This window comes from Hesperophylax consimilis, chromosome 13 (assembly GCF_061612785.1).
Source record: "Hesperophylax consimilis isolate HC1 chromosome 13, BYU_Hcon_1.0, whole genome shotgun sequence".
Lineage (NCBI taxonomy): Eukaryota > Metazoa > Arthropoda > Insecta > Trichoptera > Limnephilidae > Hesperophylax > Hesperophylax consimilis.
The window spans coordinates 3,673,541-3,745,629 of record NC_142848.1 but is presented as its reverse complement, the minus strand read 5'-3'; the positions used below and the strand labels follow the sequence as shown (position 1 = coordinate 3,745,629).

At 35.0% G+C, this 72,089-nt stretch overlaps 4 protein-coding genes across 4 annotated transcripts in view; 1 reads left to right on the top strand and 3 right to left on the bottom strand.

The window, feature by feature from the left end:
• LOC149418317 (beta-hexosaminidase subunit beta-like) overlaps positions 1 to 796 on the bottom strand; it is a 21,518-nt gene extending 20,722 nt beyond the window's left edge. Inside the window, exon 1 of the mRNA XM_089638449.1 lies at positions 688 to 796. The gene's annotated coding sequence lies outside the window, so the exon portion shown is untranslated. The remainder of the gene's footprint in view (positions 1 to 687) is intronic.
• Positions 797 to 9,701: 8,905 nt separating this feature from the next.
• Rab19 (RAS oncogene family member Rab19) lies at positions 9,702 to 25,385 on the bottom strand. The gene is made up of 4 exons (XM_089638735.1): positions 25,094 to 25,385; positions 24,641 to 24,725; positions 24,140 to 24,396; positions 9,702 to 17,983 (listed from the first exon to the last, which is right to left on the bottom strand). Exons 1-4 carry the CDS (start codon positions 25,304 to 25,306, stop codon positions 17,867 to 17,869), a joined length of 672 nt encoding a protein of 223 aa, XP_089494861.1. The 5' UTR covers positions 25,307 to 25,385; the 3' UTR covers positions 9,702 to 17,866.
• A 5,698-nt stretch (positions 25,386 to 31,083) lies between these two features.
• PIG-K (Phosphatidylinositol glycan anchor biosynthesis class K) lies at positions 31,084 to 55,451 on the top strand. The gene is made up of 7 exons (XM_089638448.1): positions 31,084 to 31,258; positions 33,555 to 33,833; positions 36,644 to 36,852; positions 40,800 to 40,917; positions 41,841 to 41,951; positions 42,762 to 42,937; positions 55,223 to 55,451. The coding sequence occupies exons 1-7, from the start codon at positions 31,190 to 31,192 to the stop codon at positions 55,305 to 55,307; spliced, it is 1,047 nt and encodes a 348-aa protein (XP_089494574.1). The 5' UTR covers positions 31,084 to 31,189; the 3' UTR covers positions 55,308 to 55,451.
• A 5,624-nt stretch (positions 55,452 to 61,075) lies between these two features.
• LOC149418314 (ADP/ATP translocase 2) lies at positions 61,076 to 62,539 on the bottom strand. Its single transcript, XM_089638734.1, has one exon. The coding sequence runs from the start codon at positions 62,469 to 62,471 to the stop codon at positions 61,566 to 61,568; it is 906 nt and encodes a 301-aa protein (XP_089494860.1). The 5' UTR covers positions 62,472 to 62,539; the 3' UTR covers positions 61,076 to 61,565.
• Between the last annotated feature and the right edge of the window lie 9,550 nt (positions 62,540 to 72,089).

Genomic DNA, 72,089 nt, shown 5'->3' with positions numbered 1-72,089 from the left:
ATGCATTCTATCATATAACATACGAAATAAATGTCGGTCCTAGCCAATCGGCATTTCGTTTAGTACGGTAGCGACAAAAGACATTTTAAAAGTTCTCTGCATTTACAGCCAGTTCCAGGGAAGTAAGATTCAATCCTCAGAGAAAGCAAAAGAAAATTAAATACATCCAATAAAAATACATCTTTTATACCAAAAATAAATATTGTTTTCACGGGATGATTATTTAAAATTATTTTTTTTGGATACCGGTCGATGCAAATAATTTCGAGTGAGACATTTTCAAATTTGGAACTGACGTTTATTGTGTCAAGGAAATCCTTCATATCATAAAAAGAATCTTTTTAAATCCACATAAGCAATTATTTATTTTCAAATACCGACAACCTACGTAATATATTTTAACAGGCGATTGTTTTAATTCTATACTTGAAACGTGCTTCTGTAAAAAAATCTTTTGCGCAGTCAAGTTACATCCAGATTTTTTACGGGTAACAAGTAGTTTTCAAATAAATTTTATATTGTCGAAAAAATCTGTAGATGTGAGTTATTATTCAAATGAAAAAAAATATATGAACCTTTTGAAAAAGTCTTCAAAAAATTTCAGAGATTTCTGCTGTCGATTTATGTTTTTTTTTTATATAAAGGGCCACATTATTTGTTTTGACAAATAATAATTTTAGTACCTACCTCTAAAATTTGACCAATAAACTGAACAAAGTATAAAATCTAACAAAACCGATGAATAATTCACAAACAATCGATGCTCGCAGCAGCGATGAACGAACTCTACTGAAATTCTACTCGTTAACTGACACTTTTATCCACCATAAGTGATAAGCGAATTTACACATTTTGTGCGGGGGGTCACTAGAGATCGAAAGTTATAATTAACTTTATATAATATGGATCGTAATCATTAAGTAACAATTAATTTGGAGAAAATAATCTGATAAGATATATTTTGAAAACATTTCTGTATGTATTTACTTACTTATCTATTTGAAATCGATCAATGTTGTTATTGTTGGATATAATAAGATGTCAAAAATACGATTTTTTCTTTCATAATCCCTGTCCATGTGGAATGAGCCTCGTGCATGAATTTTTAATTGGAAAATAATATTCTGACTGCGAAATTAGCTTCTTTTTTACGAATTTGTAAACTTATGAAGCACATTCAACAATTTGTTTCTACAATCGTGACCCTGATTGTAGAAACAAATTAAATAATGGTTCCATGATAACTCAACACAGTGACAATTCAACACACCTTTAAAAAGTGATATAAAGTCATTAGAGACGATGAAAAAAAAATTAAACCTAACCTAACCTAACCTACTTAACCCAGTTAATAAAGTTTTTGTTTCATCACTTTCCATGACTTTATATAACTTTTTAAAGGTGTGATGAATTATCATTTTGATGATTTATCCGGTCACCATTATCCTTATACCTACATAGCAGGCTAAATTTTGTGGTGTACTCGCCAGCGGGGTTAAACCATCGCTCTGACGTAAATTTGAAATGAGTTTCTACTTATTATTTTTTACAAAAACGTTAATTTTTGGTAGAAGATGATTTTAGTCTCGGTCGCGCTGTTATTTGGACTATGTTGTGAGCGAATAGCTTCAACGCTTTTAATTTAACAATGCCTTCTTTAATGTTAAGAGATAATTTTGCGATCTGTTCCTTGACATATTATTACATAAAATTACATTATATTCACATGTTTTACAATAATTGTGTGTATTAATGGACAGTTACAAACCATGTCAGGAACATCGTTGTACATGAGTTAGATTTTTTTTTTTTTTTTTTTTTTTTTTTTTTTTTTTTTTTTTTAATTCACATTTAAACCCGCTAAACTACTTTTGTAGTTTCAATTATTACATTGTACTCTGGAAGTTAGTTTTGGCTAGACCATTATTTTTTTTTATTTTGTTATTCGAGGTTTGGAAATTTTTGAAAGTGGAAAATTTTCGGAATTTTTTCTAGGAAAATTAGTTGGCAAATTATGTGAAGTTTGAAAATTTCCATAAAGGTAATTTAAAAAAAAAAAAAAAAAATCTTCCAGGAAAATGTATACCTAAATCGGAAATTTTTGCTCGGAAAATAGGTAAGAAAATGAGTCAGGAATTTTTTAGTATGTGAAGTCTGGATATTTTCCATGTAGACAATTTTTTTTCAGATAACATTCTTCATCGAAAAAAGAAAAAAAATTGCTCTGAAAATTGGTAGGAAAATGGATGGTGAAATTTTATTTTCTCATCGGGACGTTTTAAAACTTTAATGATTCTTTTTTTTAAATTAACTGTGTATTTTTGGAAGAGAATCTTGAAAAAAAATTACAGTAAAAGTGAAAAAAAAATTTATCTCGATAACAGCGCCACCTATTGGGTCCAAAACTATCCAATATTTCAACCAACCACATTACCAAAATTTCATTGAAATAGGTTGGGCGGTTTCAGAGAATAGCTTGTAAGAACACAGTGACATGTAATTTTTAGATATTAAGATACACAAACAAGTTCAATCACTGAATGGTTTTTGGAAAGAATGTTACAAAATGTGTACCGTAAACCGTTCCTACTTTGCACCAGTTTTGGCTCCACTTTCATAAATTTTATTGTAAATTGAGAAAGGCGTATTGTACATCTCTTCTATTGGTTTGACCGATCAGAAGCACATTTAAGCTTTAGCAAGACAGGAATTTTTTTTAAGTTTAATGGTTTGTTTTGATTTTTTAAAACTTTGTTTTTGGAGCAAAGTAGTTCCTTTGATAAGGGTAACTTTGCTCCACTTTGTCTTTCCTTAAGTTTTACGTTTATTTATGCTATGGAGCAATAAAATACGTTACTTTTTTTACTTTGCGCTATCGGAAGATGACCCAGGATTAAGAAAAATGCAATTATAAATGAAAATCACATATATTTTTGAGAGATTCATCAACATAACTTTGGTTCATAGTAAAAAAAATGCTTGGTTAAATTTAAAAATAACTTTCAATGTAATTTTCAACAAAGCAAGACATGGTCCTTGGGTAATCAAGTAGAAAACGCAATAAAATTTCCAAAAAATAACATTTAACATTGCAAATTTATGAGTTAAACCCCCCATAAGTGGTTTAACTCGGGTACAGAGTAAAACTAGCGTCTTCCCATTTTTTTTTTTGTGGATTTATGCATCCCAGGATGTCGCTCCATTTATATATAATTTCGTCTTTAGCTTTTGGCCACTTCCAATTTGTTAATGAACGGGCCATTGCCGAAATAGTGGGACCATTCCCATCGAATTTTGTTATTACCCCTGGAAACATTTCTCCTTCGTATAAAAAACACGACATACCGGCCCACCTCTCTCACTAACGGTTGCAAATCTAGTTGATTTTGGCCTTCGAAAGCATTAGGTGGTTCATTTTCCAAATCAGAAAGTCCTTCAGACGAATCTCTAAATGACATTTTATCACTAGCCTCACTACAGCTATGATTGCTACGAGTTTTTCTGGAACTCGTGCTGGGCATGATGTTTACCATTTCCCCAGTCGTTTCCGATAAAATCTGTTGCACAATATTTTTTCTGGTTCTGTTAGTAATTGCTCCGCAACGCTCATTCCTGGCACTAACTTTAGCTTTTTACGTCCTTTCTGGCTGATGCCGTTAGTCCATTCGACTCTTTTGTTTTGAAGGTTCTCTAAGAAAAAACTGTTTATGGCCTCTTTATATATAGGACCAGTACAGGGAAGTCGATCTAAGAGAGGTTGCATATTTAGGGGATAAATTTCTCCATTGGGGTACATTGCTCCAGGAGCATTGTATCCCCAAAAGTATGTGCAAAGAATACCCAATCTCGAAAATATCCTATTTTTCCAAAAATATACACCAAATTAAAAAAAATATTTTGTCCACAATTAGTTTATGAAATTCCTTATAAAATGAGATAACACTCACCTCTATTCGTTCAAAAAATTCTCAGATGCAAATGGATTTTGACGGAGAACGTAAACCACAGCAAGCTCACACTCAGAGGTCATGACAGAGAATGTCAAAAAAAGTTCGACTTCCGGCAATCTGTCATATTAGTTTTGCCAAAGGAAGAATAGTATTTACCGATTTCACTTTTTAAATGACTAAAATACGTGAGTGCTTCCATCTAGAAAAAGTCAAATCTTTTTATTTTACTGGAGCACAGTTACCTCGCAGGAGCAAAGTAGGAACGTTTTACGGTATTGGCCTTTACCGAACAGAGCACCGGTTGTATCGCAGCTATTTAGACGTGAAAGAATACAATGTTTTCATCTCAATGTGTTTAAAACATTTGTCGCAGATTTTCGGTTCTGAATAGAGATATAAAACGAGACTTATTCTTCTAACTTCCAAAAAACATTTTCCTGTGCACCAACAGGTGCACAAGAAAACAGGTTCTTTCAAAATACAAAACAGAAGTTGTAACTCTGGCACGCCGTGCTCTTTCCACCCCCTGGTGCTTTTATTTTCTACTGAATATTTGGGTATCCATCGAAGTGATAAGTGATAAAGCATTTGCTCCATAATGATTTTGTACATACCTGACATGTTGCTGGAAAATGGCTGAAAAAGGTTGAGCACGACCCCATACAACTTTGGGCAGTAAATATCCTTCATCAACTACGTGAATTTTACTGTTTCCCAGTTCTGTGTTATTGGTAGAGGGTTCAAAGATGAGTAAAATACGGACTTCGTCCCTTTACGCATGCCTTCCTCTGAGAAAAGAGACAATGGAAGAGGAGTGAGTTCATATTGGAAATATTCCGTATGTCCACTTTCAGACTTTTTCACAATACGAATACGATGTAATAGCATTATTGCCACAGTCACACCTGAAGATTTTTGACACTGTTGGTCACTGCTGCAAGAAAAACTACCGCATCCTTACATTTTAAGGGTAGAACTCCAAAGATCTGGTTATTAGACATAGCAAATTTCCTCATCTATTAGGCCATATGACTTTGTCATACCCGATCGTGGCATTGCTTGTAGACATAACCACGTTTAATTTGGGAAATGGTTCATGGCAAGCAAACCAATCAATGAGAGTTTGGAAGTTTTGATCATCTCTCTCTTGATTCGTGTAGGCCTCATCTCCACATGTTGCTCTGACGTTCCTGATTCAACCCCACAGAATGACTCGATACCCTTACAAATGTTATGCAGATAAATAAATCCGTCCAACGAGCTCTATTTTATCCATTTTATCTTTCAATGTCAACATGTCTTGAAGATACAGGTGTGCACTTTTGGCGTAATAGAAGTGAGTGAATTGAAAGAAAGGTATAATTTTTTGGACCGTTGCGAGCTCCCAATTTTCAATACGTTCCGATAACTTTGATTTTACATAAGGGGACCAATATATAAACATATTAAAAAAATTGGGACTACCAGAATTATGATCGCGAACCCCTTTGTCGCATTAATTGCAGTGGCCTATAAGCTCTTATTCCACCCATGTGTTCATATCCTTTTACAACTTGTGAAATGACTCACTCATGAGGAATGGTGTTATTGAATGAAATTTCTGAAACGGGAGATATACTTAGAATGGGTTGTTTCATAGAATTTGAATAAATCTCAACCTTCTTTTTCAGGTTCCGTGAAAGTCCTATTCAAGTTCTGTTATTATATCATTATAGGCCAGTCAGTTACTTGACAGAACTGAAATAAAACAGAACCTGAAAAGAACTTTCACAGAACTTGAAAATTTACTTTGAAATTTGAAGAATTGTTCATATTATCTGAAACAACCCGTCCTAAGTTTCTCTTTGAATAGTATATTTTAATAAAAACATAAAATCAAACCATTACACCATATATTTAACGCATGCATCAGAGACAGTATTTTCCGAATAAATTCAAACTAGCTAACATCATCCCAATACACAAATCAGGACCTCGATGTAAAACAGACAACTAAAGACCCATCACATTAACTTCTCAATTGTCTAAGATATTAGAAAAATGCATTAAAAAACGTATCGTCGATTTTCTGGAATCAAACTCACTCCTTTCACCCAACCAATATGACTTTAGAACTAAACTAGGTACTGATGATGCCATATTTAATTTAACCAAAAACATTTATTCTAACCTGGACTCAAACATTAAAACTCTAAACATTTTTTTAGATTTAAAGAAAGCCTTTGACACAGTCAACCTCTTAAAGAAAATATTGGAATTAAACATAAATGTCTCATGCTGTTACAAAATTATGTATTGAATCGCCAACAATGCACAAAAATTGGAACATATTTGAGCAATTTTGATTTAGTAATACATGGTGTACCACAAGGAACTGTATTGGGGCCGCTACTCTTTCTAATATATAAAAATGACTTATTTAATATTAATATGCCTGGTAAAATTTTCTCATTTGCTGACGATACTGCAATAACAGTCTAAGGAAAATCATGGGAAGATACTACTAACAAAGCTAACAAACTATTGTCAAAGAGTGGCTAGATGGAAACCTACTTACCCTAAATTATGATAAAACTATTTGTATTCCTTTCTATAACACACAGAAGTCAGCTCCTAAAACCAATCTTAATTTGAAGTTTCATAACGTAAATTGTAACCCAAACACATTCTGTAGCTGTGAGGAGATGAAAACTTATTAAGTATTTAGGTGTCACTATAGATTGTCAACTTAAATGGACCAGTCATATTCAAAAAAACTGTTAACTAATTGAGATACCTAAAATATATTTTTAAAAGAATGAGTAATGTAGTAAATATAAAAACCATGAAACTAGTTTATGACTCACTAGTTCATTCATCTCTTTCCTATGGAATAATTGGCTGGGGCGGAACTTTCAACAATCATGTAAAACCACTAGAAATTGCACAAAAATCAATTATTAAGATAATGTACCAAAAAACTAAATCCTATCCCTCTAAACAATTGTTCCAAGAAACTGAAATTTTGGACCTTAAGCAGACCTATAGTGTTCAATGTCTTTAATTTATTTACAAGCGACCAAACAACTTTATTAAAAATTCAAATTGTGCCAGTCAACGACATGGCGCTTGTGAATGTGCTGTGCCTCACTGCAAACCCAGGTTGGCCCAAAGGCATATTAGTTTTATTGCTCCAAAAATGTATAATTCTTTATGTACAACCTTTAAAAGGGCCACGTGTGTAAACCTTCAATCTTTTAAAAACTACATCAAATCTTGACTAAAAAACACTGAACTAGATATTTTTTCTTATAAGTTTTAGCAAAGCTATCTGTAACATTTATATCCATAGACAGATTATTTTTTATTATTTCACATAGATACAAAACAGCGGATATATTTTAAGGTTTGTCATGCTTTGTTTGCTAATTCACTTTTTAAGATGTCTTCTTTAAAAACTAGTATTTAACTTATTTTTGTGTTATTTTAATATTCTTACATATTTCAAGCTTTAGTTTCTTGTATTGCATCTGTACAGTAAGTCTTTTAAAATAACTTAAATTTATATTTGATATTGTATCTCCACTTAAACCATAGAAATAAGATAAAAATACTTATAATACCCACACTCAGGCTTCGCCTTCGTGGGATTTTTTTTTTTTTAATTACGTACATTTATTACAATATTTTTTATACAGTTTTCAATATTTTATGTAACTATCCACGTATGTATAAAAAAAATTCAATAATATATAAATAAATAAAAATAATACTTTCTATTTGAATAGTTCTCTTTTTGGTAGTTCCTATATAGAAGGCCGAAAACCGAATAGTACATATTCTAATAATTCTTTTGAATAGTCTATTTTGAATAGATTATTTTGTATAATTATCTTCCAAATGTTAGGAATATCGAAATGAGAAATCGTGTACTATAACTGAATGAACATCTGTTGTTTTTAAATTTTGTTTTTGGTGATCGATTCTTCGATTACAGATTTAAATAATCAATTTAGAGTGTGATTAAATAAGAGCTAGAGATTATTCTCATTGTAAAGGGTATTAGACATTGATCGTCACAAAATTAAAATGTTGACAAAATATAAATATTATTTGATAGTGCAATCGTTTTTTACATTAATCAACTGTGGATTTTTAAAGATAAAATATATTAAAAACAGTGTCACCTTATCTGTTAAGTATATAATACTGTTGAATTTGGCAGCCACCTCTGGTTTCGAGCCTCAAAAAGCCCTTGACTCTGTGCAGAAATAGGCAGCCCATTTGATAGATTCTCCTACAGATTGCAATCTTTAGACCACAGACTACGTCCACAGGTGGAAATGCTGTCCTTGTTCTTTTTTATGTCACACCACACAAGAGTCCGAACTGTCTGAAGCCAGTGAGACTATGGCATCCCCAATTGGGGTATGTTGTGAGGCTGAAGGTATCGGGGAGGGGAAGGAGATGAGAGGAGGAAGGTGGGGAAGTGGCTGGCTATTCAGATCTGCTCACCAAATACGGCCAAAGACATTTCAAGCAACTTTTCAATTCTGAATGGTGGTCTCACACCAGGGCGATATCATCCATTCTGGAACGTGCTGCAAATATACTATACACTATTTAAAATAAGTAATTTGTGAAATAACACAAATTAGTCAAATACAACTTATTTGCACACGCCGGGATTTAAACCCGCGACCTCCCGCTTGCTAGTCGAGAACTTTACCCTTCGACCACGGAGTCTCTACCAGTATTTCATTGAAAGATGCTCCGAGGAACTAGCGTCATTGATCCCTTCGGCACCGGTGCATAGACGGGAAACGCGTAAATCTTGCGCCCATCATTTGTCACATAACAAGGGGTCGTTTCTACGACTCGTTCTTGAGTTTAACAGCTCGGCTGTGGAGCAACTTGCCGGCCTCTGTGTCTTCCCTCCATTTTGTCTCTTCAAGACCCATGTTCACTGGTTCCTCTCCTCAAAAAAGACAATCCACACAGCATCCTCAAAGATGACAGGCCCCGAGGGAAATTATTTTCTGTGTGCAGTTAATACAAAAAAAAATTAAAAAGTACAACCTATGATTAAATATATCAATTAGAAATTCAATTTTGTTTTCATGAATTAATGAATACATGAATGATCAATTAAAAAATGAACGTGTGACATGGAATCTTAGAAGTGGAAATTAACGCACTTCCCGACATCCGATCGAGCTGCAACTCGGCAGGTAGACTCGTTGTCAATGACAATGCTTTCTATCAACTTTTGGTGGCAATCATGCATACATATGCGCGCACACACGCATTTTTCCTGAAATTCGATAACAATATATGTTTTTTAAATACAGCAGTTAAAATACGAAATAAATGTCGATATTGTCCAATTAGGATTTGGCTTAGGTGTTAGCGGTGTTGGCTCCATTCCAAGGGGAGGAAGGTTCAATCCTCAGTCAAAATAAATCTTTAAAATTGGCTTCTAGCCGGCCCAAGAGATGGTAGGAGGCAGCAATTAATTAGGATGATAATTAAAAATAGTTTTTTTTATAGATTATTTTGGGTAAGACTGAATAGTTGATAGGTTTATTAAAAATAACACAAAATAAAATAAAATTGTTTGTTTAATGTTTAGCATTACATAAAATATAGCACCTTTGGTACCGGGTACATTACATATTAAATAAAAATAATTTGTGACAGACGTATGACTTTAATTACCATTGAGGAGCTGAATGCAATAACAACTTACGATGAAAATTGTAGTTTTGAATAAAAAGCATTCAAAGTTTTTTTAAATGCGTAACGTTCACTTTAACTAGTGTTAAAACTGTTTCATGTAGCTTCATCTGTGTAAACCCATAAAAGTAATATTCATTCGAAACTAGTGTTCAAACTGTTGCATGTAGCTTCGTCTGTGTAAACCCATAAAAGTAATATTCACTCGTAACTAGTGTTCAAACTGTTCCATGTAGCTTCATCTGTGTAAACCCATAAAAGTAATATTTTTTCTACAGCAGATGAAGAAAAGATTGGAGTTCCCAAAAAGGCGATGGGAGTGAAAACAGCTTATGCGCCTCTTAACCTTTAGGTGTGCGAAAAGTGCCAGCGTCGCGGTAGCGCTCGTTCCGACAGTTCACTTTTGGCACGCGTCAGTGACGGTTGTGTTTCCGCGTTCATATTTTTATCAATTAAATTGCGTTCTAACTTTCTTCAATCACTCATTTATTTCTATAAACACTGTAATTATTATTATTTTTGATATTCCTAATTTTGATTTCAGAATGTCGAGAGTGAAAGTTCAGATATAGATGTTGAAATGACAGAACAATTTGAAAACTGCGTTAGTGATTATGAGAGCGATATCGAAAGTGATATTGTGGTTCCTGTGAATCGGAGATTGCGTGTTATTAGTGACAGCAACGATGGTGTGGATGACCTTGAAAATGTAACACAATCAAATACGTAATTCTTGGAACTACCGCCAAATGCTACGTTTGCAATAAATTTTCCATATATTTTCTGTAATATTGTTGTCAATAAATATGTTGTATTCAATTTCTGTGCTTTTATAATCATAGTTTGAAACCTTCTGAAGAGAATGTTGAAAAAATTATGAAAATTAGTGTATTGTAACAGAAATGAAAAGCGTTTTTCTTTTTTATAAAAATTATCTATAAAAATGCACTTTCTTACTGGAATTTTCAGCATATTTTAACTAAGACTCTAATAATGGGGGTTTGCTCGAAGCTCACATTTGAATTAATTCCTACGAATTCGTAACAATAATATATATATTTTTTAGACCAATACCTACAGATATAAGTTGTTTATGTTTAAAATTAATAAAAACAGTACATTTACATTAAAATATTTTCAACTACAAAATTAGCAGTAGGCATCAGATTTTATTTTTCTAGATGATGAATTAGTAACTTCCCGAAGTATTCATCTAGAAACATCAGAGATTTTAGTAATACATTCTTCAGAAATAATTAAAATAAATCCCACGGAAAGATCAATTTTCTAGGCCTGCTATGGCAGATTCAACCTTAGGTCTGTCCGATACACAGGGCCGCGCATTTCATATTTTTGTGCACGGTTTCTTCACTTACGTCGTTATGATTCTGACTTTATTTTAGGGCATTGTCCCGTCTCAAGTTGTTAATGCATCCAGCTTCTCAATTGAGGCATTTACATAAGTGTTGAAATCATATTTATTGGAAGATTTTAAAAACATATTTTTTATTTGCAATTGAAGTTAAAAGTAGCTATAATCTAAGTCAGAGTTTTAAACGGTTATTTTTTTTGAAAAGTATATGGTTATGGGGCTTGGCATGTGGATGATTTCAACTCACATTTGCAGGCCTCACAGTTTTTCTTTTAGTTTGAGTTCACTGCATAAAAATACACTCAATGAAGAAAAAACTAAATGGCATACATATTTTCACATACTATGAATACCGTTAAAAATGTGTAAATTTAATATTTTTAGTTATAATTATTGATTTTAAGAACCGCACATTCTGAAACGGTTCCAACTGGCGACAACGTCATTATGACATAGACATCGCCACTGGCTAGTAAGACGAATGTCTCCAATGTTAACAAATTATTAAGTGTCAAATTAAGAGTCCAATGTTACCCGGCGTGACTGCAACGCCACCGAATTCACGAATAAAAACGAACATGTCATTTTGACGCTATATCGAAAATGACGAAATTTAAATCATTATAGAAAATTTATTCGTTAACTTAAAACAAAAAACAAAAAACACCTTCATTATTGTAATTTTTTCCGAGACAAAAAAATAAAACAATGAAAATACCCTATTGTATGCAGACATTCTTTAATCTTTCATAAAATAAATATGATTTCAAACACCCAACACAATTTTACAAAGTTTGTGAACATATTATGCATTAGCATAGAATAAAGAATAATCCAAGAAATGCCTAGTAGACATGTCTCGTAGGCTATTCCAATACAAAACTGTGTTTATGAAATTCAAATGAGCGAGCCAGACTAAGTGGCACTTCTAGTTTTCTTCTTTATTCTATGATTGAATGTATTCCTCAACATTGGTACTTTTAGGCTACAGGAAATATTATTCTCAAAGTCATAGGTACAAAGTATGGATCACAAAACAATCTCCAATATAAAGTGACATCTCGTAAAGCTATTTTGTTCAATTTCATGGCAAAAGATTTTCAGATCTTAAATGATAAATTGTCAGTGTAAATTTTGTTTAAAAAATCTAATACTATGGACCAAATAAATTAATAAAATACTCTTATTAGATACCTAGTCTTAGCAAAATTATGCATGTTTAATTAAATTATATTATTATGTACTTGTTCCCAAGATGACCTAGGACAAAACTTTACTGCACACACTACTCATTTAAATTAATATTTCCGTTTAGTTAATAAATAAAAATGGGAATCCGGTCGATAAGAAAAACAAAATATTATTTTAAAATAAACCAATAACTTAGTAAACACAACATTTATTTTTATACTTAATGCCGATCGGGTTCTCAGTCAGGTTGTTCCCTGGTGACAAAGACCTCTCTATTTCCAACCCCCTTTCTTCCCATTACTCCACTGGAGGTAAACCCAATTATTTGAAACCTCTTTGTGAAAGCTTAAAATATTTATTACACGTGTTACTTGTAGATTTTAGATTTGAATACAGTATTATACGGCCCCGAAGAAGCTACGGTTGTAGCGAAACACGGTTGGCATTAATTATAAAAATAAAGGTGGTGTTACTAAGTTATTGATTTATCTAAAATTATAATGTCACATCACAAAGTATCTGCTTCGTGCGAACAATGCTGTGATAACTCAGTGGATTAGAGCAGTTCTCCAGTTAGTGGAATATCCTAGGATTCAAATCTTGGCGTTAGCACAAACTAAGATAAAAATGCAAGGAATTTTAACTTTCAATTGTCTCTCTAAACAGATTTTTTTTGTAAATCACTGGTTTGTTTAATTTGGTAAACCATTTGTGTATGCTACTAAACCACCATTTTTAATGAAAGCAGATTCATATATTATTTAAAGCACAAATCAGGAATATGTAGCAATAACACAAAGAAAGATTTACGAGTTAAAAAAAAATCTAATTTCAAATTATATAGTATGAGTTGTTGACAATATAACATAATGTAGATGTATATTACATTGGCTAGGCTTACATTTCAGATCTAATACAAAAATAATCACAATAATATTAATAATATGTACATACATACATAATAAACATCTGGAGAAAAGAGATATTAAAAATATTTATGAGTGTAATAATTTGTTAACACCAATATCAATACAAATACCCCGTTGTGTCAATTTGTTCAGTGCAAAACTTTCATCATGGCACTGGTTAAACCGATTAGATAAATATTAATTAATTGTATCTAATTTACAAATTGTACATAAATCAGGAATAATTATTGAAAATAATATTTATAAAAGGATATATTAACAATGTAACAAAAGATACATACAGTAAAACCCTCACATAAGGTTCCTAGATAAGAAGCTTTCACGCATAATAAGTTCTTTTTTTCGGTCCCTTGAAGACAAAAATTAAAAAATGGCCTAATTTATCCCAGGTAATAAGTTTTTTTCTCGGTCCCTTGGAAAACCTTATAAAAGGGTTTCACTATTATAGCATCGAACCAGTCTAAAAATGATTTTGATTCAAGAAAGGAATGCTTCATATGTGCTGCATAAACTAAAATAGTACATCTTTGCCATTTTACTCAAGGCAATAAAGACAGAAGATGCGCTAGTATCCATTTTAGCAATGAATCAACACCATGAATATATTGGTTTGACTTTCTAAGGATATAATTTTTGAGCCCACACAAATACTTCTGGTTAAAAATAGACAAATAATTATTGAATTCCGTAAGTCACCCACTCTGTGCAAGCGGCTTCTCTACAGAGTATCCGACCATCCCCAAATATAATATAATTATAACTGAAGAACTTCCTTGAAATGTTGAAAAAATTAGTAAAGTTAATTATAATTTGAATTTTTCAATACTAATAAAATAACATGCTTTATGCTCAAATGTGATTTATGTTTTCATTAGGAATTAGCCAATAAAGATGTTCCGTTTCATTGGCCACAATCTAAACCAATCATAACTAATAAAATATTCCCTAAATTCAATTAATCAGTGAAATCCCATTTACAGGGCTTCAATTCGAGACACAGAGAGATTCTAGCCTCTTAAATGTGTTGCCATATTGCCGGGTACTTTCTTACTCTTAAAATAAAATTCGGCAAATGTATCCCAATTTTTTTGAGGTCTTCAATTAACTGAATCATAATATTATTTATTAGTAACTATTGTTGAAATGGCTTATTTTGTTGATTTCTAAATATACCCCACAACACGGCATCCCCAAAGATGGCATTGAGGGAAATTATTTCCCTTAGGGCCTCCCCGTGTGAAGTTAATATTTTAAAAAATTGATATTGAAATGGATTGTTACATTTCTATAAGAATGGAAAGGAAAAATAAATCAGTACAATGTACCATTTAAATATATTTATCCTAATATTATATTATACTCCATTAATTGTATCGATACTTACTTCTATGGATCACACATATTTCTACAATAAGAATATAACACTTAATAAATAAATTAGGATTATCCATTACCAATAATCTTTATAAATTCAACTATTATATTGCAAAGAAACTAAATATCTTTGGGAAAAGAAAATGTATTATAAAATAAAGTTTCGCAAAAACCTTTCTTAATCATTTTAGTAAATTTGAGTCAGTGGGGTACTTTCCTACAAGATAATAATATCAAAATATAAAACAATTTTAAAAAAAATTGTGTACATAAAATCAAATAAAATTTTTATTGAAGATCTATTTTAAGAAGCCTCCCTTCAGACTAAGTCATTACGATGACACATACTATTATTTATACTGCTAACAAAATAAAAACTACATTACAAGTGAGGTTAGGGAATTCCAATGACATCAAAAAGTTGTCATGGTTTTATAACTGTAGTTTATAAGACATAATCAGTTGTTGTAAAAACAATAAAAAAACAAAATTAAAAAAACCACAGGACCGTTTTTTACCTTTCTATCTGGCCTGGGCTAGTTATGGCCTACCACATTTTATCGCGGCTCCCAAGCTAACATAATATATACTTATAAATATAAAAATAATAATTTTTAAATATCAGAAATATATTAGCACATGGTGTCTGGAAACTAGTGATACAAGTGAGAAACTGATAAATCTACAAGGAAAACCTAAAAAACTATTTTTTTTTCCATCTGATCATTTTGATTATTTTTTAAACTTTTTTTTTTCCGCAAATAAAGGGTTAAAAACAATTTCTGAAGCTGGGTATAAGCAGCTGATATTAACCTTGTAGAGAACTTTTTTTTTCATTTGTCCTAAAAATTTCAAAACTTTGGACTCAATTTATTTGTAAACACAAATTTGAGAAAAAATAAAAGTTGTACTACAAAATCGACTCTAAATGTGATGTAGATTCACCAGTTTCCCGCTTATACCACAAGTTTCCGGGCACCATGTACGTAATATGTAATATCAATTTGTTTGGCGACCTAATCTCATATCTAAAATCTCAACATTGGATAAAGTTGTTGTACTCACAATGTACACAAAGCCATTTAATTTGTAAAATTCCAGATTGTTTCTAATACTTTGATATGAAATCAAAAGATCATACTTAAAATATATTATTAAGTTTTGCTTGGTTTATATTATGTACTTTAAAACAGTGATAAACGAAGACACATACAGTCAATTTGTAAAAAAATATGTCTTTTATTACGTATTGCTACAAAACAGTGAGAAAAAACAGATAGGGCAGTTTTGAAGAGCTATTAAATAAAAAGGGGAAACTTAAAGAAATGGGGTTTATTTTATTCGGTACATCATGGCATTTTATGCATCAAGCCTTGAAGATGACACCAGAAAGATGATGACCCCCAGCATGCGATACATTGATGAAGGCAATTTCTGAAGTTTTTGACCACATTTTGGCACATTTTGACGGGTATAGTGGCGATTTCCTCCCGAATTCGATCCTTGAGTTCATCCAAAAATTTTACTTCAGGTAGCCCCAAAGGAAAAAGCCGCAAAATGCAGCCGGCAGGCCCGCAGGGTGGCAACGAAAGAACGGCCATTTTCAAGAAACATGCGGACGGCGAAACCCCGGTGTCCGGACCAAACTACAGTAACGACTGAAAACGGCACGACCCTCCCGACACAATGAGACCCCTCCCAGGTTCCTACCCCCACCTAAATACATTTTATATTATATATTTACAAACTATATACGAAGTATATACCGGGTGTAATAAGACATACCCTACAGACATTATTTCTTAGCTTATTTGGAGTAAAATATTGATGGCTTAAAGTCAAACAACGCCAACTACAAAAAACATACAAACAATTCTAGGTATTAACCCAAAGATATTAGAAGAACGAGATATGCTATGTTGTCCGTCGGACCGTAGGCGGAGTACTACCTAATTAGGGTACTTTGAACGGTATCGGGACGTGTACGCACAGAAATCTGTTCTATGTATTAGTGCGGCTACCTTAGCGTAAGCGAAGGTGTGCAGTAGTATTGGTGAACAAAACCGGCGACACTGGGCAAAACAATTCCACACAGTACGAACTGCTCATAGCACATCTCGTTCTTCTAATATCTTTGTATTAACCCATCGCATTCAAAATTATTATGACAGGAACTAAATTAATTTTTGTGAAAACTTGTCCTGAATTTATTGATGTAGTAAAAATTACGTAGCTTTTTGTTTTTGTATTTATTGAATACAAATTAATTGTTTTACATAATTTATTTTTTATTAATTTAAAAAACGTAAGATGGCAATGCATACGACTTTAAGTAAACATAAATATGTTTATAAGCAACATTAAATATGGCGGCCCGAACTAGACCTTCTATGACAGCTGCCTTAAATTGTGACAGCTCGGAGGGAATCGGCTTAAGTGAAATAATTTTATCTAAAAATAAAATACACCAATAATTCGAGGGCTTAAAGTCAAACAACGTTATCTACAAAAAAAAAAAACATGCTAATACCAATTCTTTTATTTGTCGTCACTGGTCAAGCTTACTAATTTTTAAACACACGCGGATTTTGACGGTATTATTAGGAACTGAAAATGTAATTTTTTTTAGGTTAACTTTTTGTATGGGGAGGCCATGTTGAATATTAAATTTCAGGCTCTCTGATTGGCCCAATCAAATACTGCCGTTTTTGTTCTGTAACCTAAAGCAGATTGCAGTTGTTGTTTCGGAACTAAATACAATAATTCAAAAATGTAAGTGATGATGTTATTTATAAAAACCGAAACCTTTGCAGCTGTCAATAGTATTTTTGTTTTTCTATCCATCGTCCAACTCATTTTAGACCAATGATGAAGATAGCCGTCTGTGTTTTAACAAGCCTCAATTCTTACTCCAAATAAACCCAAGAATTTCTCCCAAATATTAAAAAAGAACAAACTTTAATTTCTGAATTAACCAAAGACCTTTATGTATTTTGATACTTTTAGCAATAGGCCATAATTTAATTTTGGGTTGAACCAATTTTTAATGATAATTAAATGGCGTATTCATGAGTTGGTATCTACCGCTTTTCTGTGACCATATAAACCGAGCAGAACTTAATAATTACACATTTTAATTTAAAAGATTTTCATTCCATACGTGATGGCAACTTCAGAATATTAAGCTATCACCGTCGTTACATCAACACGATTAACACATTACATTACCCCATCGTCCATGAGCCAATGGCATCCGTGAGGAGTCAGATCTATCAGGAGAAAGCTCCTATGTCTGAATGAACGAGGAGAGAGGAACAGAAGCCGGCTGGGAGGGATTATGTGGTTCTGCTGCCGCCTCCGCAGGGGCTGCACTTGGATATGATGGCACTGCTGCCGCCCAGGGTCACGGATCCCTCGCTGCCGTTTTGTACTTCGCTCGTTTCGTGCCGTCTCTGGAAAGTAAACATTGATTTCAATAAATGGAAGAAAGTCAAACAGTAGAGAGGAAGATTATTAGGTAAACTGTAATTTAGTTTATATGTTTATTGTCCTGATGAAGGTTGAGCTCAATCGAAACCGGTCGAAGTGTATAACTCAAATAAAGTGGTTTTAAACAAAGAACTCTTTTCATTCATATAATATCAAGCCACAAAGTGTTTGCTTTCTTCTATAACACATATAATATATTATGTATGTCCAGATCTTATCGAATTATAATAAATATTTGTTTATAATCACTTGCATAAATAAATACATTTTAAATATGACCAATATTTATTTAACCCACATGGGTGTGTTAGTATATTATAAGATAGTTTAAACAAATATTGGTCGTATAAAATATACAACTGTTACAAATTTAAGCATGAATGAATTACCATAAGTTATTCGAATTACTTCTTTTCCTCATTGAGTAAGTCTTTCCAGACAAAAATGCCCCGCCTTACAATTGACTAATCAAGTACCTAGGTACTCATAAATACAAGTTTTACTCCCACTACAAAGAGTTAATCGCAATCACTCTCCAAGATACCTACTCTAATCACAACTCTTACTCACCCTTTCTTTTATAATCATTTTAGCTTGAACCAGTAAAAACATTAGTCATTCGACCACATTAAAAATTGAATAAAATTTGAAAATGGAATGTTAACTAGGTCTAAAGGCCCCAGTACACATTCGGCCAACGCGTGCGGCCAACGCGTTGGCCGAATGTGTACTGGGCCATTTTGTGTGAATTTCGCGTTTGCGGCCAACGCTCGCCGGCGAGCCGATGAGTGTCGGTTTTTCGTGCACGAATCAAAGGAATTTGGCGCGAGCGGCAAAGAGCGTTCACACATTGGCCGAACGTTCAGTTCATAGTCGCGCGTCGGCCGGAGTGGACGTGTGTGGTTTGGTATATTTAGTAGACTGTAGTGTCGTGTCGCGAATATGGCGCCATGGAGTAACGAAGAACTGTTTAGGTTCATTGATTATTATCATAATGAATCCATTATATGGAACCCCAAACACCAGCAACACAAAAATAAAAACAGAGTAAGTAACTTGCCTCACTACATAAAATAATACATGTTTAGTTGCGATATTAATTTGTCTATAGGTATACCGTTCCTAGCTACTTTTTTCGTTTTTACTATCAACTAGAGCTAGTAGTTCCTAACTACTTTTTTTATTTCAGGTTAATGATGCTTGGAGTAGAATTGCAGACAGTATGAATATCCCTGTAAGTGAATTAAAAAAAAAGAAGGAGTCGTTAATGGCAACGTACAGAATTCATCGTAGGAAGAAAATCCAGTCCATTAAATCCGGCATGGGTGAAGAGGAATATTACAACCCAATTTGGCCGTTTTATGAAGCAATGGACAATTTTTTAAATGACGTTTATGAATGTTCCAGCATTATTAACACAGAGGGTAACAGTGTAAGTAAAACAACATATTTATTTTGACAAATTTTAATTATTTTCTATACTGTTTCTACAAAAATAATTCATAAAATCCAACCGTATCTGGGTTGCTGTTTGGGTAGGTCTACGTGGCACATTTTGTAATGGCAACAAAGCACTATCTCTATTTTCATTTCTCCATGAACCTGGCCGTACAAGTTCTCCGTTAATGAAAGTATCAAATGAACCTGGGGGTGTATAAATATTCCGAGATGAACTACTGTATCTCAAGAAGTTATGTAAAAGTAGACAAGACATTGAAATAATAGAGGCTCGTAAAGGGGTTTCCAGAGCTATAGCTTTTTTAAAAATTCGAAACCTGTTGGATAGGATGCCGAAAGTATTTTCTACTTTTACACGAGAATGAGACAATTGCTGATTAAATATTCTTTCCGAGGATCCTTGGGCATGGTGGCCTGCAAAAGGTTTCATTATGTGGCTACTAAGCGCAAATGCTCCATCTCCTAAAAATACGAACGGAATATCATTGTCGCCATCCGGAAGTGGGCTCGGAGGTGGTAAATTCATAGTGCCAGAAGATAGTTTTTGACATAAAACACTCTGATTAAATACGCCGCCATCACTTATCCGACCTTTACATCCTACATCGGCAAACAAAAAACAATAATTACTATCAACTAGAGCTAGTAGAACAATGCTGAAGCTGCCTTTATAGTTAATATAGTCAGACGCACTCTTTGCCGGTGATTGTATAGTTATGTGTTTGCCATCTATAGCCCCAAGGCAATGGGGGAAAGTAAATCCTTCTGACTTGTTAACCCATTCGTCTGCAGTTTCAGGCATCTGAAAAAAAAGTTTTTAACGAGTTAAAAAATTTATTAAAAAAATTTCAACATGTTTTTAACAAGTTATTTTTTTACAGGCTTCATCATCGACATATTCTGTAGAAGATACACTAGATGAACAAGATGATAGTCAAGGAAACAACTCCGTAGCTGGGAGTAACAGTAATCCAGGAAAAGTTCCAGCTACAAAGCGACGTTGCAAAAATCCGCCAGAATTAGCAGAGGCTAGCAGAGAGATGTCAAATGCTTTCAACACTTTAAATCAAGTCCTAAGTAAAGATTCTTCAACACGAGAAGATGATCCATGCGAATTATATGGAAAACTTCTTGCAACAAAACTGAGGAAATATACAGAGATTGAAAGAGAAGAAATCATGTTAGATATAGATAACATGTTGTTAAACAGACGTCGAAAATCACAAATGATTCCTAAAAATTCATACTTCATTCGTCCGCCCTCTTCTCAAAATTCATATGTCATTCGTCCACCATCTTCTCAAAATTTATACCGATCTGAATGGTCATGCTCGCCTCCTCCGCCTTCTTCCCCTCAAAACAGACCATTTTCAGCAAGTACACCACCATCTACATATTATGTTCCTAATCAACTTCTACCTCGACGAGTTCAAATAATTTCCAATGAAGTTTTAGCCCCAGCACAAATATACACGTCACAATCTTCACCCAACCCAACCCATCCACCGTCACAAGAACAGCAAGAATCTCCTGTTGTAATAAGTATACCAGAAGTCTCTCAACATACTATGACTGATGATCACAGTTACACGTGCGAAGGGTACAATTCTTCAGAAACTGACGCAACTCCATCACAAAATATTCTTTATCGAGCATATAGAGATGCATAAAAAAAACAAATTAATTGAAACCTATTTGAGTCAAATATTTGTCAACACAAATAAGCTAAGTATTATCTTGAAATAAATAATTGATTAAAAATAAAACCTTTTTTTTTACCTACCTTAATCATATCTTTTAACACTTCATTGAGTGCTAAACAGACTTCAATCACTATGCGTGAGATGGCTGGGCTTGACATTTTAAACAGATAGTGCAGACTTCTGTAACTGTTCCCGGTAGCTAGGAATCTTAAAGTCACTGCTAGCCGTATTTTTACTGGTATAGCTTCCCTCCATTTTGTGTCCTGTTTTGAAACGATCGGGGAAATTTTTTGTACGAGGTATTCAAAGTCAGTAGGTGACAATCGTACGAAGTTTTCAAACTCTCCAGATGGCTCTGCTAGAAGCTCGGCAAGTTGGTTGTTCATGGTCTCCCTAAAAAAATGTTTTTTTTAAATTCTATATAATAAAAATAAATACCGTCACGCCTATATTTTCACAAAGGGGTGGCAGAATACTCTAGAAGTACACACATTCAAAATAGGATACTAACAATTAAAACAAAATTTGATTTACCTTGTTCTGTTTCGATGAATACTCAGCATCCACCATCTTCTTTTGCGCCATCTTTTTTTAATCACTCTTCTCTGGTGCACAAGTAAAAAAAATTTGAAAGCGCTGTACAAGTATATCGCAGCGGCCGCAGTCGCCCTAACGTCCATCTTCATCTAGCGACCAACGCCGAATGAACACGCGAATGTGTGAACGGTATCACGAAAATCTGCCGGTCGCATTCGCCGCACGCGTTGGCCGAATGTGTACTGGGGCCTTTAGACTCGTCTAATGGCACAACTCACCTATTCTATGATCTATTTCATTGATTCTAAAATAAACAGTGAGAATAGGTTTTCTACGCCAGAATTCCCCATAGAAACAGAAGCCTAATTTGAATCGACTTCAACTTACATTCTATTCTTTATAGAATTGATCATCATTTGAACGGCAATTGCTACAATAGTACAGTAACGTCTATGGTTATGTCAAATAACAAAAAATGGGATAAAAATAGCGTTCATCCGATATACATGTAAGGTACCCAGCGTGTTAATGGTAAAATAATTTATTTTTTTCATGACATCAAAGCTCCTGTTTGAGAATTTTTATTTGGATTCACAAAGAGATATTTTTTGCATTATTTTATGAATGGTACCTTAATTTAATTTATAAAACTGGTATAATGTGTTTAACAAAAGGCATGCTGTAATCAAATATTGTTCCACCCACACTGTCTGTTCAATAAAAAAAAATTATACAGTATGCATAATGAAATTCACAGAATAGATAAAACATTAAATCTAAAAAACTCCATCACAAAGTAATAAATTAGCTTCTGAACTAAAGGGGATTGACTCATCAATTATTTATTGTAACCATTTTCCTTCATAATATTATTTTAATAGCACTACAATAAATTATCTAATATCCAAGCCATTTACCGCTTGGGTAGGCAGAGAGGATGGACCCCCATACAACTCTGTCTTGGCACACATTCCTAGCTTCAATAACATCTATGAACTCTTTTACTAAATTGCCAAGTCCGGACGCTGACCCCTGTTATCAAAGCTCCATTGGACTGCTCGACTCGAAGAATAAAAAAAATTTATTATAATATATTGATAAGGAGACGGTCTGCGTAACTCCAGTAATCATATCATCCATATTCAACTTATTCCCTTGACAGTAAAGGTGGAAACACATTATTAAAACCCGACGCGACCCGATGAAACGCGATGCGTGTTGAGTCGAATCAAATGTATTGTTTTCTTATGACCAGAATCACACTATGAACATCCGACGCGACGCCATGTCGGATGTTCATAGGTGTGATTCTGGTCATAAGAAAACAATACATTTGATTCGACTCAACACGCATCGAGTTTCATCGGGTCGCGTCGGGTTTTAGTAATGTGTTTCCACCTTAACTAGCACCAAATAAATTTCACCATCAAAGTACTTGAGAACTAAAATAAGACTAGTAGTTACATAAAGGTGCAGGTAAACCTGCCTATTATTGCCGATTGTCGAACAATTGCCTTGGCCGTCAATATTCTTGTAGGGCAAGGTGTTGGCCATCAATATTGTAGTGCCCTGTCGAGATTTCCGTAATGCATAAAGGCTCTGGTAAATGGGCAACTTTTTTCCTTTTCACTCTGTTAAACATATGGGTCTCTGTACGCCACCTAATAATTATGCAACTTTTTTTCAAGATCATACAATATGGTGGAGTTATTGCAAGATATTGTTTTTTGTGTTACGAATTTGTCTTATACATTACGGCAATCTTGACAGGTGTGGTGTCCTGTGGTTTTCCTTCTATTGACAATACACTTGAGATGATCGGGAGATTATAATACTACTTCGGTTCATCTGAGATTACAAAAATGTTTATTATCGTGATGTATTTACAATGACTCACGTCCATTTTATAGGATGCCCTAAGTTATTCTGAAGCAGGAGGATCGCTTACTGATGACGCTCGCCTGTCGATCGGCTAACACCAGCTATCTTCGTAACCATTCGGGTATTAGACCAAAAAGTCTGACATGTTGTCTCTGTCATGTGGTACTACTATTGACACCTATGGAGACACCTTAAAACTACACAACTATATATCCTAATTTTAAATTACACACTCTAACGACATCTGTTGAGCGGCATTGATCTACATATATTTTTACCAACACTACATCGGGACACAACAATATTAACAGCTAACACCTTGTCCTGCAAGACTAATGACGGCCAAAACAATTGTTTAATAATAGACAATGGCCAATTTATTTTAATCGTTTACCAGCACCTTAAAACAAATTCTTAACACAAAAAATAAACAATTTACTCAAAACTCAGCCAGTAGAAAGCATTTGTGGAGAATGCCGAATCCTATCCCCGAATGAAGTGCTATGGTAATGATGTTCAAAGTATTTGAAAAATAGGTACCTTAAGTTCTGTGGCTAAACACATGAAAGCATCTTCCACATTAGTGTTATCCTTGGCTGATGTCTCCATGACAAACATGATCTCCGGGATATAGCGGCACATCGCTTCGGCCTCGGCAAACTCCACCTCCCGTAGCGGCGTCATGTCACACTTGTTGCCCACTAGTAACAGAAGGGCCGTGGTTGAAGTGTACCTCCTCACCTCGTCAATCCATCGCTGGAGAGAGAGAAATGATGCCCTCTTTGTAATATCATAAACTGAAAAGATAATTAAAAAATATATTATATTGGGTACCTACCTAAATACCATAAATTAAGTTAGGTACTTACTATGTGATAAAAATGCTTTTTTTTCCTTTTTGAATGTAGAATATTTATAGAAGTAAAAATAAGATTCTTTCATTTTTATTGACATAATATTTCAATTGTCATGTACGTGCAAAAATATATTTATGATTTTTTTAACATTTAAAAAAAGGTTAACATGAGGTGATTGTCATACCTATAATGACTCCATTGGCAGATCTGTAATAACTTTGTGTAATTGTTCGAAATCTCTCCTGTCCCGCTGTGTCCCAAATTTGTAACTATAAATAGAATAACATGAAATATAAATAAAATGTTATACTTACAAAATCTGTATGCTATGAATCATGCATTCATAAATGATTAAAATTCTTTAAAATATGGGAAGTATTTAAAAGGGGTCAAATAATAATTAATTAAATAATAACAAATTGAGGCTAATCTTGTTGGAACTTACAATGAATTTAATCATTGCTGAAACAAACTAAGGGTAATTTGCATGATTTAATAGCGTGCTTATTAGTTAATCATTAATGTTATTACAAATTAATGTATATTACAAGGTTGTGTGGGCTAAAAATAAACATCTTCATCACAATGGACGGAGTAATTCGAAAATTTTAAGAAAAAGTAAATATTTTAATTTTACCTTAACTCTTTTTCCATCTACAACGACTGTTTTCATTGAGAAATCTACACCAATCGTATTTCCATGTCGTTCGATGAAATTTCCCGATTTTAGCCTCTGAACTATGCATGTCTTCCCCGTGCCACAGTCTCCGATCAAAACAATTTTAAATAAATAATCAAAGTGTTCATCGTTCGATAAGCTCATTAAAGTTGTCGGATTTCGACTAGACATTATAAATATTATTATATTGTCATCTGTCAATCAAAAGCACTGTTTATTGTTCAGCCATCTTCACATCTTCAACAGCGATAGGAAATCTAACTAGGAAATGTAGCTGTCAATTTGAAGGTTAAGCAACATAAAAATAAATAAATCAACTAAAGAACTATGGGGGAGAATGGGGCAAACGTAGTAATTAAATAATAAAATAGCATTTATATAGCACAGTTTAGTGTCATTTCACTTCAAGTGCGCTTTACTATAACAAAATCGAAAACGGTAATTTAGTGTTTATGGTCATGTTCTTAAAATTATTCCTTCAGTGTGCCTTACCAAATACAGATCTAATATTATAACATTAATAATAATAATAATAATAAGTGTTTTATCATCTTTTTTTTGTGTAACAAATAGATATAATGATATCCTCACTGGGATCTCCCGTGCTGAGGATTTCATTTACATATTATGTATAATTTAATTATAAGAAAATTAATATTACATCAAAGTTACAAATAAATTTAATTATGAACAAATATCATGCGATATATATATATATATATGAAGTGTTTTTTGGTAAAGTTATATATATGAAATGTTTTTTGGTATAGTTCAGTTGATTCTGTTTTAGTCTGTGTTTGATTTCAGTAAATTTTCTATTTCAGATCTTCCTATGTTAAGTATCCAGCTTTTTATTTCAGATTTAAATGTTAAAGTGTTGAGGTTTTTGAGTGTGAGTGGTATTTTGTTGTAGAGTTTAATACTATGATATAAGAAGCTTTTTTGCCCAAAAGTTGTATTAGTAATTATTTGTTGGATAAGTTTTTGATCATCAGATCTAGTGTTTCTATTGTACGTGTTTGTTGTTATTTCTTGTGTTTTGCGCTTATGAATGTAAATGAGTATAGTTTTAGAATATAGTTGTTTAATTGACATGATGTTAAGATTGGTGAAGATTTCGTTAGTGCTAGTTCTTACAGGAACTTTCAGTATAATTTTCATTATGGCTTTTTGAGATTTAATAAGTGGATTTAGTTTGTTTTTATTTGCACTGCCCCATCCGATAATACCGTATTCTAACAGTGATTGGCAGAGAGCCATGTAGATTTTGATTAAGTCTTTTTTAATGAGCACATTCCTGATAGTTTTGAAAAAATAACTTAGTTTTTTAATTTTATTATCTAAATAGCTAATGTGATTGGTCCATTTTAAATTTCCATCTATTTTTAGACCTAGATACGTTATATAGTCAACGTTTTCTAATGGGGGACAATTACAATGCTCATTTTAGTGATGCGGGCTATGAATTTTCTAGTTAAGGTTTTCTTCAGAGTTTATTGTATTTTTTATTTTGAAAGTGATGAATTTGGTTTTATTAGCATAGTGTAAGTGAATAGTAGTCTAGCCATTTTTTAATCCTGTTTAGTGTGTCTTCTGCTTTCTTAAATGTTTCTGTCCAATTATTCCCATTTATAAGGAGAACAGTATCATCCGCAAAACTGATGATTTCTCCGTCACATTCTATGTGGCATAGATCATTAATGTAAATTAGGAACAGAATCGGACCCAGAATACTTCCTTGAGGCACCCCGCATTTGACATCAATACACTCACTGGTTATGTTGTTAAGTTTCACAGTTTGCTTTCTATTTCCCATGTAGCTTTTAAAGAATATCAGTTCATTATCAGTGATCCCTATGTTAACTAGTTTTTCAAAAAGATGTGAGTGATTTATTGTGTCGAAGGCTTTAGAAAGGTCGAGAAATACTCCAATGCATTTTTATGTGAATCTGGAGAATTTTTAATATATTCAATTACTAACGCTATGGCGTTGGATGTTCCTAGATTTTTTCTGAAACCAAATTGTTTTGGTGATAATAGTTTATTTGATTCTAGGTAATCGATGAGTTGAGTTTTAACTGTTATTTCTAAGATTTTAGATAATGTGTTCAGAATTGTGATTGGTCTGTAGTTATTGATATCTGTACGATTTCCTGATTTAAAGATTGGTGTAATAGTCCCTATTTTGAGTTGTGATGGAAATCTGCTTTCCGTAAAAAATTAATATACTGTTTATACAAAGTGATGACAAAACTTAGAATAACAATGACAGCAGGATAAAACATAACAAGATCATTAAAACTAAAAGATAATATAAAACAGGAGGCAGTTTGTGCTCAGAATTGAGAATCTTCTGAGCAGACATTTAGAAAAAGGTACAATAAGGAGGCAACCGAAACCAAACAATTACCAGAAGTTTGAGAATATGGCTTATTTTAAAATATTCAAAAGAAGATAAGATTTATGAATGGTAAGATTTATTAAATAATTTTGTTTTTAAATCCGTTTAAAATCTAACAATATAAGTACAGCATTGTAACAAAATAGCCGTGGGTGACAAAACCGCGACACTTAATTAAAATAATTATCACACTACCTTTAATTGACTTCTTGAAAAAACACTGAATTTGTTTCCTGAGGGAGACAAAACAAATATGATTTCCCGAGATTTAGTTGGGTGTGCATTGAGCAATATGCAATCACTGCAATCCATATAATCTCCATGTAATGGCATACCACCGATAGCTACCTGTTCCCTTTTTAATAAACAAAGCAGTGATGCAACCGATCTCCCAGCGGTAAAACAATTGGTATTAGCAAATAAATTATAAGATATTCCTTGCATTGAAATGTGTTAAATTAACTTTTTAAATTAATTACCTCTGGTGTATCAATTCATGAAATGTTTAATTATGAGTAAAAACTAATTCAACTGTTAAGTTACATTACACATGCTTATTTTTAACTCATTACCCACATATTGTTTACCATTTCATTTATGGTCTTATAATCATGAACCTAAATATTGTAGTTTCCTCTGGAAACAGATGGATTTTACAAATTCAACTGTTCCGGATGTGACAAGATTTATGTAGGTCAGACAGAACGGACAATCTTCAAAAGGATATCTGAACACTTCAGAGCTTGTAAATTCGGCCACCCTGACAAATCGGCAATTGCCGAGCATTTGATTGAAACCGGGCATTATTTTGGATTTGTTCCTGAAGTCCTGGGGAGACACAAAACATATTGAGCACGGCTGATTACGGAGGTAATTAAAATTCATTAAAATCCCGTAAATATTAATATGGAAGATGGAGCTAAGCTCAGTAGTTCTTGGTATTCGGTAATTGACGGCTACACCAGAACTAAACGCAGAAAACCAATTTAAAATTATACGTTAATGTCAGCTCTTAGAGGGTTAGAGTTGGCAACACGGTATCGCATCTTCATCATAAGCACACATTTCATCACAGCCTTAGATATACTATAACAGCTCTTGGTATCCGGTAATTGACGGCTACACCAAAGCTAAACGCAAATAACATGTCTAAGTATACTCCAATACCATATAATAATCCAATATAAAACCATTGCATTTATACCTTGATACTGGGTACATCTACTCTAACCGCTATCAATCGGTTTTCTAATTCTAGAATTCACCACAAGATGGCGCCACTTCCGTTGGCATTTCGCACTTGGATGGGCCCCAGGCTATCATAAATACTGTGCTTTCAGAATTCGCCACAAGATGTCGCCACTTCCGTTGGCATTTCGCACTTGGACGGGCCCAGGCCACAAATAAATAAGCACAAACTCGACAACCAAAATTTACACATCTTCGGATCTACCGGATCTGCCCTGATGATGGACACTGCAACGCTGTCCGAAACGTCGGCTAAAGAAGGAGTTAGCGCAACACGGCATAACACCCCAAAAACAAACAACAAAAATGCTTTTGGCCGTGAGAATCTAAAAAACTTACCTATATAACAAAATGTTTTTTCTCCCACAGGATTTCTCTCCCAAACTTTTTCTCCCAACAGGTAGATATGCAGGACCACCGAAGCGAAAAGGACGCAGCCAAATTATGAAAAAATGAAATAAACTAACTAACTAACCATCACGCCGTTTCCCCGCAGGGGTAGGCAGAGAGGACGGACCGCCAAACAACTCGGTCTTGGCACACACTCCTTGCCTCATTCACATTCATACATCGTCTAATACATACTCTTCTATTGTTCTGACTCTTGACATGGCCCGACTCAAGTATCTGATTCACTTGGTCGTGCCATGTCTTCCTCGGGCGTCCCCGACTTCTGCTACCATTCACATTTGCATCGTATATTCTCCTTACACTCCTTTCTTCGCTCATTCGCTCTACATGCCCAAACCATCTAAGCGTCCCTTTCTTGATCTTACTCATTACGCTTACATCAGCCTTGCACTCTTTGCGGATATCCACATTCCTCACACGATCATACATGGTTTTACCACACATACGCCTCAGGGATCTCATTTCAACAGCATTCAATCTACTTTCATCCTTTCTTTGCCAGTTCCATGCCTCACTTCCATACATCAGGGTAGGTACCAGCACTCCATTGTGGACTGCTAACTTCGCTTCTTTGGACAATTTTTTGTTAGCGCCAACTGCGTTCAGCCCTCCATTAATGGAGTTACCTGCATTTACTCTTCTTTCAATATCTCTGTCAGCCTTCCCATCTCTCGTAAACATGCTTCCTAAATACACAAATTCATCCACCTGCTCCAAGTATTCCTCATTCACAACTATATTGCACACTGTTTTCGTACTTTCTCTTTCAAACACCATTACTTTAGACTTACTTACATTCATCATTAACTCATTCTTCACGCATACTTCGTTCATCCTAGACACGAGAGACTGCAGATCATCCATACTATTAGCAATCAGCACCGCATCATCAGCATACAACAGGCAACATACTTTCAGATTACTCAAATTCGCGCCCAATCCCACATCTTTCAATTCTCGCATACAATTATCCATGTATAGATTGAATAACCACGGTGACATTACGCAGCCTTGTTTAACACCTTTTGTGATATCAAACCACCCCGTAAAACCACCGTTCACCCTAACACATGCAACGCTTCCCTCATATAGAGACGCAATTGCCTGAGTCAGATTCGCATTCACTCCATACTTGGACAACACCTTCCATAGCTTTTTCCTGTCGACTCGGTCGTATGCTTTTTGTAGATCTACAAGCATACGCAATGAGAAGATCTGGTCCATGCACCCCCTTCCACTCATAAAAGCACCTTGCACATCCCATATTTTATCCTTTGTTTCCTTTCTTACCCTTTCAATCAAAATTCTACCATACAGCTTGCCAACTGAACTTAGCTGAAATACATTCAGTAAATCACAAAGTAAAACAGCGTAAAAAGTTCAGAACTTATTGTTTTTCTTTTTCTTGTCATTTTTTTGAGGTTTTTTATCCAGTTAAGAATTTTTCCTCATAAAACTTATTAATGTAACATAAAATCAGTCAATTAAATACAACCATCAGATGGTGATAGTAATAAGGCTAATCAGCCGCAGTACTAGTTATTTAGAAACATGAAGGGTATTGTTATAAGCTCTAGCTAGTTAGAGGATTACGAAAGAATCCATAAAATCAAAAAAAAATAAAAAATCAACCTTAGATTACACATTTGCCCTGATGATGGACACTTCAATGCTGTCCGAAACGTTGACTAAAGAAGGAGGTAGCGCAACACGGCATAATACCCCAAAAACAAATCACTATAATACTTTTGGCCGTGAAAATATCAAATCATACCTAAATATTGTACTATACGAAATGGCTATTTGCACCCCTCGCCACTCCAATTTAAGATAAGAACCACGCATTCATATTCATTATTTTCGAGATTTTACTTTGAGATGGCAACACTCGAACAAACGTCAATAAAAGAATGCCGGTTTTCTGTCAAAATAATAAAATATATTAGTAATTTAGTGCAATTTATTTTTCAGACGATATTCTTTATTTTAGAAAAATGCTGGGTGTCGGAATTATATCTGTCTCCCTTTTATTAATTAGTCTCAATCCTGTACTACCAAATGAGGTATTTCTAACTTAATTTTGTTATCTCTCTCTTTTGCATTTATTTTTAAATAATTTTATTATTTTCAGGTTTGATTTTAATTATTTTGACGCTTTACTACTCATTTATTCAAAAAACGTAAAATTTATTGATTGTAAACTTTTATAGGTTCACTAGAAAATACTTGTAATTTTTAAATTACTGAGTCAGACGTCAAATAATCAACTGATAACCAAATCATTCTTAAAAAACTGCCTTCTTGTAATTTGAAAAAAGTGAGGTAAAATACATAGTAAGAGATAATACCACTCATTTATTAAGTCGAGGATTATTCAAAACATTGTTGTCTCATGCACAACTTTATTTCTAGTATCTGTCAGATTGTGATAATTTGAGCTGGGTATCAGGAATTAAGAGTACTCGGTATGCCTGTCATGCCTGTTCAAAATGTATGAAATTGTTGCTCATCTAAAGTGCATATCAAAATAATATTTCGGCACATTTTACGTCAAGATATCAATAAACAAACCCCTTTCCTGTACGATTCACCTATTCAACAGCCACTTCTAGCGAATCCACAAGTTGTAAGGGAAAACCCAAACCAATTAATTTTTACATATTACAACCACGGGACCTCTTGTGAGGATACATGTGAAGAATAAAAATGTTTGGCAGATGTTAAACTAATAAGTGCCTTATTTTTTACTCAACTATCCATCTTAACTAAATAAAAGGTCTTTTGTCTTAGTATCCAAAATACAAACCAATATTAAAGAAAAATCCTGTGGTTTCACTCCTCAAGCAAATTTTTTCGGCTTTGAGAACAAACATATATTACCCGTACGGTCAATTTGTTTGCTTTTCGGAACAACTCATATGGTCTCATAGAAATGGTTTTGTCTACCTTACCGTTATAGTTAGACATATGAACTAAACGGTGTTGGAAAGAGAAAACACCAAGCTTTATATTCAAACATAGAACAACAAAATAATTAAAACCAAAGGTTCCAACCGTAATTTGAAAAAATGTATGAAACTGAATTTTTTATTAATTATTTTATATGAAACAACAAAAAATTGAGGTGGCCATAATGTTTATAATTCATCTGTCTAGTAAAATATGTGTTTTTTTCTATCAGTAATTTTAGTTCGGTGCATAGACATATGAATATTAGTAGACCTGCCCTAAGTGATTAAAAGCGTATTATCCCCACTCCCCATACCGGTTCCATTGGAGCCGGCTGTGCTCGCGTATGGCCTCAAGTGAAATTTGAAAACGTGACGTCATCATTCTTGTGCGAACTATGGTCGAGGCATCATCGGTTCATTTTACGAAATAACACGGCAAAATGTTGACTTGTACTATGAAAACTTGTAAAAATAGATGTGAAAAAGAGAATAAACCCAATTGTCGTATTACATTCCATATATAAGCATTATTTTACTTTATTTTAAGCATATTCACATCGTATAATATAGATCAGTTTTAGAAACATATACTATCACATCGAGAAACGTCTGGACGCGAAACACAAAGCTGGTTGGTTGCTGGGAAGTAAATTATGAACATTTATAAAAGTGTCTTAACTTAATACTTAAACGAAATATTCGACTCTGAAAATAGAACCGAATTTTTTTGCCGAATTTGGACTTCGCAAATTTGTTCATAACGTGGCGAGTAATTTGCGCTCCCATGTAAAAATGTCTATTCATTCAAAAGCAGGTTTTACTTTTAAGAAGTAAATGGTGATATTATAATGCGAGATGCCTATTTACTGTCAGATTGATTTATTGACGAATCACAGTCAGCCTTACTCTCTTCGTTCTTCAACAGTTGATTTTACCCCTCGCCATTATCTTCTCGTCTATTAATTCCTATGTCTGTGGTTCGGTGTTTAGACAAAAAAACGTAATACGAGCCATTTTTAAAACTTTTTAATGTTTGATTTCAAAGTTTAACACTTAAAAAAATCATATGTTTATTTGTAATAATACAATTTAAAAGCGTATTCGCGTCGAACCTTCCAAAAATAGTTTCCAGATACCTTCAGAAATATCCCATTTATTTCAGTTTTATTGAGAATTGGAAATACCCACAAATTCTCCGACTTTCTGTCAGCATCTTTAGGAAATATAACGGTTAATATGCCAGAGGACTGAAGAGGTAAAATTCCCAATGCCGGCCGTTTCAACTCAATCTATCCTATCAAGCCATATGTTTTGACACAGTGTGTGTTTTAGTGAAATTTCTTGGATCCCATATGTGACAGCCAGGAATAACTTTGAACTAACTTAATTTCTTCATATCTACTTCCAGCTCTCAACGGATATAAATGCATCTGGCCATTCCAATAACTGGGCCGTGCTGGTGGACACCTCCCGCTTCTGGTTCAACTACCGCCACGTGGCCAACGTGCTGTCCATCTACCGCAGCGTCAAGCGTCTCGGCATCCCCGACAGCCAGATCATCCTGATGGTCGCTGACGACATGGCCTGCAACCCGAGGAATCCCCGCCCCGCCACCGTTTTTAACAATGATGATCAGCAGATTAATGTCTACGGGGATGATGTTGAGGTGGATTACAGGGGTTACGAGGTAAGTTCTAAGAATTTTAACACACTTTGATCGGGTTATTTTTTCGCCGGCTGACCGCTGAAAACGGGCGAAAATAAAGGTCCCGCGCGAATTTGTTTAATTTGTTTTAAATCGCTATATCTTCGTAAATAATGGAAATATTTCAATAAAATTTTCTACATACTAACTCAGCATACCCAAGCTATATAATTTGTAGCTGAAAACCAAGTATTATTTCTAATGCAACATAATAAATCGAAAACAAAGTCATTGTTGAGTCATTAGTGTTCAATTTTTTAAGTATAAACTAGGTTTCAATTTTATAAAATTACAAATTATTATATTTTCACCAAGCCCAAATCATTATAAAAACAAAAACAATTGCCACTTCTCAAGTATCGTCAGAGTAACACATTATTACTCATTGAAATACCACGTGTGCAATTGCCTCTCGCACGATACAGCGGACCAAAACCATCGGAACGTGCTTATAATATTGGTTATTTTTTCAAATGAAATTTAGAATAATCACTTAGCGTAGAATGCTTCTCGTATTGCTCACATAATATTGTTTATTTTTTTCACCATACACTATTAGGTTTAAGTTTTTAATCACCTTTATATAATCAGTTACAGTTTACGTCTAAAAATTGTTCATCTAATATTTCCTTGTTCTTCCTCCATATCACTTTCTTCAGAATCACTGAACTGTAATGGCATCACTGACATTCTTTTCCTACAAGGAATTTCTTCACTTCCATTAGATTCTTCTCTTTCACTATATAATTCAGGCAAATAATTACTAGAACAGGCAGATAAATTATCTGCGACGATTTCGTTATCACTTTCGTAATTTTCAGAATCCATTTTGAAAGGTTTGAAAAAGCAAATATAAATATTATCTCCTCGGAACACAATCGTAGGACAATTTGCTTTTTAAAAACTGGCACGCACTTGTAAATATTTATTATGGTCCGCCTAACTGTGTTTGCCGATACCTGCTGTTTTTAAATGCTCGACACTCTCCTCTCGCTCGCACCTAGAAGTTGAGTGGGTGCGGAACAGAGATAGAAAGATTTGTTTCGGGTTTCATGGTCATAAAAACCCTGGTTCCAGGAATTGAATTATTAGAATAACAGAATATGTTATCTAAATTACTTATTTCGTTGATCTTCAAACGCAATACTTATCAAGTGTCAGGTGTTCAATAATAATAGCCATTTTAGTTGAAATATCGATGTACACAAAAAACTCCAAGATAAATACAAAAAAAAGACTTGCATTGCAATTTGATAATTATGTACATATAGTTGGGACCTTTATAAAGAGATTGGTATATAATGTTCATATAAAAACATCAGATAATTTCTTCTTTTCTGCCATTGAAATGAGGCGGGCGCAGAAGGTAGAACTACCCTTCCCGACGTTAAGCATCAATCGACCGAACGGGTAGAACTACTCTTCCCGATTAAAGTGTGTTAATATATCGATCCATTAGAATTACAAGGTTCCTTCTGACACGGAAATGCTATGCAATAACGGGCTCTAATAAAGGATACTTATAAGAGTTATCCCTTAACATTGCTGGATCAAATTTTTATTTTTAGGGTCAATATTCTAACACATTTGGGGTAGGTACTTTCTAGTAATACTTTCCTTCCCGTTTGAATGTTGAATTCTATTTTCAAATTATACCAAACAAAAACAAAGAAGTTCATTTTGACAAATGGATTATTGGCGGGAATTCATAGTTTAGATGGAAACGCTAGGAACTCAATTGTATATTATTATTGGAAAATTGATTTGAGAAGTTATTTTTAAGAAAAGCAAACACAAGATCACAATAATAATCACAATAAAGACAGAGTGAAATAATTATTCTAATTCCATGAACTGTGTTCTCCAATAATGAAACAATCAAGGCCGGCAATGAGCGAAATGGCGCCTGGCGCTAGTAAAACCTCAAGGGTGCTGTGTTAAGTGTTAGTATTTATCAGCACCTTGGCACCTTGGCAAGTCGGCGCCCTGAGCGGACCGTTCCAATTACACCTGCACAGGGCCGGCCCTGGGAACATTGTTGTACTACTTTAGCCTGTTCACATCTGATCTAATAATCTTGAGATTCTTGAAAAAAGGCTGCCAGAAATTTCTTAAGTTTATTCTTTCACCTCACACATTTGGTAGTCTTGCATACATAATATTTAAAAACAGAAAATAATCCTAATATGTATTTACATTCAAACCCCCACAAAAGATTCCCACACGTGAATTTTTAATTTTGTAATAAATTATTATAAGCAATAATTAGCCGCCTGTAATATCAATACAAATAAACTAACTAAAACTTGAAAATTAGTGGCATTCATTTTTACTCTGGAGATATTTTCAATTTGTATTGATGTTACAGGCGACTAATTATTGCTTATAATAATTTATTATCCTTTGTGCTATGCATAAAAATCCTTGTCTTATAAACATTAGTTTATCATTAAAAAAATAATAATTTTAATTTTGTGTTTTCAGTCTCTAAAATAACATAAAAACCTAATTTGCAACCCATATTTTTTATAACGTTCACCACGGCACTACTTCCCTGGGTGTGATTCGACCTTCCACAAATTCTCTTCACTGATTACGATCTCTCACCATTTGCCTCCAGTTTTCAGCCTTTTACGTCCCTATACAATTCTGATCCTCATAGTCTGTCCGCCTCTTTCTTTCCATTATAAGGTTACCCGCATGATTTTCTTTCAAGATCCCTTGAACAACCGAAAACTGTTTTTTTAGGCACCCTTTAACCACCTTCTGAGAAAGTTTGACCACAATTACAGGTAACGGTGGAGAACTTTGTGCGGCTGTTGACGGGGCGCCTTCCCCCCGGCACACCGCGCTCCAAGCAGCTGCTGACGGATGAGGGCAGCAACGTGCTAATCTACCTCACGGGCCACGGGGGCGACGGCTTCCTCAAGTTTCAGGACTCTGAGGAGGTCACCAGCCAGGAGATGGCCGACGCGCTAGAGCAGATGTGGCAGAAGCGGAGGTTTTACTTAATTTTTTAAGACATTGTTGGCATAGCCGTACATACAGCAAATGGACACTAACATTTTAAGTGGGTGTCTCAGTAAAAGCAACCCAGAGGTAGACCGAGAAAAAGGTTGATAGATTGCATGGAGGAGGATGGGAAGGATGGAGGACTGGACGCGAATAGCGAGGGACCGCAGCCAGTGGTAGCCATTTGTGGAGAAGTACAAATCCCACCGTGGTATGTAGCGCCGTGATGATGATGAGCTGTTATCATGATTGATTGAATAGGTAATAAGCCGTGTTTATTACCTATTAAATCCATATCGTCCCTTAGCTAACAACACCGCATAAGTCATTTTTACCAACTTTACAGGAGACGAAAAAAACTGTTTATTTTAAAAAATCGGTGGATTTTTTCTGTTATTACTTAATAAATACCCTAGTTAGAGGTTAAGAAATAATTATTTTTACTTACTTTGACAATTTACTTTATTTTAACTTTTATTTTATGACTTGAGCTGTGTTGACTGATATTTTATTAGATTTAGGCGGTGTTGCTTGCGGAAATGTTAGGGAATAAGGTATTAAAGATGATTTACAAAGAAAAGTTTTTATCAAGAAATATTTCAAAAATAATTAACAATCGTTATAAATAGGTATTTATAACCTAAATCTTAAGAATAACATTGTTGAGATTAATTGCTTTGAGTTATTTGATGACAGACGAACCTTTAGAGCGTACCTAAGTGCAATTATTATTATTATTTTTTATTTTACCAGGAAAATATTTAAAACATAGTCTTTAATAAACTCCAACTAAACAAGATATAATAGTAATAAAATTATAAAAATAAAAAAATATACTCGAAATCTCCAGTCTAATAGTTAGTTGCAGTCTTTAGCGATTGCTGTGCGGAAGGTCATCATAAAAAGAGTGGCAACTAGATGGTAATACACTTTTTAGGTCTTGCAAATCTTTATACTTCCGATTTGTAATTGGTATTCTAGCTGCATACAATTTCTGCAGGTGATTTATTTGTTTAATGCTGTTAATTGGCGTGGGACGATGTGGTAACGGCTGAAGCTCGTCATCAATACCAATTTTATACCACATTGTGCCATTTGGTCTGTATTCTAGCATACGTACATCTGTGACGGCTGGGTCACCTGCTTTTTTACAAGGCCGTATAGATTTATAAATTAATTCTTTCGAAAAGTCGGTAAAAAAGGTATAGTCCAAATAAGGAGCTTCGTAAGTCATAGGATCACTTCTAGCGGTTTTAGCAATAGCCATGTATTGTTGTGGAAGGTAAATTTCTTTACTTTTTAATTTACACTCTATTGCAATGTGTACGGAATCACATTCCATGTGGGTATGGCCTTTTACCAGGTACTTTTGAGTAATAACAATATTTTTTTCAATCGCTAAACGTAATAAAGCATTGCTTAAGGTAACATAGCGATTTTGAGCACAACAGCCATCGGAATATAAAATCACAGGCAATAATTTCTGGCTCAAAACTTTCTCTAGATAGTCTACTAAGCATGAAGCAAAAACAAAGGCTTCAAGTGTGCTATTTGACTCATCGAACCAATAACACATTACTTCTTTAGTTGCTAAATTGTATAATGTAAAATTATGGATGCATAATTTAGTTTTATAATAAATTGCATTAGCTTGAAGATACGGATCCAATTTTACTGATTCAACATCCTGTGTGAATACATGACAAGCTCCGGACTGTGCAATATCTTTGTCAGTATCTTTCTCTCTCCTGGCTCGATCTTTCTTCAAAACATGTTGTGCGTATTCTTCATCCGTAATGTTTCCAGTTTTATGACTGCAACAATCGTTACATTGATCTTTCTTTGGGTAGAATAGGCTCAGATTGAGTTTCAAAAATAATTTGTCAAATAATTTACAACCAAGGCATTCTCTACCCTCTAACTCACAATTCTCTTGATATGTGTGGTAGAGCTGTGTCATGTTCGAGAAAATTGGTTCTAAGTATTCTCGTGATGTTTTAGCACGACAGTAATGCGACGGCATATTTGGAAGACCTGCTAAAAACTTTTCAACATATTTGTGGTCTTCAATTTTCTCTGGATTTCTGCGGTTACTGGTTGAAGTAGACAAATCTGGAGGCATGGCACAGTCTGTTTTTGTCAGCCAATATCTTATAAACGAATCTTTAATGCCAAGAGTGGCCAAGAACATTTTTTTACAAACTTGGTGACGTACATTATCAATCGTGAAAACGTAAGTTCGACTATCAGTTCTTTTGGATGATTTCTGGATTTTTTGTAATTTTCTTTGGTACTTTATTAACATGAGAAGTTATAAATGATCTTTGCTCCTCCCAGTTCATGTTCTTCCAGAAATTTTCAAATAAATATTGCCGCTTTTGTTCGTTATGTTGTCACATGATCTGAGTTTAGATTTCTTGCAAAACACTATCATCACCTGAACTCCATGAATCAATTTCTTTTCCATCCATAGTGTATTTCAATTATTGAGCTTCCTCAAAGAAATAAAATACATTTTGAAACACCGCCCAAGTTAAAAAAGCTGGTTAGTAAACACCGCTTAAGTAAATGAAGATATTCAATAATGATTTCTTTCTATATGAATATTATGTGATAATGAATAAACATTACTGTATTATATAGCTTACCTCTTAATCTTCTATTAAAACATCTTGCAAAGACCTTTCAGCGATAAAACTCACATAAAAATATAATAATCACGGAGCGCGAAGTACTTTTACGAGAAATGTATGACAGACTAACGACTTGTGCGGTGTTGAGAGGCTAACCGACTTGCGCGCTGTTACTACTTTTTGAATTAAGGCTTCTAATTGACTGAAATCTATATCATGTGACCAATGGTTAGACGCGCAATGAGCAGCTCTATCTATCGGCATTAAAATGTGAAAACCGCCAATTTTCGACTTGAGCGGTGTTGTAAGCTAAGGGACGATATAGCGTTTCCTCCTTCTATAACCAATGTTTCAGACAGCTTTGCAGTGTTGTCTATCCTAAGGGCAGGCAGATGTGTAGATGTAGATTTAGTGAAGTGTGTTTATTTGTGGATAAGTTATACCGTGTTGCTGATGTTAATCCTCTTTAATGTGGTTAGCGGCGGAATTCCTTTTTTCTATTTTTTTAATTTTTAATTTGTAGAACTTCATTTTAATTTTATTTTTAATAGTAACCATTATTATTTAATTTTAAAAACTTAAATGGCTTATTACCCTTAAAATCAACGATCGTAATACTTTTAACACACAATATGTCTGCCTATCTACTATGTACTTACACAGTAGTGTGGAAGCTACTCTCAGTTTAAAAGAAGAGATATTTTCTGAATGCTATGTTTAGATTTGGAAAACGTAATCTAACATTTCACATACATACTTTTAAAAATATAAGTGCATAAGGCCTACAAAATTATTAAAATGTTGACTTTAAGGTGTTAAAATATAAACCAATATGTGTGTGCCTGCTTTTATTTAAAAATAAACTGTTACTATCTATTCTGCAGTTATGATAATTATTATGGTTGATTCTTTCTATGCTACAATACTACAGATATCATATTAATAATTGAATAGTAAACGTACTTTTATTTTTCCTTCAATGAAAAATAAAAATGAGTGCTAAATATTTGGTACGTAATATTAAAAGTGTTTGTCATACTAACTGTTCTCATCAATATTATCTTATAAAATCATTTCCTACTACAAAAGTACATCTTCAGACATTGACATACAATTTTTTTTAATAAATGCGTAAAGTGTTTTAAAGATTATTTGACAAATTGTCAGCGCATTGTAGAAAGGGCAAATGTCAATAAAGTAAAGTAACCCTAAAAACAGATAATCCAACGAATATATGTACATATTATTTTAGTATAGTTAAGCTGCTGTCGATTACTGTCATTTAATGATTTTTGTATTCCAGATACAATGAGATATTCTTCATGATAGATACTTGCCAAGCGGCTTCGATGTATGAGAAATTCTACTCTCCCAACATCTTGGCGGTAGCGAGCAGCCTTGTTGGTGAAGATTCACTTTCGGTGAGCATTGTATTGTTAACTTGGCACTTTAATAGTTTTAACATGACTTGGTTATTAAATTCCATAGTACATATTCCAACCTTCTTCTTTCTTTGGTGCGGTCTCCTATCGAAGGGTTGAATATCATCAAGGAAGAATTCTGCTACAAACAACTAACGCAATGTCATTGCCCCCGTACCATTCATACAAGTTTCAAAGTCATGAGATGCTGTGCCAAGTTTCAACTGCTGGGCGACCTTGCATTTGGCACCCCTCACGATGTGGTCATGATGTTGCACTTTATTCTGATGACTCTACATTAGTCCCTGGAAATTTCTGGTGTTTTTGAAAGGTTCATAAAAAAAATGTGAAATATATTGAAAGTAAAAATAATATCAAGAGAATAAAGTGTAATTATTTATTACATATTTAAATATTTATCATAAAATATATATCTATTCTTCTTTTAATCAAGGTGTTCTAAACAAATTTTCACAATTATCTCCCGATTTACAAAAAAACCCGAGAGGATTTTGTAACTCTACGATTCATCTGTTAAGGGTTGTTTGAGGATGCGCCTAAAGACTTATATTTTGAAAGCTTCTATGTATCTTAATGTCAATGCTTGATTTAGTGTCCGGGATTACGTACGATACTGAAGAATATAAACAAATTATTTCAAATGTGGAGAAGAAAAATTCAAAGGATCATTTGAGGCAATCTAGTGCTCTTTGATCCCTTTATATCCTGCATTGCTATATCGGCTCTAGGTTGCTGTGCATACTGGCTGATTAAAACCCAAATTCCTTCCCATTCTCAGAGCACAATACAGTGAAATGGTCGCACCAGGACAGGACTACTCCCGACTGAGGTGGTACACAATCTGTATTTGTGTTGTTAGAATGTACCAGGAGAATGTACTAAGTCTGTTTTCTGTCTTTCAGCATCACATTGACTCTGTGATTGGAGTTTACATAATCGACAGATACACATTCTTTGCCCTGGAATTCCTGGAGAGAGTTCAGCCAGACAGTAAGAAGACCATGGGAGAATTTGTAAGTATCAAAACATATCACAGCGCCCTTGAGATTTTTCACAAAAGTAGAAATTATCCAATTATTATTATTTTTGTAACATACCCATCAGTTGACGTGATGTACTTAAAAATGGAGGATTTCCAGTTATAATAATATGATGAGCCATTTTTTGTTACAGTCAAAATCTCATTTTAAATAGTTTCTGCCAACTATTAATTTATAAAAACTTTGATTTTGTGTGTTTTTGCAATCATTATTTGGGTGATACTTTCAGTAGCTCTCTGGCAAGAGACCACCATTCAGGATTGTTAATTTTATTTGAAATGGCTTGATAGGCATGAAGAGAGGCTGGATGCTTGTGAGTTATTTCAATAAATAAATTAAAAATTATATCTTTTCATTTCCAACTGCATCTCAATGATGTTTTGTCCTAAGCATAATTTATTAGCCAAAGTGTCTTGGCACATGCCAAAATTGTCAAGGGCGCAATTTCACTCTCATTTCAACTATTAATAATTAGAGTGAAATTGCGCCTAATGCACTAATTGCACTAATATTACAAAACTTTAATTTATTACCATACTCTCACAATGTAATTACAACAGCTTAATAATTATTATTGTTTCCTATTTTAACAATATATCTCTGACTATATGTATTGATATAATACTTATGAACAAGCAATAATATTATTATTCCCAAATAATTCAGTCCAGCAGTGGACATAATGCATATAGACATATAGATTAATGCATGCATTTTCTTTAAATGTTTGCATAAACCTTGAAAATGTTATTTTGTTGTAGTGATGTATTATTTTATTTGCAGCTCAAAGTGTGCCCAAAGAGCGTCTGCAAGTCGACGGTAGGAGTGCGTAAAGATCTGTTTGGTCGGGACCCCAACAAAGTTCCAGTGACAGACTTCTTCGGGTCAGTTCGGCCCATGGAGATCACCCTGAAGGGGCTCAACATCACCGCCGCCCCGCCCACAAAACTCAACAAAAAGTAATTCATAATTCTATACTACCTTGTATGTATACATAATGCAGGCATTTTTATGCATGAAAATTAACATCATCATTGTTTACGTTCCATCTTCCTCTTTGCGCCACCGATTGCTATGTGATTGCTTAAGTGAATGCTAGAAGAAGTCATGGACGCCTGGGGGAAGACATATCACCATCAAGTGAATCATATACTTGAGTCGGGTCTTATCAAGAGTCATACATAATAAATAATATTATACTATAGCTACAATAATCAGTTAAAGCTTTAATAATTAGTTAAAGCTACAATAATTAGTTAAAGCTATAATAATTAGTTGAACCTACAATAATTAGTTAAAGCTATAATAATTAGTTAAAGCTATAATAATTGGTTGAAGCTACAATAATTAGTTTTAGCTACAATAGTTATTTTTTTTAATGATAAACTAATGTTTATAAGACGAGGTTTTTTTATGCATAGCACAAAGGATAACAAATTATTATAAGCAATAATTAGTCGCCCGAAATATCCATACAAATTGAAAATATTTCCCGATGAAAAGGAAAATAAAGTTGGTTGTTTACAGGTGAAAAAAAATAAAATAAAAAGCAGTAATTGTTGATTGAAGCACTATTTATTTATTTATTTATTGGATGATTTATATAGCGCCGCTTTTGTGAGATATCACCTCAGGGGCGCTTTACAGTTAATGCAGATATTACAAATATTACAAATTGAAATTGAAATTAAGTTAAATAAAATGAAGTACAGAAACAGGTGACACGAAGATGGAGAATCTGCTGCAAGAATCCTATGTGGTGAGGAAACTGGACCAGCTGCTGCAGCAAGAAAGTGCACCGCGTCCACCAACAGTGCCAGCACGAGGTTCGTCATCCATCCAGGTATGTGTCTGCTGCTAATAGAGCGCTGACACAATGTCCTCTCATGGATTCCAGACCTTGGCAGCACCGCTGTGACATTCGACGAAGGTAGAGGATGGAGACTCTGCAGCAAGAATCCTTGGTGGTGATGAAACTGGACCAGCTGCTGCAGCGAAAGAGTACACCGTGCCCACCAACAGTGCCAGCACGAGGTTCGTCATCCGTCCAGGTATGTGTCTGCTGCTAATAGAGCGCTGACACAATGTCCTCTCATGGATTCCAGACCTTGGCAGCACCGCTGTGACATTCGACGAAGGTAGAGGATGGAGACTCTGCAGCAAGAATCCTTGGTGGTGAGGAAACTGGACCAGCTGCTGCAGCGAAAGAGTACACCGTGCCCACCAACAGTGCCAGCACGAGGTTCGTCATCCGTCCAGGTATGTGTCTGCTGCTAATAGAGCGCTGACACAATATCCTCACATAGATAACAAACCTTAGCCGCACATCTGTGACGTTCGGCAAGTCCATCTCCTTGTACACTTGTTCCTGGTGATTATGTTAGTGGTGCATTGTCATAATAAATTACTCTGGGCACTTGTTAGGGCTTCCAAGAATTCCATTGAAAACATCTGGCGTACCTACAGTTACCGATTCTCGTCCCAAGTTCAACTTCATCGAATTTAGAATATTTTTACACAATTTTCGATTATTCATTTTTAACACACTGCACTCTAATCACATTACTATAAAGTTCTGATTACTAATTGGTAAGTTAATTTTAAATGTTGATTGACTGATTTTTAAAATAATTTCAAAGGGATGTTGCCTCGTTTCCCTTGAAAATACTAAAAAAAGACAAAGCGGTTGGAAGACGGCATGACGCGTCCAGCTGCCACAAAGGGCGCTAACTAACATTAACACTAGTACATATTGAATTATTTGGCGGGTTGAGAATAAGCCGACGTAGCTCAATGGTCTAGAGCACCTGACCGGACATCAGAAGGTCCAGGTTTAATTCCCGTCGGCGGCATTTATTTTTACTCGGGAGATATTTTCAATTTGTATGGATATTTAGAATAGACTAATTATTGCTTATAATAAATTGCTACAATAATTATCGATTTCTAACATCCTTCAACGTTTGTAATCAATGAACACTTCAGAAAGTATTATTATTTATCTTCTCTGATCATTAATCCAATGAAGATACTGATAATTTCGACTTGTACGTAGTTAACTAACGCAATTCGGAATTCCATAAGTGCCATCTATTAACCTGCAATTATTATTATTTTACCTTGAATTCAAAAGTAAATGCCAAATTGATGGTCAAATGTACAAAAGACTGATAAGAGTAAATATTTATTCAATGCACCACGGCCATATATACTTAAAAAGGAGCCCATAGCTTACTTATCAAACATGCCAACTAAGAAGTTAAATAATAATAATAATAATAATTGGATAATTTGTAGAGCGCCGTTTTTGTGAAAAATCACCTCAAGGGCGCTGTACAATTTATTTCCTAGGATCTACATTTGTTATTTAGAAAAGATACCAAAACATACTTACCTGGCAAGTCACTTCCAACAAACACACTTATATTAAAAAGTTTATGCTTATAAAAGATAGAACTGCACGCAGAGGACACTATATCAAAAAACACTGGTCGTCGCATGATCTTAAGTCTGCTATAGTTTTTATTTTAATTTAAATGTATTTTAACTGTCTTAAAAGCCTACAAATTGTTAGTTGTTATCATTTTTATTTATTTATTTTTAATTATTATTTTTATTTATTTTATTTTATTTTTAGTATTTTTACATTTTGTTAATTTAAATTTAAATTGCCGTCAACTGTGAAAGTGGAGGTTTCTGAAATTATGGATACGACTGTCTGAAAAGGTGCGTTTTAAGTTTAGACTTAAATTCTGTCGAGTCTGCGATCATTCTCAAATCATGTGGCAGTCCATTCCAGGCTTTAGGTCCTGACACGGCAAAAGCACGCTCACCGAACTTAGTATCTGGTGTGCGCTTTGGTTCCTTCAACCTTCCGATAGCTGATGACGTTGCTGACCTAAGGGTTGACTGTCGGGAATTGGAATCTTCTGGAATACACAATTCTGATAAATAAGCCGGAGCCATTCCGTTAAGTGACTTAAATACCATCCAGCATACCTTGAACTGGATTCTTTCAGGACATTTGAGCCAGTGCAGATTTTTGAGATGCTCTGAAATGTGGGAGTATTTAGATACTCCGGTGATAAGCCTTGCCGCGGCGTTGAAAACGGATTGTAATTTGTTGATTTGACATTTAGGGAGACTTGCATATATTCCGTTGCAATAATCTAGACGTGAAACAACATAGGAATTGACTAGCAATTTAGTCGCCTCTGTTGGCAGGTTTCTCCGCACTGCTTTAATTTGCCTTAATTGAAAGAACCCCGTGCTTACAGTTCTGTTCACCTGAGTTTTAAGGGAAAAATTAGCGTCCAGATTGACACCCAGTAATTTGATGCACGTTTTTGGAGTGATGTCACTTCCGGAAATGGTTATTGGGGAGTTTTTAATGTTATGCTGACGTCTGCTTGTAGCAGTCCACAGAAACTCAGTCTTTGTGGGATTCAGTTTCAATCTATTTGAGGTCATCCAGCGAGTAATTGCTTCTATACACTCAGTTATACGAATTTTTAGACTGTTTATTTCTTCTGGTAAGCAGTAAAAATAAACTTGCTGGTCATCAGCGTAGCAGTGAGATAGAAGGCCGAATGATTCTATTATTTTAGCGACATCATTTGTGAAGAGGATGAAGAGTAGTGGGCCCAGAACGGACCCTTGGGGTACTCCAGATGAAAGGGTTGCATAATTTGATTGGTTTTTTCCTACTTTTACGGCTTGTAAACGGTTGGCCAGGTACGATGTCAGCCAGGTCTTAACATCACAGTTTAAACCAAATGATTCATCTAATCGTTTAATAAGAAAGTCATGGTCAATCATGTCAAATGCAGCACTCATGTCCAAGACTGAAAGAAGTGCCAGTTTACCCGACTCAATGGCAGTAGTTATGTCCGACAAAACACGTAGTAACCCGGTTTCTGTGGAGTGGAACCGTCTATATGCAGATTGGTATTTAGTTAATAATTCATTTGAATTTAAGTGACATATGACCTGTGAGGCAGCGATTTTTTCTAATATTTTTGATATAAAAGGCAGATTTGAAACGGGTCGGTAATTTGAAAGATCTTCAGCGTCCAGTTGTGGTTTTTTTAATAATGGAGTTACGATAGCTGATTTAAGGGATTTTGGAAAGTCACCCGTGCTAAGTGACTTATTGAAAAGATGAACTAAAAAGGGAGCAATTTCATTGCAACACTTTTTCAGTAGCAGAAGGCAGGCAGAAGTAAGGCAGATTTTGGAAAGTCACCCGTGCTAAGTGACTTGTTGAAAAGATGAACTAAAAAGGGAGCAATTTCATTGCAACACTTTTTCAGTAGCCACGTTGGAATAGGGTCGAGCGAACACTGCTTGTTCGGTGAAGTAAGAATTAAACCCACATTACTGTTACTTGTTACTGTTTTAGAAATATATACATGATTATTTTTATTTTAGTGTAATGATAAACTGATTTTTATAGACAAGGTTGTATGCATAGCACAAAGGAAAGCAAATTATTACAAGAAATTAGCCTGAAACACCCATACAAATTGAAAAAAATCTTAAAAAATAAAGCTGGTCGTTTTCAGGTAAAAATCTAATAAGCAATAATTGTTGAATAAGAAATACTAGTATGTTTTTCTTTTGAGATGTGCACCGATTCATTGTTACGGGGATGACAGTACAGTTCATGATAGCTTTTTGTTTGACAAGCCCCCAAAGGGCACACAAACTCCAACGGCTCGGAGGGCTTTGAAGCAGAGAATGGACGGTTATCTCGAGAGTATTTCCTCCTGGGGTAAAAATAATCTCATCGAATTTAATCCTGTCTGATTACGTCTAAAAGGGATCTAAATGATAATCTAGTCTCCTTCAACGGAAGCAATCTTCCGAACAGGCCTTCCATTGATATGCTTGGTGTAACTATAAGTGACCAGCTCAGGTACGGGGGCTCCATCGAAGTCAGAGTAAAGCTGGCCTCTCAGAAGCTGGGCGTACTGTACAGGGCCCGCAGATACTTTAATAGTACACAACTGCTGACCCTGTACAAATCGCAAGTGCGCCCTACTGTCGAATTTGGCAGCCATCTCTGGTCCGGAGCCCCTAAATACCTGAAAAAACCCTCGACTCTGCAGAAACGGGCGGTCCGTTTGATAGATTCCCCAATCTTAACAAACGGACCACAATCTTTAGAGCACAGGCGTCAGGTAGGTATGCTGTCCTTGTTCCATCGGTATTACAATGGAAGATGCTCTGAGGAACTAGCGTCATTGATCCCTTCGGCACCGGTGCGTAGTCGGGATACACGCCAAACGCGCGCCCAACATTTGTACACGGTTGACATTTGTCACATGAGAACGGGTCGCTTCTACGATTCGTTCTTAAGTTCAACAGCTCGGCTGTGGAACGAACTGCCGGCCTCTGTGTTCCCTCCCTCCTACAACATGGGACTCTTCAAGACCCATGTTCACTCCTTCCTCTCCACAAAAAGACCCTCCACACAGCATCCCCAAAGATGACATAGTCCCTGAGGGAAATTATTTTCTTCAGTGCCTCCTGTGTGGAGTTAATATTAAAAAAAAAAAAAATGTACATATTGAATTTTTTGGCAGGTTTGGAATTAGCCGACGTAGCGTAATGGTAGAGCAGCTGACCGGCAATAAGAGGGCTGCGGGTTCAATTCCCTTTGGCATCACTTATTTTTTCTCGGAAGATTTTTTCAATTTATGCGGGTGATTCAGGCTAGTAATTATTGCTCGTAATAATTTTAAAATACGTGGTTTTTTTAACCCGTCAGGCCAATTTGTTCTCTTTTGGAAACAGCTCATAGAGGTGTCATAGAAATCGTTGTGTCTCCGTTACCGTCATTGTGAGAAATATGATCTAAACAATGTTAGAAAGAGAAAACCCTACGCTTTATATTCAAATCTAGAAGTTTTAAACAAAACAGATAAAATGTTCATCTCGATGAAACCAAAGTTTCCGACTGCAATTTGAGAAAAATTTATGAAACTCGGTGTATATTTTAATCATTTATTTAAATTTTCTTTATTATCAGTAGAGGCAAATCCAGGGTCCAGAAGTGGAAATTTAATTGAAAAAAAATTAATATGAAATGTTAATACATATTGCTTATGCGTAATGAACAGAGATGTGCAAAATGGGTACCCAAAACCATTTGAAATGCAAAATGGAAATGGGTCAAAACTTTTCCATTTGAAAATGCAAAATGGATTTTAGAAAAGCATTTCAAATGCAAAATGCAAAATACCTATTTTCAAAATGCATTGAAAATGCAAAATGGTTTAATCATAAAATTTTTAAACAATTTTGTCATTTAATAATGGATATCAATGTAGAACAAACATATAACATGATGGTAAATCCAAAAACACCACGACTATGGATTATGAAACCACAAAAAATTTGGGCGGGACTAATGTTGCCAACGTAAAAACATAGAAACTGCTATCTAACATTTAATATTACAGCGTCATGGCCCTATGTTCAGTATTTGAATCAGTATTTTTTGTAATGGTATCACTCAATTGCCAGGGCTCCTACCAGGGAGCAACGTGATAAATGTAAATTAGCTCTCATAGCGAGGTTGAGGACCGACTGATATTTGGGGCTTATGAAAAAAAGGTGAGTGGAGATAGTAGGAAGAATGTTGCAAAAAAGCATTTAAAATGGAAATGCATTGAGAAAAGCATTTAAAATGCAAAATGGTTTTTAGAAAAGCATTTAAAATGCAAAATGGAAAATACCCATTTTGCATTTTGCATTTCCTTACATTTGCTTACAATTTGGTAGGCGGGAATGGGTACCGCCGCCCTGGGAACCATTTATTGGATGACCAACACCTCTGCCACAGGTCACCCCAAGTGGTTCGCTACGTTTGGTGACTTAGCAGGGGTGCCCGGGTTCATGGGTTAAGGTTTGCCCAGGTCTTGGTGGCGGGTGCGTCGGCCCACCTTCTGCGTGGCGGGCCGGTTGGGAGATGCTGGTTGAGGGAGACCCTTTACAACCGGTTACCGCTGTCCGGGCCGCTCGATAGTACAGGGGCCCGACCCTCAGGCTCACGACTAAGGGTGGGCTGCCCCATCAGCGAGTGTAAAAACCCCGCCACTGCTGTTGTGCCGGTTCGTGACCGGAGGGGACCCAGCAGCAGCGTTTGGGGCGCATTGGATGCCCTCTCCAGCCGGACTCTCCCAGCCTATCGCCTAGCACCGCAGTGGGTGGGCTGGAACCAAACGCTCATCACTCCTGGACAGCCTGAACCCCATATTCCTACCCACCCCTCACACCTTTCCATTCCAGACCTTCCTTTCACTTCATACCCTTAAAAAAAAAAAAAAAAAAAAAAAAAACAAAAAAAAAAAAAATTAAAATCATGAATATACATAAAAACAAACATAACATCTTTACAGCGGCGAGTAGCAGGCGTCCCCGGTGCGGGCCAAAACTGTTGGTAAATTTTGCCAACATTCGCGGCCTGCACACAAATTTAAATTCCGTCCATCACCATCTTTTGTCCCAACGTCCCAACCTTCTTTTCCTATCCGAAACTCAGATAGCCGAGCCGCCAGACTCCTCCTATCTGGACTGCCCGGGCTTTACCCTCGCAAGCAAATTCCGACTGAAAGGAGGAGTCTGCCTCTATAGTCGAGCTGACGTCAACTGTGTGCGACTATTGAGTCTGGAAAACTCCAGATTCGACGTAATGTGGGTGCGCGTCAATCTTGCCAGTACGGCAAGATTCTACGCATGTCTATACCGCTCACCGAACCATAGCGAATCAGACACTTCCGAGCTCTTCAAACATTTGAGCGATACTATTGATGATCTCTTGCCCCGCTACCCTTCGGCCGAGTTTGTTGTTCTGGGGGACTTCAACGTTCATAACGAACCATGGTTGAAGTTCTCAGGCCCAACGGACTCGGCTGGCCGACAGGCGGAATCCTTTGCCATTTGCTACGGATTAGAGCAATTGGTTCAGGAGCCTACAAGGGTTCCTGATGTCCAGACTCACCGCTCCAATCTGTTAGACCTATTCTTAACTACTGTGCCACACGGTTATAAGATTGACGTCACAGCGCCTCTGGGATCATCTGACCACTGCCTAGTGACGACATCAATCCCCGTTAGCCTCAGACCAACCAATGAGAGGCTGAGGAGAAAAGTGTGGCACTATAGGTCAGCAGATTGGTTCGGTATGCGGGCCCATTTCAATGCTTTTCCGTGGTCAGCTGTTTGTTTTCGGACTTCGGACCCTTCAAGATGTGCCCAGGAGATTGGTGAAGTCATCAAATCGGCGATGGATGGCTTCATACAATCGACTACTAAAGAAACTGGTGTGGGCTCAAAGCCGTGGTTCAGTCGACAATGCTCCGAAGCAGTTCGACGAAAAAACGCGGCTTACCGAGCCTACAACACATCTCGAACGCCCGAAAGCAGATCAGCATACAACAAATCGGCAAAGGAATGCAAGAGAATCATCAATAGGTCAAAATTCGAACACGACCTGCAGATCAGCAAAAAGCTGGCTGCCTACCCGCATGGCAGCAGAGCATTCTGGTCGCTTGCGGGCTCAATAGGTCGAAATTTTTGCAAACCCAGTTTGCCACCTCTTACCAGACCTGACGGCTCACTAGCAAACACCGCCACCGAAAAGGCAAACCTTTTAGGGATAATGTTTGCGGAAAACTCGACCCTCGACGACGGGGGTGCTGTTCCGCCGTCGGTTCCTCACTGCGGCTTCTATATGAAAAAGCTGAGGATCCGGCATCGGGATGTACTCCACGTCATACGGGGGCTCGATGTTAACAAAGCTAGTGGACCTGATGGAATACCTGCCCTGGTATTGCAGAGGTGTGCTGCGGAAATAGTTCCAGTTTTGACAAAGCTCTTCAAAATGTCCCTGAAGTGTGGCACTGTGCCCTCTGGTTGGAAAAAAGCGGTAATTCACCCTATTCCCAAGAAAGGTGACCGCTCCAACCCGGCCAACTACCGCCCCATAGCGATCACATCAGTTCTGTCCAAAGTGATGGAACGTGTGATCAACGACAAACTGCTCACATACCTCGAGAAGAACAAAATTATCAACGACCGTCAATACGGATTCCGGCGGAACCGCTCGTGCGGTGATCTTCTCGCGTATGTGACGCATGTTTGGGGGCGGTGCCTGGAACGTCACGGTGAGACCCAAACGGTCGCACTAGACATATCCAAGGCCTTTGACCGGGTCTGGCACCGAGGACTTGTCAACAAATTGCATTCTTACGGACTTCCCGCATCCCTGTGTACGTGGATTGCTGACTTTTTAAGGGATAGGTCGATTCAGGCGGTTGCTGACGGTTTCACCTCTTCCTCGCACTCCATAAATGCTGGCGTCCCACAGGGATCGGTTCTGTCTCCGACTTTGTTTTTGTTGCACATCAATGACCTTTTGACATGTGCACCGATTCATTGTTACGCGGATGACAGTACAGTTCATGATAGCTTTTTGTTTGACAAGCCCCCAAAGGGCACACAAACTCCAACGGCTCGGAGGGCTTTGAAGCAGAGAATGGACGGTTATCTCGAGAGTATTTCCTCCTGGGGTAAAAATAATCTCGTCGAATTTAATGTTTCAAAGACCCAATCCTGTCTGATTACGTCTAAAAGGGATCCAAATGATAATCTAGTCTCCTTCAACGGAAGCAATCTTCCGAACAGGCCTTCCATTGATATGCTTGGTGTAACTATAAGTGACCAGCTCAGGTACGGGGGCTCCATCGAAGCTAGAGTAAAGTTGGCCTCTCAGAAGCTGGGCGTACTGTACAGGGCCCGCAGATACTTTAATAGTACACAACTGCTCACCCTGTACAAATCGCAAGTGCGCCCTACTGTCGAATTTGGCAGCCATCTCTGGTCTGGAGCCCCAAAATACCTGAAAAAAACCCTTGACTCTGTGCAGAAACGGGCGGTCCGTTTGATAGATTCCCCAATCTTAACAAACGGACTGCAATCTTTAGAGCACAGGCGTCAGGTAGGTATGCTGTCCTTGTTCTATCGGTATTACAATGGAAGATGCTCTGAGGAACTAGCGTCATTGATCCCTTCGGCACCGGTGCGTAGTCGGGATACACGCCAAACGCGCGCCCAACATTTGTACACAGTTGACACTTGTCACATGAGAACGGGTCGCTTCTATGATTCGTTCTTAAGTTCAACAGCTCGGCTGTGGAACGAACTGCCGGCCTCTGTGTTTCCTCCCTCCTACAACATGGGACTCTTCAAGACCCATGTTCACTCCTTCCTCTCCACAAAAAGAACCTCCACACAGCATCCCCAAAGATGACATAGGCCCTGAGGGAAATTATTTTCATCAGGGCCTCCTGTGTGGAGTAAATATAAAAAAAAAAAAAAAAAAAAATTTCCATTTGAAATGGATTTATTTGAAATAAAGCACATCTCTGGTAATGAATACTATAAAAACGCCAATAAATGTAATTAATTTGTCAGTCCCCACCTATTCTGAAGCCGGCAGTACAATATTCTTTGATTTAATTTTTTTTAGTTTTTTTTAATAGGAAAAGATCTTTAAAAAAAACTAAAAAAAAATAAATTTGTGATGGACTGAGTTTGGAGTTAATACAAATTTAAATTAAAACTTTAAATCAAAGAAAATTTATTTTAAAGGGATTTTCGGACATGACCGCGGTGAGATAGATATATCTGCGAACTATTCTGAAGCCGGCAGTACAATATTCTTTGATTTAATTTTTTTTAGTTTTTTTTTTCTTATAAAGATCTTTTCCTATTAAAAGTTTTAATTTAAATTTGTATTAACTCCAAACTCAGTCCATCTAAAAAGTAAACAATAAAAGCAAAAGTACCTATACATTCATTTTATTGCACCCGCAAATGCACTGATTACTTTTGTTTTTAACCTCTTTATTTTTCTCTCTTGTAACATAAACTAATTGTCACTTTATTTGAATACATTTGTCACGATTCAATGAATTGTGTGCGATTTATTTCGATATGATATCCACAGAATTTGAAATTTGAAATTATTCCATGCAAATTACGTCAACAATGGATAAACAATTTCGCGAACTAACATTCAAGTTCAAGATGGCTATCATTTATAACACAAAAAACTTACGACTGACATTTTTTCACATCTCCCTCTAATACCTTAATAATCTTTGGGTCGCAGATATATCTATCTCACCGCGGTCATGTCCGAAAATCCCTTTAAAATAAATTTTGTATGATACTAAGCGTACGTCAGACATGTTAGTGTTTACCTCCATTGTCTGTATTTATTTATTTATTTTTCATGTTCTCCGTAAAAACGGTTATTCACCAATACATTATGGAGAAGATTACAAATTAGACAAAAAGTATAGCAAAACACATAAAAAGGTCAGTTTCACTACTTTGTGACATACGTCAAAAGATAATTGTTAAACTGCCTGTAGGTTACGTTAAAAATTTCGATGGTCAATGCAGACTCGTTGAGCAGTTCAGTCGCTCTGTTGACTGGGGCGTTCTGATAGGCAGAAGTCCTCGCTTTTGGAGCATAAAAAAGGGTATGGGACCTTCCACGAGTATACTTGTCTGGGACATATAAGTTAATCTCTTTCAAAATAGGTGGATTATGTATAGTTCCAGAGATTATCTTAAAAAAATGTTTTCCTAAAAATATTATAATATGTAATATAATAATATAATATGTATAACAAAGAGAAAGAAAGGAGAAAGCTTGGGGACAAAACTTGACGTGACCCACGCTAAGTACTTACAGTAGATTCTCATTTGGACGCTAGATGGCATTGGAACTCGCTATTACCATACGAATATGCATGAATATTAAAAATAAATTAATAATCGGGCAGTTTGTTAAAGTCTTTTCTTATATACTATTTTTTGGGAGATCATTGACCGAAAGACCTCTGTAGACGAGCCGCCACTGATTATTAATTATTTTTAGATAGAAAAATGTAAGATGAGCCATTTTTAAATCTTTTTTAAGTTTATATTAAAAATTTTAATATTTCAAAAATTATCTGTTTATTTCTAATAATAATAAATTTTGAAAGCTTATGTCATCATCACCTTTCAAAAACAGTTTTTAGTTTTCGGATACGTTCAGAAATATTCCATAGAGCGGAAATACTCTGACCTCCCGTCAGAAGGTCAGAGTAATGAGGAGTTAATCTTGTTCATTTTTTAGTGTGTATTAGTTTAAATCATTCATAACATTTTCCTTATTGCAGCAATCCCGATGTGGCTGGCGTCAAAGAACCAACCAAATATTACAGCAGTCAACTGTTTCCCAGTCAACTATTTGCAGAAACTTGAAATGAAAAGATAGAACAAAGTGTTTGCCAGAACAAGAGTGTATTTATTGTTGGATGAAATTATTCAATTTATATGTATTTCAATGTGTTTTGGATTATTGTGCATGTCTCAAATAATTAAAAGTTACCAAGTTCACTCATACAAGTTTTGTATTTATTTTATTTTGGGTCAATTATGTACTAATCTTCAGTGACTGATATAATTCGACTGTGTTTTACATCTCTTATTGAAAAAATAAAAAATGACTTTGTTAGAATGTCTTATTTCATAATATTGTTATACAACATTTTGGAAGGAGCCCAAGCCTTGGTAAAAGAATTCTTGTCTTGATTCAGTCTTTCATAAGTTTAACCGTTGAAGTCAACGATTCTATGACGCATGGATGTCAATTTTTTTTTTTCACAAATTGAAACAATTCTGGCTGCTTGATATTCACAAAAATTGTGAAACACAATGATAAAATTTTATTTATATATTATTCAAGGTTAACTGTATTAATGAAGTCTCTCATAAGTCTCTGTCACATGACAGCAAATCAAAGGTGAATTGTTGGTTTGATAAACATAAATAATCTGTATTCCTAAGAATGCCGGTAGGTAATATTAAAAAAACAATGATAATAATCACAAAATTTATTATTGATCTGTTATTTTAACATGAATGCCATTGATGTCAATGATTACATAGGCTGTCGAAAAATCAGATAGCTAATTTGCTGACATCGCGATAATGTTATTGAAAATTTTTCAAACTAAAGTTTAAAAATGATTTAACATATGACATCTGGCATTATGGGAAAATCACAGTATATTGTTTACTTTACTCAAATTACCAAAAGGTTTCTTTTTTCTAGCTTGGTCATTTATACCTGAGACCCCTTTTCAAGAGGTTTTCTACCTGCTTAGTAGCCTTTCAAATGATTTTGCAACCATTTGTGAAACTCCCTCATACCAATGTATGTATGTACTCAATTAGAAAACTACTGGCAGTATTTTTGAATATTTGTCATACCTACCTACCTAAAAGAGAACCTACCAAAATAACACCAAAATATGTCTTTATGAGATGAATTCGGCAGTTTGAAGTGATACATACATAATATATATTATATTTTCTCATTTAATATTTTAGAAATTTAGGATTATTTCTGTTAATTTTTATTTACCGCTATGAAATATACTGCTTGACGCCCTCCGTGGTCGAGAGGTAAGGATCTCGACTAGCAAGCTGGGTGTTGCGGGTTATAATCCTGGCGTGCAAAGTAAATTTTATTTGTTTAATTTGTGTTATATCACAATTTACTGATTTAAAATAACATAAGGTATTTTTGCAGCACGTTCCAGATTGGTGTAAGAATTGAAAGGTCGCTTGAAATGGCTTTGGCCTTCCTCCTCTCCATCTCCTTCCCCTCCCCACTACCTTAAGCCCCACAACGTTCCCCAATCGGGGATGCCACAGTCTTACTCGCTCCAGATGGTTGGGAGCAGTTGGAACTCTTGTGCGGCTTAAAAATAAATAAAATTGAATTTAAAAAATGAAAACAAAACTTCAATGTCTTGATAGTAAGAATATGATTATGTAAATTTATTATACTAGAGAGAGATAATTTACTCAACGTAGACAATACACATCCATAATGAATCTGAAAACTAGCATAAATCACATTATCACAACTTGACTTACAACCTTATCATTAGATCAACAATCTACTCTGGTTGTATTTCTCCAAAAGCGTCATTGGTATAGAAAATACTAGATGACTAGTTAACCATTTAGCAATCATAACGTAGCAGAGATAAACAAGGTGTAATCTCCTCGCTAATCTTGTTAATAGCACAGTCTTAAGTCTGATGTTCAATACATAATTATGACATAGATTATAATATATTCTATACCGTCAGCAGTTTTATAAGAACGTCTAGATTTCACCAATATTCAGTTAGCGAGCAGTTAATCATCAAAGAAAATTTGCCTTGTTCATCAGATTGTTGTGGGATTGTTGTACAAAAGGGAAAAGACAATCTTGATTCTTCTGTTTCAATGAACCTAATATAATGTAAAAGATTTCCCCCAATGATTGAATGTTTTTATCATGGATCCATCACATTTTTGTTCAATGTTGGCTTGTAAATTATGACTATTACATAAGTAGTGCGTAAAACGAATGCTTTGAGCAGTTATCTGGTAAAAAAAGTTGGCTCTGGCATTTATCCAAACAGAGTTACATCACTACACTTTGGCCTTCTCAAATAAAAAGAGAAGTATTTTTAGATAACTTTTCCTGCAAACTGGGCCCATTCAAAAAAGCGTTATGCGTGACTATTTTGCACAATTTAAAATTAAAAATAGAAATATATGTTTTTAAATGTCATTTATTTGATAGTCTATAACTTTAATATGACCGCAGGGAGGAAATTAGTTTTTATTCTTCATTCTTATCAAATTAATTAAAATCTTATCAGTCTTATATTTGCTCAAGGTAGTTGTGGGATTTTGTGATGCCTATCTCATCAACGCCATACAGTTATATTTAGTTGCAAAGTCGCATGTCCGGGAAACTAGAAGACATATTATGTTTTACTCTTCCACCTTTAGGATCATGGCTTTAGATTTTTTTTTTTTTTTTTCTTTATTCATGAAATATTAATGTGTACAGTTTTTACATGCTTTTCGACTACCACACTAGACACACGCCCGTATTATGGTAGATAGTCTTGTAGTATTCATCGTAAGGCAGACGAGGTATCTACCCTGATTATGGACCATTAAAACCATGTGTGATCGTTTGAGAAATGTGGAGATCCGCAAAGAATGCAAGGCTAATGTAAGAGTAATGAGTAAGATTAAGAAAGGGACACTTAGATGGTTTGGGCATGAAGAGCAAACAAATGAAGAAAGGAGTTTAAGGAGAATATATGACGCAAATGTGAAGGGAAGCAGAAGTCAGGGGCTCCTGGGGAAGACATGGCACGATCAAGTGAATCGAATAGTTGAGTTAGGCCATGTTAAGAGTCAAAACAATAGAAGAGTATGAAGGAGTGTGTGCAAAGACAAAGTTGTTTGGCGGTCCGTCCTCTTTGCTTACCCCTGCGGTAAAACGGCGTGATGATTAGTTAGTAATATCCTGAGAAGAGACATTACCGTAGCTGTACAAAAAAATACTTTTAGCATGAATTGTTATTTAATTACCAACTGCAATTTATTATAGTGTCAAGTTGGTGGTTTTATTTATATGAATGATGGCAACATGTGTAGTTCAAGTAAAATCATGTTTAGAGGGTCAACTGAACGATGAAAAGTTCCCATTAATGTTTGAATTTAATAGCCTTAATAAAGTTTAAATACAATAAATCAACTAACATTATAAGATTTAACCTAAATATATTACCAATAAGAAAATAATAATAAGATCTTGGTAGAGATGATACAACTTTTAATGTTTACAGACACACCTCTTTCCCTTTGTATCTTTGCATTATTTTCTGAACTAAATTTATTTTTTATTTTTATATTAACTCCACACAGGAGGCCCTGAAGAAAATAATTTCCCTCAGGGCCTATGTCATCTTTGGGGATGCTGTGTGGAGGGTCTTTTTGTGGAGAGGAAGGAGTGAACATGGGTCTTGAAGAGTCCCATGTTGTAGGAGGGAGGAAACACAGAGGCCGGCAGTTCGTTCCACAGCCGAGCTGTTGAACTTAAGAACGAATCGTAGAAGCGACTCGTTCTCATGTGACAAATGTCAACCGTGTACAAATGTTGGCGCGCGTTTGGCGTGTATCCCGACTACGCACCGGTGCCGAAGGGATCAATGACGCTAGTTCCTCAGAGCATCTTCCATTGTAATACCGATGGAACAAGGACAGCATACCTACCTGACGCCTGTGCTCTAAAGATTGTAGTCCGTTTGTTAAGATTGGGGAATCTATCAAACGGACCGCCCGTTTCTGCAGAGTCGAGGGTTTTTTTCAGGTATTTAGGGGCTCCGTACCAGAGATGGCTGCCAAATTCGACAGTAGGGCGCACTTGCGATTTGTACAGGGTCAGCAGTTGTGTACTATTAAAGTATCTGTGGGCCCTGTACAGTACGCCCAGCTTCTGAGTGGCCAACTTTACTCTGGCTTCGATGGAGCCCCCGTACCTGAGCTGGTCATTTATAGTTACATCACGCATATCAATGGAAGGCCTGTTCGGAAGATTGCTTCCGTTGAAGGAGACTAAATGGAAAGCAAAAGTATATTTATTGTTTTGGTGTTTAATTCGTAGAACTCCATTTAATTTTTTTAAATAAATTTAAAGTAAATCAAATTTAATAATGTTATTTTAATTATTAAGTTCTGCAAGTATTTCTGTTATTTTTACAGTTTTTAATGTGACAGCTGTTTCGGCTTTTGAGGCCATTATCAAACTGTGGATATGTCCACACGGCGATGACTTATTTATAAGATTTTATTTATCCCCACCCATTTAAATTTCTATAATGTTCAAAAATGATTCATTAAGAATTGGAATAACCAAAATATTTGGAAATCCAGCAGTGTTTATACACCTGTTAAAATTAATGACCTAAGGGTTTTCTTAATTGTTGGTACGTGGGTGATAATTCCTTAACATAATCACCCACGAAAGGAAAGCAAAAGATCTGAATTCAAATATAGAGCCTGAATAAAGCAATAAGAATGTACTGGTTATTTAAAACTGTAGTTGGTTATCTTTCAGATAAATTATCGATTACATAATTCTGCTTCACCTTTGAAATTCCCTGTTTGTGCATATAAAAACTTAGGTCTGTAAATACTTTCTCTAGGAGATATTGATTTTCATATTCAATATTAATTTAACATGATTTGCGAAAGGGGATGGTCAAGTCGATATTATAGAATGTATTGATATTTAGTTATCAGAATTAGGTGAATATGAAAATCCGCAATGCTGATAATATATGTATATGTAACTATGCAAAGGTTATTGATCGGATTGTTACGAATGCAGCTGGAGAAAAGTAGATGAAGTGAAGTTTGTTTAACAGGACGGGTTAAATGACGACAGAGTGACAGACGGCGTGAGTGCACGAGTCTGATAACAGTTTCCAGAACCTTGACGCAAATCAAGACGCACTTGGAACCTTTGTATGTGGAGGTGCGAGATTACCATTGTACACGCAAATTCAAATGTATGGGCGTCCCCGTGACTTCACAAGAAGTGTCAAATTCATACCTCTTCAAAGTTAACAGGAGCATTATTAACTTTATGCGACTGTTTAATATCCCATGAATGAAAAATAAAGGAAATATTCACTGTGAGGGTTTTTTATTTTATGAAACTTGCGTAACAATGTTCGCACAGAATCTGGGGCAGCATAACCTCAATCGTCTTATGTAACAAATGCGGCATTCCGTTGTAAAAAAATGAATCGACCAAATAACGGAATGGGCAGAATCATATGACTATTTTCACTATTTACATTACGGGATGCACTGAAGAGGTCCCAGGATTGTAAAACACAAGACGTATTGATCTTGGTCCTACTTATTGAGGCCGACCTTGTGACTCGTTTTTCCTTGTAAAAACTAGGCCACGTGTAAGCTATAATTATAAGTCCCTTTCTATACTGTGGAGAATGTATCTCCACATAATCCAATATAGGTTGTGCAGGACAGCTGTAGCTGCTTGTCTCAATGCGGACTGTCGATGGATAGGTGTTCATGTTTTAGGTTTAGGGACTGACGGGGTGAACGGTTTGGTGGTTACAAAGTACAAAACACAAGACTGATTTCATTCCTAGGGCATTTATTGGCTCGTAACTTTCCAGATTCGTACATACATCCGATGAATATAAATAATAAACAGTACATATTTGTGTAATATGCAGGATTCACTATAAATAACTTAATAGAAGTCAACAAAAATAATCTTAGCTTATTTATAATAAGATAGTTACCAAAACTAAATGCGAAATAAATGGATACAAAAATAAATCATCGTAGCTAAGAGAAAAATGCTTATAGAAATGTAAAGACTTGTGACATAACAAAGTCTGTAGGGGCTCCAAAAAAGAGCGGAAATTGTATATCTTCTCGATCGTTCGAAACACAACAGCCTGAACATTACGTAACACTACATAAATCATAAATATAATACTCCGTTCGGTTTACAGAAGTAATGCAACTATAACTTATTCGAACTATAAGTGCAGTTTCTGCAAATGGAATTCAAGCTAGATATTTTTGTTAACAATTGAAACTATTAAATGACACCTATTACAGGACTTTCTTGATTTCGTCGTACAGAACCAGGACGAAAGCTCCGCCAGTACCCCTGATGACGTTGGAGAGGGCTCCCTTGAAGAAGGCGTTGGTGCCCTCTGACTTATAGATGGTCGCCCAGCAGTGAATGGTACTCTTGTAGAGGATTTCTCCCTTGGCACGGCCAGACTGCATCATCATGCGCCTGCGGACGGTGTCGAAGGGATAGGATACGATGCCGGCGACGGTGGTCACGCACTGGGCGATGGCCCAGCTGATGACCAGCGGGGTGTTCTTGGGGTCGGGCAGCATGCCTCTGGCGGTGTCGTAGAAACCGAAGTAGGCAGCGCGGTAGATGATGATGCCCTGCACAGACACTCCGAAGCCACGGTACAGGCCTCCCAGACCGTCGGACTTGAAGATCTTGGTCAGGCAGTTTCCTAGGCCGGAGAACTCACGAGCTTCGGCGCCCTTACCGACATCGGCGGCCAGGCGGGTACGGGCGAAGTCCAGAGGGTACACGAAACATAGAGAAGTGGCTCCGGCGGCTCCACCGGAGGCCAGGTTTCCGGCGAAGTAACGCCAGAATTGGGTGTGCTTATCGACTCCTCCGAGGAACACCTGCTTATACTTGTCCTTGAAGGCGAAGTTCAGGGCCTGGGTGGGGAAATACCTGATGACATTGGCGAGGTTTCCTCTCCAGAAGGACAGGAAACCCTGTTCCTTGGGGATGCGGATGAATGCGTCGACAATACCCTTGTATCGCTGATCCACGGCAATCTGCTTGGACACATGCTGGACTTGAAGGAGGAGCTTGACACGTTCAATTGGTGCGACGACCGTCTTGGAGACGGCAGCTGAAACTCCACCAGCGATGAAATCCTTCGCGAAAGACATGGGGTCTGCGAGTCCGCCGCCCATTTTGCCTAGTAGTCTCCTTTCGGTCCCGTTTGCAAATGAACGAGTCGACGAGTCAACTGACGAAAATGTGTTGCCACTTCGCCTATTCCGGTTCGCACCCCTACCAACTTCACCATATCATCCGTTACGTAAGTAGATACTCCAAAAAATCAATGTCTGGGTTAGGTACCTTGCCAATATTTCCTCGGTGCTTACTTAAGTCAAGGGGAAATATAGGCAACTGAATTTTGCAAAGCATTTCCAGAATTTCCAAATAAATTTTGCGTTTGAAAATAAATCATTAAATAAAATATTTTTTATTTAAAACTACGAATTATTAATTAGATACTTAAAATTAATAAATAAAAGGTAATGTCTAGACTTCGGTACACAAATCCGTAAATATTAACGCTAAAAGAAATCGCAAATATTTTAAAGATTTCCGTAGTTAAAAGTTTCCCCCTGATTCTTTATAAACTGAAACAGATATTATTAAATTTAAAAAAAAACATCATTTATTCAAGTTGGACAAGCTTAACGTCGTGAAACGCTACATTGAAGTTCTTAAAGCGTTTAAAAAAAGAAGTTACATGTACATATATACATATTTAGATTTTAAACGTTTGTTATCGTAACCGAGAAAAATTTTAAAAACCATATAAAGTTAATAATAAAATTTGATATTTATTTAAAAAAATAAAACGTGTTTAAAAATAAGTTGGTATTAGAATTTTTTATTTTTTATTCAAAAGCAAATTTTAAACTATAAAGGATCTGTTATTATTTCAGATATTAAAAAAAATCTATTTTGGAATTTTAAGAACCGAATTGGTGGTCAATTTACAACAAAAGCGGCGCTATACAAATTGTCCAATAAATAAAACTGTTCAACTAAATGTAAACGTTCCATCGTCTGCTGTGCAGCCAGTGGTGGTAATTTGGCAACCCCAATGAGAGAATATTATGAGGTGGAAGGAAATGGGAGAGTGAAGGAGAAAAAGAAAACGAAACTAAATTAATAAGCGATTGGCTTAGAAGTATAACAATAATAATAATAAGGGTGTTATTATATTTTTCGTAACAAATAGAAATCTTCACTGGGATCTCCCGTGCTGAGGATTTCATTTACATATGATTAAAATGTAGTAGTATGGATAATATAGAGTAATTATAAATATATTGAATAGTGTTTTTTCTGAAATAATTATAAATAATTTACAAGGTGTTTTTTGTTCAGTTGAATGGTTTAAGTTTCCGTCTGTGTTTGCTATCAGTATATTATCTATTTCTGATCTGCCTACGTTTTGTATCCAGCTTTTTATATGAGATTTAAATGTAAAAATATTGTTGTGAGTTTTGAATGAGAGTGGAATTTTGTTGTAGAGTTTAGTACCATAGTATAGGAAGCTTTTTTGCCCAAATTTTGTTTTTGTAGTTGCTTGTTGGATATGTTTTTGACCCTGAGAGTTAGTGTTTCTAATATATCTGCTAGTTGTTATCTCTTGCGTTATGTATTTATGAATGTAAGTAAGAAAAATAATATAAAAGTAGAGAACTCGAGGTCAGTAAATACATACATGGGTATTAATATATTTTACTCTTACTCTTTCTCTTAAAACCGGGATATCTTCCTAGTTGGACAGTACAAATATTTAAAAAAATGCCACATAGGTACATACTGTTTTCTGTAATATAAAAATAAACAAATAAATAGCAATGCAGTACAGCTAATCGAACTAACTAATAAATAATTACCTTTTATAGAGTACTTACAACAAAATAAGTTATTGAAATCATTTTTGAAAATTAATAAATTCCGAACCAGTGGTAAAACAAAAAGGGGCCAAGATAGAACGATATAGAAAAAGTATTTGAGACCACGTAGACGAGATACTTAAGTTGTGGAGACAGTTACGTTGCAACAGTTGCGGGCATAAAAATCAATTAGTGGTCAGTCAATATTATGACTAATTTGAAGATGTATTTCGTCAACAAAAATAACAGTCCTCAGACAAGGTTGGAGGTTTGCCCCAAACCACCCGAACGAAGATAGTCACGCTCGATGTTCGGAAACCAGAAATTACTCGGAATACAAAATTACTACAGAATTTGTTCCACGGTAAAATACTTGAAACATTATGAAAACTAGCGACATCTAGCTGTAAAGATCTATAACATTATGCAATATGCGGCTATGTGATTTTTGAACCATGTCTTTAATTGTTTTTGTACTAGATTTAAAAATGGAAATAATTCATAGATGGCACTAGTAGTACAATGTTGGTCATGAACCAAATAAGGTTCCTATAGTTAGTTTCATCGGGAAAATATTTGTGTGAGAAAACCAAGTCCAAACTAAGAACAGCAAGCAGGATATAAGATTTTCCGCAGCTTAGTTTTATCAAATCAAATAAAATATTTTTTAATTAAAATGATTTTTAACGCCATCTAACTATCATCTAACTAATTAGGTACCGAGTATGACAGAAAAGTTACCTATTTCAGTGTACCATTTCGTTTTGGAGCATCCAGCGCTTGGCGCCATTGTTTTGATGCGAGAGCTTGCCGTACTAGCAATATTATTCGGTTATTTTTACATTGTTTGTTTATCATGCAAATCATTGATATTAAAACATTTTATCGCGAGAATATTTTTTACCTAAACAACAAAAATAACAAAATATTTTTTTATCGACGTTCAGCGGTCGGCGACATTGATTTCTGTTTTGATAACCAGATACTGAACACCAGCACATCTTCTCTAGTCAGGTACCTACCTAACTTATAAACAATGTTTTGCGATACTTCGACGGGATCTATTTTTAAATTTGTCTTACTACAAACGACAAAGTTCCATTTATCTACTCTCGCGGAGCACGTTGATATTCATTTCTGACCACTTTGAAAACGAGTACGAACGTAGTAGGTTTATGTACACTGTAATGTTATTATATACGAAGCTTTTCCTCCTGGCCAGCTATATATTGTAGGTACGTAGATAGTAGGTAGGTAGCGACGTAGAATTTCTTGTCGGCACATGGATCACCCACCTAAGTGAAAGCGAGTAATTTTATTGGCAGAGAATTCTTTTTGTACCTACACGTTGTTTCTGCACACGTCATATTGATAAAATAATAATATTATAGCATGGAGTGTGATTATGATACGGTTATTATTGACATTTAAATTAATAGGAGGTGTGTTGTAGCGTTGTAGGTAGAATTGGGAATATAGTATGAATGAATTAAAATGAAATAAATCCATCACAACACAAGCAACATTTTCGGCTTTCTGTGGTGGTAGTAGGAGATTTTCAAACATTGTTGGGTTATTCGTAACCTGGGAATGTTTGTCTTTCTTTAAAAAAAAAAAAAAAAAAAAAATTGAAAAAGAAAAAATAATGCTCGAGAAATTTTTAACATGACACTTTATGCAGGGTCTCATTTGTTGTCTCTTATGTGCATAAAAAACTAACCATTCAGATAGCTACGTAGTTACATTTCATGATTTTTTATTGTGTCATATGTGTACAGTGTATACAGTATATCGTTTAAACCGGCAAATAAGTAGTGGGAATATTCAGTCCATCACAATAAAAAACTCAAAGTAGGTACCTATCTGTAAGAATATAAGTAGGTAGGTTCCTACGTATTGCCTTTTATGTATTTTATATTACGTGCGAGCAGCGAACAGTAAGTCATAAGGAATCTCATTCAAAAGGACCTACATAAAAAAATTGGACTGCAGTTATTTAATAAAATAAACAACATGCTATTGTTGACATTATGGTAGCTACTACTGCTAGCCACAAAGCAAAGATGTAATTTTTCCCCTGTGACAAAGAAAATCAAAGAGAAAGCTACGTACATACCTATTTTTTGTCTACAATAATTTATTATACTACCTACTTACTCCAAATGTATTTAAAAAAGTACATTGTATTCAGAGATGTGCTTTATTTCAAATAAATCAATAAATTAAAAGGTATTTTCCATTTTGCATTTTAAATGCTTTTCTAAAAACCATTTTGACTTTGCATTTTAAATGCTTTTCTCAATGCATTTTCCATTTAAAATGTTTTTTTGCAACATTCTTCCTACTATCTCCACTAATTTTTTTCATAAGCCCCAAATATCAGTCGGTCCTCAACCTCGCTATGAGAGATAATTTACATTTGTCAAGTTGCTCCCTGGTAGGAGCCCTGGCAATTGAGTGATACGATTATAAAAAATACTGATTCAAATAATGAACATGGGGCCATGACGCTGTAATATTAAATGTTATGATGCAGTAAAGTAACATAAGTTTTGAGTTTTATTATAAACTGGCGCAGACTCGTGAAAAATCACGGGATGTGAAATTTAACAAACAAATATTTTTTCAAATAAAAGTAAAAGGTGTTTATTAAAAAAGAAAAAAAAACAATTTCATAAAATCAAACCACGATCAATTGCTTGGAAGGCAACTATGGTGACCATTACACCATTAACGTAAGAACGGTGGCATAAATTCATTATGCAAGGAGAAAAATTAGTATTGCTAATTTATTAAGAATATCTTATTGGTAATCCGGTTAAAAATCGGATTATAGGCCGTTTCCAGATAAACTTTTAGTAAATTCGTAATATATCGGAACACGTGTTCATGCACCTGCATTTGAAAATATATTATGACGAAATGCTAAAATATTTGTATTTTTATGATCGACATCGCTGTAATACATTCGTAGTTTACTAAAAGTTTTTTCAGGAAACCTATCAATTCATTAGTTAAGGACCTGCAACCCCGTTTTAACCTGATAACGAATAATTTGAAGAGATTCTTAATAAATTAGCATTACGTATTTTTCTCCGTGTGTGTGATGAAAATTACATGATTTGTGCGATTTGAGGAAAGTTAAAAATTTCTTGGTTAAGAATAACCTGACGATATTTGAATTCCTCCTAAGAAGGAGTACCTACTTAGCTAGCAGATGAATGAACCCACGACGCCCGGGTGGGAAACCGACGCATTTGTCCACTCAGCTTCTAACATAAGTTGAAACGTAAAGCGCGGATACTCGTGGGCAAAAACGATTTTTGACAAAAAGGAATGACGATGTTTGAAAAGACGGTTTTCTACTGTCAAAAGTTAAAGTGAACATAATTCTTCATTGGCTGAACTCTGCAGAGCTGTTTGTAGTACAATATACCTAATATCAATTTGGCTGTATGCGAGCGAGGGTATTATTATTTCTTTGCCTGTGTGCGTGAGGTTTATTTATTAGGAACATCAAAAAGTTACACATGGCGCTCCAGATATAATAATATATAAAAAAAATAATTTAAAGAATAATCTTAGAAACAGAACAGCAGATAAGACAACTTGGAATGGGTATTTTAATAGTATACTAGATATTTAGACCATACTTATGTATAACTATACCATACTTATGTATACTCTGATCTGGGAGATATATTTCATCTTAAAAATAATCAATATAAATATTGTTTATTTCAATTCTTTTATATATTATAAGCTTTTGTTGTAACATTTATATTTTTTCTTTTTTCGTTGTATTATGTTTCCTTAATTGTTTTAATTTTGTAGAATCTATAATAACTGTGATACTCTACTATTAAACTTTGTAGTGTGTAAAAGCCCATTAGGGCGTGTAATAATAAATTAAATAAATAATAACAAAGAAGAAAAGTTGTTTACTATAATTAATACATCTATTTTTAAATGACTCAAAAAAAAAGATTTTGGTTTGTCTGAGCCGCGCTAACAATCTCGCCAAACGCCGATCGGGTAGGACCGACAATTATTTCGTATATTAACTGCTGTAATATTTCGTATTTCAAAGAAATGCAAATTTGTCCGCATGTTAGTACGTGATTGCCACCACAAGATAGAATGCATTGACATCGACGACGAGTATATCTGCCGAGTTTAGCTCGATCGGATGTCGGGAAGTGGGTTGAATTGCGCTTGTAAGATTTGCAATCATTCACGAAAACTAAGAAAACATATGTAAGAACTGTTGACTTGTAGCACTAGGTACTTTGAAAAAAAAACCGATCTTCGACTCCTAGGCCTCAAATAGGTTAATGATAATGATTTTATATACCGCAATCCCAGTTAGTATAAACTAAGAAGTAGTGACACAAAAAGCAATATTTAAATATTATATATTTTTTTAATAACTTAACCATTGGATCTACCTCAAGCTTTGCCTTGGCAAACGTTTGCCGGTTCTAGGAACCGCGTAATCTCTTGGCGACAACCGAATTCGCTTCCAGCAACTGCTGTTATACCTAACTATACTACATTATAAAATGTACGTACCTACGGTATTATACAAGGTGTCTGGAAACAAAACTGAAAACTCTCGGTTAACTGGTTTTAGGGGGTAAGCGTTTAATTTGTTTGATACCAGCTAATTATAACGCATATTCAAGATGGGACAACCCTGTGATATTGCGTTTAAATTCCCTAGCTATCTTCTTATTATTTTCAAAATATGCATTTGAATGTGTAATTATAAAATTGTATATTTTGTTTCTCTTTAGATCCGGCAATAACGAGGAGAAATTATTTATAATTGTTTGTTTATTTTTTATGCACTAGGTATATATTTGTTGTTTATTGTCAATATTTATAAGAACCAACAAACGCTGTACACAGGGATACTGGAGGGTCTAGAATCGTTCATAATAATTAAATTTAGCTTTTAATTTTCAAGCCATAATTATAAGCCTGAACACCTATATAACTTGAAAAAATCATCCGTGAAAAAATACATGCCTCCGACGGGAATCGAACCCGCAGTCTTATAATTGCCGGCCAGGTGCTCTAAGTGATATCTGTGCTATGCATATAAAAAATTGCCTCTTAAACTAAAAAACTAAACTACTAAACTACATTTTTGACAAAAAAAATCACCATACACAAAATATCACTAACAGACCAGTTAGACAAGCGTACAAAGAAAACATAAAAACTCCGACGGTAAATACAAGCTTTGGACAAAGACACTACCAATACAATACTATAAAAGCATTCAACAGTGTAAAACTTGAAATTAAAATTAAGGAAAATAAAAATAAATTCACACACAAAATTACAAAATGGATTAAAGAACAAAAAAGACAATGTTACCAAAATTTCATAGCATAAAATAAAAAAAAAAACCCACACGTAACACACAAAACCAATATAAAACACACATCACTCACAAACACACAAGATTATATTTTAAATGTATTATTTTCTAATCGTAAAAAGCATTCACTTTGTGGCTCATCATAATTTACAATAAAAACACATAAATTTGTTCTTATTGTATTATTTTATCTTTAAATGTATTATGTAGATGATATTTTATTTTTACAATGAGGCCAACATTACTAGAAAATTTTGAAATGTAAAAAATACTGTACCAAAAAAAACCCTAGTTTATCAATACAGCATAAAATATATATACAGCTTCGCTTTATTAAAAAAATAGAGTCTCGACTTGTATGACGAAGGAGATAAACAATTAGTTTCAATGTACCGTCGCGTCGTTAGAAAGGTGGTGGAGCTAACTCGTAGTACAAGCGCGAAGCTGGTGAATCTATACACCAAATGGAGTCGATTTATACACCAAAATGGAGTCGATTTATCTATTTTTACACCAAATTGAGTCGATTTATCTATTTATACACCAAAAAAGGATTTTACATAAAAAAATGAAACATGAAATCATAATTATGCAGTTTACATGGGAGAGTGTCTGTATTACATAGGAAATAATAATTAATGCAGATGTAATTATATATTAGGAATAAAATATACAACAAATAATTGATATTGCGAGTACCTTAAATGAAAATAATAAAATAAAAACACAATAGACTCAGGTAATAGTAAAATTCTCGACTAGGTTGGTAAGAGTCGATTAATTGTTTGGTAGGTCTGATGCAGTATTTTTTTGATCCGTGTTTTCGTTTCCGAGTAAATCGAGCACGAAATGAAATATTTTAGGTTATATTTGAAAAAAAAACTATTGTATGGAGGTGTGCTTTTAAAATGCATTTTAAATGTTTTTTTTAACCCTTTTAGTTGTTGAAAAAAATTATAAAATAAAAAAAATCGAATTGCGAATTATGATCGAAAAAAAAGTTGTGATGTAGATTTACCAAATTCCTGCTTGTACTACGAGTTTCTGGACACCGTGTATAATACGTACATACTGGGTATGGCTTTGGTTTGGGCAAAACTGGGTAATGTATCTACTTATAATAAAATGCTACAATAAAGAAGAATGTATATTGTATAGCGTACAGCAGTTTAATGGTTGGAATGGTGATTATTTAAATAAATAAATATGGTTTCCAGTGCAGATTTTTTTGAAAAAAAAATTGTATCTTTAATAAAAAATAGTTGGTTAGTTCCGCTTTAGCCGGATTAACAACACAAAGTTTTTAAGAATTTATTTTGTTCGCCTGTAGAGACAAGTAAGTCAAACTATCTGTCAAACAATTTTTCATTCTAGAATGTAACGGCGAACGAAATTATTAACTTGCTCTTACTGGCTTATAACGTCATTCTACTAAGGGCTATATATCCACGCCGATATAAAATAATACAATGCGCCGTAAAAAACAACAAACTTTATTGGAACTCGGGAAGCTTGTTCATTGACATTTTGGTAATTTATTAATTTAATGTGACCATAAAAATGACATAAAATTCTTATAAAGTGTTATTATGTAATGTAGGGATTTCTAGAAATTCAAGAACTCATCTTGAGTCACATAAAATGGGTGTTTTTTATGTGGTTAGTTTACGCTTTCCATGTCAATCGATTTTCCTTGTTGTAACACGATAGGTACCTAAATGGTAAGTACCTAATTTTACGATTACGATAATGGTGATTATTTTTTGTTCACGTAAATAAAGTCAGAACGGAAATAGTAAAATTCCTCAACAAACTACCGTGGCGCTTAGTCACTGCAAAAAATATTAACATGTGCAAAGAAGTAGGTACCTAACTTCAATCTACAATATTGTTATTATTCTTAGCAAGATGAATCATTTGTAATATAATAATCTCGAAACGCATCACTAATTATCAACACAATACATGTGAATTTTAATAATTTTACTTGTAAAACTTGCAATACACATCTTTACTATTATACTCCCAAAAGTTATTCACAACTTGTATCTTAAAATATGGCGATCCAATTATATGAATTGTAGCGTTTTAAAATCTCAATATAACGGAAACATTTAAAAAAATTATAATCACTTACTTGCTTCAGAGTAAATATGTTCGTCAAAAGAATATAAGTTTGTGATGTTGACACAGTATAAATTCGTTGACCGAATTGATCCTAATTTTGATGTCAAAATTAAGTTATGTACTTTCTCCTTACAAATAAAAAATACGTGTGTATCGTACAAAGACGATTTTACCTGATAAACGAAGGTGTTTTGAACCATTCCACTACACAAATAATATCGCAGAACAGTTAAGCATTATTCTATTACACTAATAAAACATGAAATCTATTACAAATATCATTGATAAATGAATATAAATCATTTATCATCAAACAAAATGCAACATTGAGAAAAAACGAATGAATTCGTCAACCATTTTTTTTGCTT

Bases quoted from the DNA above. Each gene is read 5' to 3' on its own strand.
- PIG-K (XM_089638448.1), top strand. From the start codon at position 31,190: ATGCTGGGTGTCGGAATTATATCTGTCTCCCTTTTATTAATTAGTCTC. The intron at 31,259-33,554 runs GTATTTCTAACT...ATCTACTTCCAG, and splicing joins ATCCTGTACTACCAAATGAG to CTCTCAACGGATATAAATGC. The intron at 40,918-41,840 runs GTGAGCATTGTA...TCTGTCTTTCAG, and splicing joins TTGGTGAAGATTCACTTTCG to CATCACATTGACTCTGTGAT.
- LOC149418314 (XM_089638734.1), bottom strand. From the start codon at position 62,471: ATGGGCGGCGGACTCGCAGACCCCATGTCTTTCGCGAAGGATTTCATC.
- Rab19 (XM_089638735.1), bottom strand. From the start codon at position 25,306: ATGTCTAGTCGAAATCCGACAACTTTAATGAGCTTATCGAACGATGAA. The intron at 24,726-25,093 runs GTAAAATTAAAA...TTCTATTTATAG, and splicing joins TAGATGGAAAAAGAGTTAAG to TTACAAATTTGGGACACAGC. The intron at 17,984-24,139 runs GTACCTATTTTT...TTTACTTTCCAG, and splicing joins GTTTAGCCACAGAACTTAAG to AGACGGCACGAAACGAGCGA.